The 71,416-nt window shown below is 35.1% G+C and overlaps 6 protein-coding genes, 1 long non-coding RNA gene and 1 pseudogene across 18 annotated transcripts in view; 6 read left to right on the plus strand and 2 right to left on the minus strand.

The window, feature by feature from the left end:
* The first annotated feature begins 3,777 nt into the window (after window positions 1–3,777).
* Window positions 3,778–6,666, plus strand: LOC112710327 (cytochrome P450 CYP82J17-like). The gene is made up of 2 exons (XM_029288894.2): window positions 3,778–5,581; window positions 5,658–6,666. The coding sequence occupies exon 1, from the start codon at window positions 4,640–4,642 to the stop codon at window positions 5,315–5,317; it is 678 nt and encodes a 225-aa protein (XP_029144727.1). The 5' UTR covers window positions 3,778–4,639; the 3' UTR covers window positions 5,318–5,581; window positions 5,658–6,666.
* Window positions 5,396–10,935, plus strand: LOC140172968 (cytochrome P450 CYP82J17-like). Its single transcript, XM_072201955.1, has 3 exons — window positions 5,396–5,581; window positions 5,658–6,254; window positions 10,663–10,935. The coding sequence occupies exons 1-3, from the start codon at window positions 5,396–5,398 to the stop codon at window positions 10,933–10,935; spliced, it is 1,056 nt and encodes a 351-aa protein (XP_072058056.1).
* Window positions 10,936–15,525: 4,590 nt separating this feature from the next.
* Window positions 15,526–18,468, minus strand: LOC112708854 (protein FAR1-RELATED SEQUENCE 5-like). Its single transcript, XM_025760784.1, has 5 exons — window positions 17,733–18,468; window positions 17,425–17,651; window positions 16,129–17,334; window positions 15,944–16,024; window positions 15,526–15,672 (listed from the first exon to the last, which is right to left on the minus strand). The coding sequence occupies exons 1-5, from the start codon at window positions 18,466–18,468 to the stop codon at window positions 15,526–15,528; spliced, it is 2,397 nt and encodes a 798-aa protein (XP_025616569.1).
* A 362-nt stretch (window positions 18,469–18,830) lies between these two features.
* On the plus strand, window positions 18,831–23,514 carry LOC112710328 (ornithine aminotransferase, mitochondrial). Of its 10 annotated transcripts, none has more exons than XR_011865345.1 (12): window positions 18,831–19,383; window positions 19,471–19,637; window positions 19,723–19,957; window positions 20,320–20,444; window positions 21,038–21,268; window positions 21,714–21,873; window positions 21,972–22,027; window positions 22,198–22,246; window positions 22,456–22,532; window positions 22,636–22,726; window positions 22,967–23,068; window positions 23,179–23,514. XR_011865345.1 is itself a non-coding variant. In XM_072202476.1 (12 exons), the coding sequence occupies exons 4-12, from the start codon at window positions 20,406–20,408 to the stop codon at window positions 23,186–23,188; spliced, it is 822 nt and encodes a 273-aa protein (XP_072058577.1). In that variant the 5' UTR covers window positions 18,831–19,383; window positions 19,471–19,637; window positions 19,723–19,957; window positions 20,320–20,405; the 3' UTR covers window positions 23,189–23,514. The 10 variants fall into 10 exon arrangements, 7 of the variants coding, with proteins under 7 accessions (XP_072058577.1, XP_072058576.1, XP_072058575.1 ...); XM_072202476.1 differs by having other exon boundaries at window positions 22,629–22,726; XM_072202475.1 differs by lacking the exon at window positions 22,198–22,246 and having other exon boundaries at window positions 20,258–20,444; window positions 22,380–22,532; window positions 22,629–22,726.
* Window positions 23,515–24,388: 874 nt separating this feature from the next.
* On the plus strand, window positions 24,389–26,200 carry LOC112708855 (nematode resistance protein-like HSPRO1; annotated as a pseudogene).
* A 742-nt stretch (window positions 26,201–26,942) lies between these two features.
* LOC112710329 (phenylacetaldehyde oxime monooxygenase CYP71AN24) lies at window positions 26,943–32,338 on the minus strand. Its single transcript, XM_025762499.3, has 3 exons — window positions 31,276–32,338; window positions 27,730–28,017; window positions 26,943–27,494 (listed from the first exon to the last, which is right to left on the minus strand). Exons 1-3 carry the CDS (start codon window positions 32,221–32,223, stop codon window positions 27,147–27,149), a joined length of 1,584 nt encoding a protein of 527 aa, XP_025618284.1. The 5' UTR covers window positions 32,224–32,338; the 3' UTR covers window positions 26,943–27,146.
* Window positions 32,339–46,459: 14,121 nt separating this feature from the next.
* On the plus strand, window positions 46,460–61,246 carry LOC112710330 (uncharacterized). Its single transcript, XR_003156803.3, has 3 exons — window positions 46,460–46,943; window positions 59,696–60,676; window positions 60,769–61,246. It is a non-coding gene; the product is annotated as an uncharacterized lncRNA (long non-coding RNA).
* Window positions 61,247–68,910: 7,664 nt separating this feature from the next.
* The window catches only part of LOC140175273 (uncharacterized), a 5,962-nt gene continuing 3,456 nt past the window's right edge, over window positions 68,911–71,416 (plus strand). For all 3 annotated transcript variants that reach the window (XM_072202482.1, XM_072202484.1, XM_072202483.1), the window contains exon 1: window positions 68,911–71,416. This exon is cut by the window's right edge. In XM_072202482.1, coding sequence (XP_072058583.1) covers window positions 68,969–70,654 — 1,686 coding nt within the window. In that variant the 5' untranslated portion in view covers window positions 68,911–68,968 and the 3' untranslated portion in view covers window positions 70,655–71,416.

The raw sequence follows: 71,416 nt of genomic DNA on the forward strand, positions 1-71,416 counted from the left end.
TCCTCGGCCTCTACTAGCAAGCTTCCTTGTGTTTCGTTGAGGAGCTGGCACAGGAGGCAATGCAGTTGGAGATCTGATGCTTGTTGATTCATTCGGAATATGAACTGGAGGCAATCCAGTGTCGCCCATATTCTCACTTGAACTGACGTCAAACTACATAAACAAATACAATAAATCAAGGACAGAACCAGCAATAAAAGTTTAAATCATTAAGCAACAGCCAGCAATAAACAAGCAATAAATTGAACAAAACCAAATAATCTTAACAATAAATCAATCACAGAAACAAGCAGCTGAAGTTTAGATCATTAAGCAGCAATAAACAAGCAATAAACTCAACAAAACCAGATAATCTGAACAATAAATCAAGAATAGAACCACCAATAAATCAAGCACAGAACCAGCAATAAACAAGCACAGAACCAACAATAAATCAAGCATAGAATCAGCAATAAACAAGCACAGAACCAGCAATAAAAGTTTAAATCATTAAGTAGCAGCCAGCAATAAACAAGTAATAAATTGAACAAAACCAGATAATCTTAACAATAAATCAATCACAGAAACAAGCAGCTGAAGTTTAGATCATTAAGCAGCAGTAAACAAGCAATAAACTCAACAAAACCAGATAATCTGAACAATAAATCAAGCACAGAACCATCAATAAACAAGCACAGAACCAACAATAAACAAGCAGTTGAAGTTTAAATCATTAAGCACAGAACCAGCAATAAACTGATAAGTTATAACCCTAGGCCTAAACTGAACAACAAATCAGCAAAGTTTACCTGAATAGATGGCTCGGGCTCCATATGCACTTGAATCGGACAATTGGTGGCTGGGTGGGTGGGCTCCAGAAACGTTGCTGGGTGGACTGGAGGCGGCGAGGTCGGAGGTGGCGAGGTCAGAGGTGGCGAGGTCAGAGGTGGCTCCAGAAATGCTGCTGGGTGGAGGCTGGGTCATGCACCGGCGGTGGGGGTTCTCCTCTGTTCGGCGGTGGGATTTGGAGGAACTGAGGAAGGCTTCGAGAGGGATTTGGAGAGGGATTTGGAGAGGGAAGCTGTCGCGCATGGGTTTGGCCGTCTGGGGAAGGAGAAGGATCAATGACGCGTTTGGGGGACAGGGGGAGTGGGGGTGTGGCCGTCTCACACTCTCACGTCTGGGTCTGGGTCTGGGTCTGGGGGGTGGGGTATAGGGGTAGGTAGTTTTTAATTTTTAGGATTTTGGAAAGAACCGGTTCGGTTCGGTTCGGTTAGGGTTTTGGTGGTGAGAACTGAAAACCGAACCAAACCGCAAAAAAACAGCAACACATCGTTTTTTTGGTTTTTTCAGTTTTCGGTTAATTCGATTTTCGGTTTTTTCGGTTCGGTTCTTCGGTTTAATTCGGTCCGGATCGGTTTTGAACACCCCTAGGGATGACGAAGACAACGACTATCAGGATCCATAGTGATTAGGATTTTGTTTTGCTCTTTTGATTGTATGTTATTTATTTAACTTTTTATTCTGTATATACACTTGATATTTAATAAAATTCTTCTTTGATTTTTATTATTTAAAATTTGACAACTAATTGTGTTAAAAAAATTAAAAATAAAAAGAATTGAATATACTATCAAATTTACTGAAAAAAAATTGACGGTAAATCAATGTAAAACAATATAGTAAAGCACCAAATTACCGGCGAAAATATTTTTATGATAAAAAAAATCTAACAATAATTACCGTTGGATTATTTTTAGTAAAAATAAATCTGGTGTAATATATTTACCAATAAAGATAAATTTGACGGTGATATACTTTCTAATGATAATTCTAATAGTAATATATTTATTAGGGAATTATTTTCGTTATTCCACCAATAAATTTAATAATATTCAGCGTTTTTTTGTAATGTAATAAATTATTTTATTTTTTTATAACTTTTTATAAATTTAATAATATTATTTTTTTGCTTCTATTTTATTATTATTTTGATGCTTATATTTTTTCTATGTTTATTCGAGGGATGGCTGCCTTTAACTTATATTTCTATATAGTTTCACATTTTTTATTACTTTGGAAAATTGAAAAAGATAGTCTAATATAATTATTTTTCTTAACGCATTAAAATAACCTTCTTAAGAGAGTAGATGATTTTTTTCCATTCTACCAAAAAAAATAGACAAATACTAGGGGTGTTCATGGATCGGATCCGATTCGCATATCTGCAGTGTTTATCTGAATCCGATCCAAAAATTGCGGATATGGATCCGATCCGCAAGGCTTTCGGATCGAATCGAATCGGATCCGTACACCAATCGGATCGGATTACGGATTTTGTGTTGGGATCCGCGTATCCGCAAAAATAAAGAAATAAAAAAGTAAATATTTTTTTATCTTTTATTTCAACTAATAATTATCATGTATGTTATATTATTTTAATTTATTATTTAAGAAAAGTATGTTTAATATTATTTTAAGAGTAAACATATTTAAAAGAATAGAAAAAATGAATTTTATTGATGTTTTTTTAATAAAAATAAGCTTTTAAAAATATTTTTGTGTTTTGCGGATATATCCGATCCGATCCGCAAATGTGCGCCGCAAATGTGCGGATCGAATCGGATCAAATCCAACCTTAAAAACTGTGGATATTGGATCCGATCCGATCCGATCCAATAATTTTAATGCGGATCGGATCGAAATTTTGATCATATACGATCCGATCCAATCCGTGGACACCCCTAACAAATGCTACACCTATATTTAAAAATTTAAGGTTTAATTATTATGTCAGTTTCTATAATTTTTTTAAATTTGTAATTAGATCTTTATATATTTTTTTTAATTAAGTTTCTATGCCATATCAAATTTTATAATTAAATTCTTATCGTGATAAAAATACTGTAATTAACAGAATATTCCGTTAAACAAAATGAATAAGCCTAATACTTGACTGAATATTCTATATAGTTTAATAGAATATTCCGTTAATTTCGACATTTTTATCACGATAAGGACTTATTAGTTATAAAATCTGATATGGTATAAGGACCTAATTGAAAAGAAAAAAAAGCACAGGGACCTAATTGAAAAGAAAAAAAAGTATAGGGACCTAATTGAAAATTCGATGAAACTATAGGGACCAACAGAATAATTAAACCAATATTTAATTATTCAAAAAAGTATGAGAAGTTCTAGTAAGCCTGTAGGTTTTGTGATTTGTAGCCATTAATTAATTATCATTAATATTTTTAATAGTGTGAGATTACATCTAATAGTATAAGATTATTCACTTTTCTTTTATTAATTAAGTACTGTCAAATTTTAATAAAAATACTATACTTTCTCAAAAAGTATTACTTATTCAACACATCCTACTTTTGCACTCCAAATTTAGTTAATTATAATTTACAATGAAATATTTATATCAAGTTGCAAAGGTTAAATAATGTTTTAGTTCTTAAAGTTTGGAATTAAAATTAAATTCATTTTTAACTTTTTTTAATTCAAAATAATCTTTAACGTTGCACTTTAAATTAAAATCATCTTTTAAAAATTTTTTTGGACAAAATTGTTCTTATCTTTGTTCTATATCTCCAATCCTATTATCTACCATTATCATTACTCTTACCAATATTACCATCACCAATTTTTTTTTTATTTCCACCAAATACAAACATTCAACAACAACAATACAATATTTAAATATAAACAATTATCTATTTCATCAATCACAACCAACAACAAAGTATTCAAATTTAAAAATAACACTAACAATAACATTCTTCATTGCAACCTAATTTTTTAAATTCAACAATACAGTATTTATTTTTTTAAAGAAAGAAAAAAAAGAAAAATTAAGACAGAGACAAAAAAGATGGAATGAGGAGAGAGAAGAAGAAGAAAGAAGAATAAGAGAGGAAAAAGGAAGAGTTAGACAATAGTAATGAAAAAATCTACTGTTATTGCCGCTGGTTAGGTCATTGGAAAGAGAGATTGAGAAAAAAAAGAAGAGAAAATTTGAGATTTGTTTCTCCTCCTCTATTTCTGCTTCTACCATCGTTAAAATTATCGTCGCTGTTTTCCAAAACTATCACCAAAAAAGGAAAAGAAGATGATTCCAAACTTCTTCAAATCAAAACCAAAAACAATAACGTCATTTATTCCAAACTTCTTTAAAACGGAACGAAACACCAATATCTTTGACTGATTCTCGTTTAACGTCTAAGACCTATTTTAAGACTTTTTTTCAACTGTATTCTCCATTCTTCGCTCTGATTCTGCCAACGAAACCACCGCCATCGTCAACACCTGCATCGACTGGATGGAGACACCTGAGACGAGAAAGTGAATGTCGAAATCGAAGAAAAGAGGGTGCTCCAGATTAACAGCGAGAGGAGTAAGGAGAAAGAAAAAATGAATGAAAATAGGTGGTCTCATGAAAATAAAGATAGGGTTAGTAAAGTGAGGGTAAAATAATCAAAAAATAATTTAAAAAATTTAATTAAAAAAATAAAAAATAATACTTATCTCGGAATTACAATTATAAAATTAAACCATGGTTTCCCACCAGACCAATATATATATGAGGAATAGGACACTTCTCAAAATCGTACGATCCAATCTTCAATCTTACACATAACTTAGACCACAAATAATGGATTTCCTTTCTCTTCCAACAGTAATGCTTGTAGCTTCAGCCTTGGTCCTTGTCTACAACATATGGAGGATTATGAACAAAACAAGTGAGAAGCAATTGCAAGCACCAGAACTACCTGGTGCGTTCCCATTAATAGGTCACCTCCATTTACTAGGAACCAAAACTCCACTCGCAAGAACCTTCGCTTCTTTCTCCGATAAGTACGGTCCCATATTCCGAATCCGTCTGGGATCATACCCTGCGGTTGTGATCTCCAACAAAGATGGAATCAAAGAATGTTTCACCATAAATGACAAAGCTCTTGCCTCGCGCCCCAAGTCTAGCCAGGGAGTATACATTGGCTATAACTACGCCGCTGTTGGGTTCGCTCCTTATGGCTCCTTCTGGACAAAACAGAGGAAGCTAGCTATGCTTGAACTACTCTCGTCTCGCCGCGTTGAATTACTGAGGTATGTATATGAATCCGAGATTGATACTTTGATCAAGGATTTGTTATTGTATACTGCAGGAAATTCGCCGGTTAAAGTTGTTGTCATTAGTGAATGGTTGGAACGGTTGACTTTTAATATAGTGACAAAGATGATAGCTGGAAAGAGATATTTTAGTTACTTGCAAGATGTGGATGATGTTGAAGCACAAAGAGTTGTGAAGCTCATAAGAGAAGTCATGCATTAATCTGAAGGAGGTTTGGTTCCTTCGGATGTGATTCCTCTAATTCGATGGTTTGGTATAGAAGGGAAAGTTCTTAAATCCATGAAAAGAATTGCAAAAGATTTGGACACACTTTTTGGAAGCTGGGTTGAAGAGCATAAAATGAAGGGCAATATGGTAAATAGCTCAAGCGAGAAACAAGATTTTATTGATGTTATGCTTTCCATGGTTGAAGATGATCCTGATTCTGGCCATACACGTGACACTATCATTAAAGCTCAAATTATGGTAACCATATTGATAATTATGATAATAATTATGCTCAAAATAAGTCAAAATTATATAATTTTTTCATTATTTGCAGAATCAGATATTGGCAGGGACAGACACAACATCCTCAACAATGATATGGATGGTAGCTTTATTGTTGAAGGACAAACAAATTTTGAGGCGCGCACAAGAGGAAATTGATGTTTATGTGGGTAGGGAAAGAAAAGTAGAGACATCTGATGTGAAAAATCTTGTTTATTTACAAGCAATTTTCAAAGAAACTCTAAGGTTATATCCGAGTGGACCTCTATTATTACCCCATGAAGCAAGAGAAGATTGTTACATTAATGGCTATTACGTGCCAAAAGGGACACGTGTCTTCGGAAATGTGTGGAAGCTACATAGAGATCCAAGTATTTGGTCGGAGCCAGAGAAGTTTTCACCAGAGAGGTTTATTAATGGCAATGGAGAAGTTGATGAAGATCACCACTTTAAATACCTTCCATTTGGGTTAGGTAGAAGAGTTTGCCCTGGAGCCTCTTTGGCAACACAAGTGAGCCTCATCACACTTGCACGTTTCCTTCAAGCATTTGACTTTGATTCTCCCATGGATGAACCTCTTGACATGAGAGAAGGCTTGGGCCTAACCTTGCCCAAGTTGACTCCAGTCAAAGTTTACCTCACCCCACGAGTATCCAATAAACTCTATCCCTGAAGCAGTATATTTAGTTTTATCTAATAAAAATAAAACGAAATATTAAAATTACTCAAGAGGGATTATGTTGCTATAGAATTATTTATGTAAGAAAAATTTTAAATTTATCCAAAAAAAAAATAGTTTTTCTTTGAAAAGTCAAGCTTTTGGTGTGCGAAAATTTTTTCTTCCACATTAAGAATTTTGTTAGCAACATAATCTTTCATGATAACTTTAGTATTTTTATTAATATATTAATATTTGGGGACGGATCCAAAAGAAGCGTTCGACTCCCAAAATTTTAAATAATTATATCTATTTATATAATATATGTTTGAGGAAATAAAAAATATTATGTAATTGAATTATATATTATCTTTTATTATGTGATGATAAATTTATGTCTCAATTATTTAATTCACTCATATTTTTTACTTAATCAATTTAATATCATCACTCAATTCTTTATACTTTTCAACTAGTTACTTTTGTATACTCATCTTTATATTTACTTTAAAAAAAATCGTTTGTTCTTTTAATATTAATATATTTAACATTTATATTATTATATAGAATATTCATAATGACTTACGATATAATTATATTTTGGGGTATTTTAGATATTCTTTTCTTATAAAAAATTTTTTTTTTCTCAACTTGCATTCTTAAAAGAAAAAAAAAGCTTACTTTAATTTTCCATCTTACTTATTTAATTTTGACTATCGTTTTATTTTAATATTTGTATTTTATATATATTCTATAAAAATATTATGTCTTTCAAGTAACTAATAATTTATAATTTATTTTTACTTTTTTTAATTTTTGAAAGAACTAATATTAATTAATAAGATATATAATAATTTTTTAATTAAACACGTTATAAATTTTTAGTATTTTATAATTTTATAATGTATTATTGATATTGTTATATTTTATATGTAATTATTATATTAAAAATAAAATTATGAAAAAATTATAAAATTATTCTTTTCTTTGTATATAAATAAAACCAATTTAATAACTACATATTATGTTTAAATTAATTATATATAATAAAAAATATAATAAAAATAATTAAAAATTAATCTTAAATTCAACCTCTCCATATTAAAATTTTTAAATACGTCTTTGCTAATATTCATCTTATAACTAAAGTAAACAAAAATTTATGCTTCAAGTGTATGTTCTAAAAAGCATGTTAGCACATACTATTCATCTACCAATCTAGCACATGCAAACCTTTAAAAATTGTGGTATTGAATGTTCGTTAAATTAAATTAAAAATAATTTTTAATAAATACAATTAATAATAATTGTATTAATAAAACAATTTTTAAAATTAAACAATATTAATAAAAATAAATATAAAAATAAATTTTAATATTTATTAATATATAAAATTATATTAAATTTTTAAATTTTGATAAAAATAAATTAATTTAATTTTTTTTAAAGTATTTTCAAAAACACCATAATATTTAAAAGTTATTGTAAGTATAAATATATTATTTTTTTAAATTTACCAAACATAATAAAATAAAGTGACATGTGTTTTTCAAAAAATACAAAAACAAATACTTCTTTAAAAATCTTTAGAAACCCAAATCTAACTATACGGGTGTTAAATCACCATTTTATATTTAAGAAGTTATGGACAAAAAATAAAAGACGGTAGTAGAAAGTTTATCAATTATATCGTATATTCGTATATAAAGGTTTTTTATATAGAAAATAATAGATATTAAATTAATCCCTACATATTTATATATAAATTAAATATATATTATTTTATATATTTTTAATATAATTTTATATTTTAATATATATTTTATATAAATAACTAATCTAGTAGTAGATTTTTTAATATGCATAATATGATTTGAAAAAATATACAGCCGAAATATATATAAAAAAAGTAATACCAATATTTTTTTTTCAAAATGAATTTTCCTAAACACGATTTCATATAGTTCAAGTGCTCAACTCTATCTGATGCTTGATTGCGAGTTTCGTTTTGGGCTCTAGAAAAGTTCAGTAGTTCGAATGTATATATAATGAATTTGGTTTATTTCCAATATCATATCTATAGTTAGCGCATTTATTATAATTAGAAACTCTAACTCTGATAATCTGTATCAAAATCACAGTCGATATCCTCACTATCATCAATATCGTCATTTAGGTAGTTGTATGATCAATTTGAATGTTGAAAAACTAGGTCATGATATATTAATAATTTTCGCAGTTGTCAGATATGGATAAATATGACTTTGATTTCCTGCTACAAAATTTGTCAATTTATATATTAACTTAAATTATACGTTGATATAATTATTTTAATTTTATGTTGTATCAAGTCTATCTTACGGCTCTGCATCATTGGTGAGTAGTGTTTTATTGGCAAATGTTAATGTCATCACCCTTGGTGTTCTAAATTGGCAATGACCTCAGAGTTGGATTTATCCCAAAAATAGAAAAATGAAAGAGATTTATTTATTTATTTATTATTCGATGCTTTAAAGACTTATTAGTTAAAATATTTAATTTATTATTTTAACAACAACAACAACAAAAATTAAAATATTTATGAAGAAATTTTTAAAAATAACACTTTATATACCATTTTTTAGTTGAGCTATTGGCATACATCATGCATGTAGTATCAAAATATTATTTTATCATAAGAAGTTGATAACTGATATACATAACTCAATATTATTTTCATGCAAACATCCATCATTATTAATTATTTTATGGTGAATTCTTCCAAACCCATGACAATTTTGTGGGTAAGTTACCCTTGCACATGTATCTTCATCTCAGTTATTGATCAAAAAAATTTTCAACCTTTCATTAATTGATGCATTAAATGTTTTCACACTACATTGTATTTTATATTATTTACATTATACCCCATAACTTATTTATACTTGATGCAATACGCAAATAGTTGATTTTACAAATCTCTCCCCAAATACCATACAAATCAAAACCTTTCCCAAATACCATTTCAATGTGTACAGCTTCTTCTTCTACCTCTCAAAAGACACTTCAAAAGAACTGCTTCATTCTTCAACCTCACTGCTTCTTTTACCCTTCTACGATCTCACTTCTTCTTCTTCTCTACCCTTCCTGTGGGTGATGGGTTTGATTTTTCCGGCGACCCACTCCTAAAACCTTCCCCAGATACTCCTGTAGTATCCACAGCTCCTTCATCTACCTCAGTGCTTCTTCTACCCTCCCCTTAACTTAAGCGTTTGATTTTTCCGACGACCCACTCGCAAAACCTTCCCCAAATACCGCCGTAATGTCCACAACCTCTTTTTCTACATCGTTCCTCTGATTTCAAGGTCAGTCATCGTCAGGGACAGATTTTTCCGAACCCCGTGGAAGACCCTGCCTTCTGCGTCTTCGTCCAGGGTTATGCGGGTGTCATTTTCTGTGATTTACCGTCGAAAAACGTAAGTCATCCCCTTGCTAGCAAGGTTCCGGCGACCCACGTGCAGAACGCTCTCGGAAAACCCTTGTAAGCCCTACTGCTTCTTCATCTAGGTCATTCGTTCGTTTTTTTGTTTTTTTAGCCAATTTGCGTGATTTGTTCTGTTAATCACTTTCTGTAATCACCGTTCATCGAAGAAGATTGATTCAATTTCGAATGCAATAGATGATGATAGTTGTACATGGTGGTGTTAAATGTTAATCAGATCGATGGCAAGTGATGCATGCTCCTCAAACACGAGACGAGGCATAGGGGGAGCCGGCGGACAACAGGAACTGAGATCTGGAAATGCAACCTCAGGATGTAATAGATGGTGTGGCCCCAAAATGCTTCTGTGAAAAATATGCCATCAGTTACATGTCGAAGACAGACACCAACCCAAATAGGTTATTTTTTGGATGCCCATTATTAAAGGTAATCACGCAATTCTTTATGTATGAGAACTAAGATTATGCTAAAATTTGATTAAAATTTGAATTTTCTGGAATGGAGCTTTAGACTCTATATTTTGGTTATTATCCACCTTGCTTAAGTTGTTGTGGATGTGATTTTGAATTGTTGGGAATTGCATGCCTATTGGTTATGAAAATGATTTGACTTTGTTATTGATTTGATGTTAAATTGGGTTGATTTTGTATATGATTTGATATTGGTGCTGGTTAATTTTGATGAATGACTGAGAATTGGGAAAAAGTTGATTTATTCAAAATAGATCTACCTAGATTAAAAATCATGATTGTGACAAGAATTGACATGGTATCTGATCTGATATTAAAAATGGATGCTAAAATTTGAAAGGATTTTATAGATGTAGAATTTAGGGATTAATTACAGTGACGTACATGGATTAGATTGAATTGGAGTATTTTGTAACCCCTTACATTAATTGTGTTCTATTCGTTGTAGGTGACAGAAGCACATTGCAAGTTCTTTCTCTGGGTTAATGACCACATTGTTAGGGTCAGAGCGGGGGAGGCTACAATGGGATCGGGTGACGGAAAGCAGAGTGATGTTGGAAAATATTTGGGAATGGATAACTTGATAGACCATGTAGAGGAAAGAATAGCAAAACTAGAGAAGCTGCTGAACAAGAAAAGTAGAGAAGCAGAGTTGAGGAAAAAGGCTAGAGAAGCAGCTGCAAGAGACATGGAGGCTTCATCAACAACGTCTATTGATTAGCTGCAAACCAGAACCCGAAGCACCTCGATTAGGTTCAGAAACTTAAGAATAATTTCCTTCTTTGCTGAAAATTGCTATTAGAATGTAGAGACACAAATGTTTGAAGCTTTAAAAGCAAAAATTGTCGAAGACGTTCATTTGATTTGGGCAACATGGTTGGAATTTGTTTATGTTTCTAGTTACGTGTTTTTGTTTTACCCATAGATACGTATATGTTTTATGGTATTTATTTTTGTGACTTAGTTACCAAAGTTCCCTACTAATTTCAATAGCGTATGAAGGCTAATATGTTGTAGTAAGTCAGCCTGAATACCAGAAAATAGCAACCTTTTATTAGTGAAATGAATGCTTAAGATTGCAGTCATGTTATAACTCAATCTTCGGGAATTCTGTAAGAGTAGGAAGGAGAAGGGCATGACAATATACACCGATGATTTGGTGACTTCCATGACAAATCATGCAGCCACCACAATAGATTGCTTAAGATTGCAGTCATGTTATAACTCAATCTTCGGCAATTCTGTAAGAGTAGGAAGGAGAAAGGCATGACAATATACACTGATGATTTGGTGACTTCCATGACAAATCATGCAGCCACCACAATAGATAATTGACAAGATCTGTTTTTCTTCTTATATACTAGTGTGCAGCATAAATTTTAAGTTGTGATAGAATGAAGAAGCTGAAAGTAAACTAGAATGTTATGTTAGGCTTTGGAAATTTGTTGAAGTGCAACTTGTTGGTCAAGTTTAATTGCTTTCCTTTCAGAAAATTTCCTGCATAGGTTTCGAAATTCCTAATCCCTTGAACCTAAATAAATCTTAACACTTGTAGTTTATTTGATCATGATGAATGGCCACTGCTTTGTTCTAATACACATAAATTGTTCAGCAAGCTATGATGCTTGAAATAAGCTAGCCTGTCTGTTAACATAATGGGTTTTAAAGGCTTCATCTCATTAGGTACTGAAGTTGTAGATCATCATCTTTATACCCTTGCACATGATGTATAATACTCCAATTGAAAGATCTGACTTTTTAAAATACCATAACTTCCCATTATTGCTGAATCCTTTGTTTGCTCAATTTGTTTGACTTTATTCACCCCTTCATGCACTTGATTGAATTCCTATTACTCTATAATCCAAAGTAAATGAACGAGTGCTAATAGGTTGATCATTTCAGTGACGTGGCCGTGGAGGTAGAGTGCAAGCTGGAGTTTGTTCATGGAGTGCTAATGGCTTATTGCAGGTCTTACCAGGTTACCATGTACTGGGTTGCTCTTTTTTTCTTCTTATAAAATAATATTCAACGAGTATATGGCTTATTGCAGGTTTTACCGTGCACTGGGCTAGGTTCTGTCATCGTCCAACAAAGACCTAGCGATCAAACCGCGAACCCTAAACCGTAAACATTGAACCGAAAACCACCAAACGATAAATCAGAGGCACAGAACCATTCAGCATAAGAGCTAACGACCAAACCGCGAACCCTAAACCGTACACGTTGAACCAGTAACCGCCAAACGATAAACCATTAGCACGAAACCATTCACTCTAAGGCCTAGTCCCTAGAATCGTACACACTGGACCGTGCGAATTGAACCGAAAACCGGGAATTAATAAGCAATATACACGAAGCCGTTCACTAAAAGACCTAGCGATCAACCCGTGAACCCTAAACCGTTAACATTGAACCGAAAACCGCCAAACGAAAAACTAGAGGCATAGAACCATTCACCATAAGACCTAACGACGAAACCGCGAACCCTAAACCGTACACGTTGAACCAAAAACCGCCATACAATAAACCATTAGCACGAAGACCATTCATTCTAAGGCTTAGTCACTAAAACCGTACACATTGAACCGTGCGCATTGAACCGGAAACCGACAAACAATAAACAATATACACGAAGCCGTTCACTAAAAGACCTAGCGATCAAACCGCGAACCCTAAACCAAAAACATTGAACCAAAAACCGCCAAACGATAAACCAGAGGCACAGAACCATTCACTATAATCCCTAACGACAAAACTGCGAACCCTAAACCGTACACGTTGAAGCAGAAACCGCCATACAATAAACCATTAGCACGAAACCGTTCACTCTAAGGCCTATTCACTAAAACCGTACACACTGGACCGTGCGCATTGAACCGGAAACCGGCAAACAATAAATAATATACACGAAGCCGTTCACTAAAAGACCTAGCGATCAAACCGCGAACCCTAAACCGTAAACATTGAACCGAAAACCGCCAAACGATAAACCAGAGGCACAGAACCATTCACTATAATCCCTAATGACGAAACCGCGAACCCTAAACCGTACACGTTGAAGCAGAAACCGCCATACAATAAACCATTAGCACGAAACCGTTCACTCTAAGGCCTATTCACTAAAACCGTACACACTGGACCGTGCGCATTGAACCAGAAACCGGCAAACAATAAACAATATACACGAAGCCGTTCACTAAAAGACCTAGCGATCAAACCGCGAACCCTAAACCGTAAACATTGAACCGAAAATTGCCAAACGATAAACCAGAGGCACAGAACCATTCACTATAATACCTAACGACCAACCCGTGAACCTTAAACCGTACACATTGAAGCAGAAACCGCCAAACAAGAAACCATTAGCACGAAGTCGTTCACTCTAAGGCCTATTCACTAAAACCGTACACACTGGACCGTGCGCATTGAACTGGAAACCGGCAAACAATAAACAATATACACGAAGCCGTTCACTAAAAGACCTACCGATCATTCACTGTAAGACCCTAAACCATTAACCCTATCAGAAATTTTTTCATTTATTTCAATTACTACCAGCATAAATATTTAACTTTTTGTTAATGATTCTCATTTTTCTCTAAAATTTATGTTTTATTAGTTTTAATTAAAAATATAGTTTCCCACTTTTTATATATTATTTTTATTTTGGTCTATAAATATTAATTTTATTAGAGAATTAATTAGTAACATCTATTCAGTTATGTAAATTAAAATGATAATGTAGTATACAAAAATTATTACTGCCTATGCTAAATAACCTGTTATGATTCATAGAATATGGCGAGGTTTACGCAATTAAATTTCAATTTCGCCTTACTAGATAAAGTTATCACATGTTCTTTTTCAAGAAGAAACTATAAACCGCACCTAGTGGTATCAATAAAATCATATACATGTATACAATGTAATTAAGGCCAATAAATAATATTCCAATTAGGTAGGTGATGGTTAGTCTAGGACTACGAGCAAGAAGATGGTGCAATAAAGTGGAGACCATACTGCATGACTACAAGAAGGAGGAAATGAGTTGGTGGTCTAAGCATAAAAAACTACAACTACAATCTATATGCTTACAAATTCTAACCCATACAACATGGATACTAGAAGGAAGCCCTCAACCATGGCAATCGAATGTTTGGAAATGTTTCATGGAATCGATCAAACTGCATAAAAAAAGTTACGTTCGTTAATCAACTATTGTTCGTCTGAAAACTTCCTTGGCATCTCCCTCCCTTCAACCACAGCCATCGTCGAAGTAATTAATTAAGAATGGAGTCTGGATTCCGGTAAGCATCTTCTTCAATTTTTACTACTTCCTTTGATAGCAGCCGTATCTGTAAAGAATAAAATGGAGCATATTGAAATAACTGCATGCATAGATTAATTAAATAAAGAGTCACAAGATGTTTGGCTACTCCATTCTTTTATGGTTTCAGGCCACTGTGTTTTACTCCTTCTTGTTTCTACATGTTGGTTTAGGTATGTTAATGCATTAAGGAACATTCAACAATCATACAACCAGTTCTATGTGTTTGGGCTATTTGCAACAGATGTATGTATATCCACAACTTTGCCTTCTTCCGTTGTTATGATTCTGTTAAAAAACGTTTGAAAAACTAAGTTGGCATGGTTTTGTCTTGTTCCGCCACTGGATGATGTAGAATTCCCACCTAATATTGTGAATCTCTTCAAGTGGTACAGTACCACTGATCTTTATTTGGTTGACACTCAAGACAATTGCCTCCACATCAGACCCAAGCAAGACGGTAACAGGTTCTGGATAAAGGGAGTTGATTTAGGGAGGATACGACGCATGTACAGACGAAGTTCTTTACTGAGTGTGGAGCTTAGGTACGTTGGCTGGGGAGTATTCTACATGCTCGTCCGGGACATTAACCGGAAAGATGAACCTCCGTGTGTTGTTGATGAACTGTATTCGGCGAAGGTTTTGCCTGACTATATTGTTCAACACTTAGCTTTGGTGTGCGGGGCTTACTTCAACAAAGAAGCCCAACTTAGAGTCTACCAGAGCGAGATGTTCCTTAGGAATCACCGCCGGATCCAACAACATCAATATTTCGATACTCAGCAGTCAGGGTGAGTAACAATGGACCATTATTTTCTGGTCTAATTTCTCACGTTTTCATGTTTTGTGCCTAAATTTTTTTAACTCAACTACAGTGTAAACAAGAGGCAACATGGTGGGGGGGCTGAGGCAGGTCCTAGTAAGCGACAGTGACCCCAGACCTCTCCTATGCATCGACGCGAACAATGCCATGTACGATCCTTATTTGTTGCCACAAGACAGTGACGACGGTAATTGATCTCGGACATCCATCTGCACATGTCGTGTGTCACATTTATCATCAATGACATCATTATCGCATTCATAGTTCGTGAATGAATGTCTCTTGTCCTGTTGTGACTCCTTCACCTGCTGATAACATGATAATCCCCAATCAGAAACTATAATAATGCATACAACTATAATTTTTACGCATGGAGGAGTTTTACGCATAACACCTGTGTTAACGAGTCGAGATTTTTATTGAAAACACCATTCGTGGACGCGATGTCAATGGATTCGCTGCTTTCATGGAGGCTCCGCTGTTTTATAATTTTTTTTTTGACAAGAAGAAGTAGATCTTCATTAGTTCACCCAGTTCATGACACGGGAATTAGATGTTTACATTCAAAAAAATTACCTCGACAAAAGTGTTGTCTTTACCCTTCCGGTTCCTCATACCCGTCGCCGTAAACTTCCTTGTTCCACCCTTTTTAAAAGGCTGCCCAAACAGAGGAACATTCACATAGTTTAATGGTTTTTAAAGGGACACACACCGAACAAGATTTTTACAGCAGGAGTCTATTTCGAATAAACAAATCGTACCTTGGTATTAGGTCCTGAGTGGTGTTCGGACTTAATTGAGAATGACCTTGAAGAATTAGCAAACCTTTCTGGACTAAAACCTGAGTCCTTGGCTAATGCATTGTCGTATGATCGATCGCGAGGGTTACCTTCCACACTATGCTGCATCAGATCTGGACAACGCTTGTAGTAATGACCGTACTTGTGGCAATTAGAGCATGCTCTCTTCTTCCTCCAAGAAGACCTCTTGGAAGGGGCTCCTTTGCTTTTGACAACAAAGGGATCGTTGATGCCTTCCACGTTAACATTAGGAGTTGACTTGCCTTGTTTGCGTGACTGCAGGTGGATAACTAAATTGACAAGTTCAGACTGGACTTCATCAAAGTCTGCAAGATCCTTGCAAGCAATATCACACAGCTTGTTGTAATTCGATGCCAACGCTCCAACTCGAAACTTTAAGACCCTTTCGATGTCATCATTCACAGGCATTTCTGTGCTAATAAATTCGTTCTTTGCATTCTTTGTCCACCTTTTGTATATCAACGAATCTGAAAACTCAAGTATGTTTTCGAACTTCATGGCACAGAAGATATGACTACAGGAAATACCACGTGATTCAAACAGCTTGCACGAGCACGAGAATAGATTCTTACCTCTATCGACTTCCACCCGTCGATCTTTGGCCGGGTCTCCGAGAGCAGTCACACTGAACTCTACCTTGTCCAAGGTTGTGCTTAGTACCGTTATATTCAAAGCCCCTGCCCTCTGAATCTCATTACGAATTTCCTTTAAAATGTTTCGCGTGAAATAACATGATGCAGATCTTTCATATACCTCCAACGAGGTAATCATCACTGGCTCTGAGCATTGAGACTTAAAGTCAGCTATTAATTCATTGTTTCTATACTCCTTTAAGGCCCTATCCAGGTTATGCATGAAGTCAATGAGGGTGTTCTTGCGATTAACATAAAATCTGATGAGAGAATTTATACCTTCACACTGTGATGTCGTCCTTATGTAACCGAAAAACTTATCCCGGAGGAAACAATGGGACCACATCTCACGAGTTTCGTACGTCTTCTCCATCCAGGTACTGCCAACAAGGTTGTGCTTATCCAAAATGGCTGCCCATCTCCGATCAAAGTCTCTCTGGTCGTTGTTGTCGTATATAAGACCCTTAAAATCGCGTAGGAAATTAGGATTCTTTATATTTTCACATGCATTTCTCTGCAGATGCCAGCCGCATAACCGATGGGTTGCATCAGGCAGAACATTCTTGATTGCATCTCACATGGCAAGGTCTCCGTCAGTTATTACTGCTTTTGGACTTTTCCCACCCATCGCTTCAACAAAGGTTTCCAACAACCACTTATACGTCTCTGTGGTTTCGTCGGATAGTAGGCCGGAGCCGAAGATAACAGTCTGCCCGTGATGATTGCATCCAGAGAAAATGACCAAAGGCTTGTTGTATTTATTCTTCTTGTAGGTTGAATCAAAGGCAACAATATCTCCAAAGCAGTGATAGTCGATAATTGACTGCCCATCTGCTCAAAAAATATGCTCCAGCCTTTCGTCACTAGTGAACGTATACTTTCCAAAGAACAGCGGATCATTGTTTGACTTGCCAATCAAATAGTTTATTGCCGCATTGGCATCCCCATTTTTAACTTTTGCCCGACGATAGCGATCGATGTGGTTGTACAAATCTTTCCGTGTGAAGCCAGCATGACGATATCCACCCTTCTGGAATGCAATATACCCCATAATATGGCAGCTCTTGACACCAAAATTATGAAGATTTTCCACTTGGACTCTATCAGTCACAGTGAGACGTCGATTGGCCGGTACCAGATGCGCAAATTGGGGTGGCGTCATATCGTGGTTGTGAGATTCCACAAAACATGATACCTTCCATCTACCGCATCCGTAGTCAAGCTTTACCCTAAGCCGAGCTGGACACTTGGTTCGCGTTAGTGACCTTGCCTCCCTTGATCTATCATCCAGATCGAGATACCTCATATTTCTCCAGCCCTCTTTGTTGCAAACAAGTTGCCTGCTAATGATTCTACCTTGATTATCCCTAACCACGTCGTCCTTCCTCATTACAAATCCATGCCAACAAGAATAAGCGTTATAAAATTGGCAAACCTCATCCTCCGTCCTAAACTCCAGGTTCCAAATATCCTCCACCATTAAATCCGCTATTCTTTTTACACCACAAACTTCTTCACTCTTGCTAGTGAAATCCAGAGAATCCACATCGTCGTCATCAGCATCATCTTCTGCATTCGGTTGATAATGGAAATCATCACCCAAATCATTATCAGAATCATTCTTAACATCATCCTCCTTTATGGACATAATTTAACCACTGCCATAATTTTACCTAAAAATGTCAATAAATAGAGCCAATGGCAGCAACGAAGGAAAGCTAAACTAAGCTGCATGTAAAATTAACACTACAAGAAAAATACCCATTCAGCCACACTTTTTTTAAGCTACATTTGAAAAGCGTAGCCTATTCATAGAATAGGCTACGCTTTTCTCCGTGTTGCCTTTTTATAAGAGAAAAGGATACATAAATGCGGCATCATTTAAAAAGCGTAGCCTTAGGTATTATAGAAATCACTTATAAAGCGTAGCCGTAGGTTGATATCTATAGGTTCACTTTTCATATCAAAGGAGACGCTTTTAAAAGGTAGCCTATTTGTTATGTTTTGGGTGCACTTTAAAAGCGTAGCCTAATGTATCTAGGCCAAATGCACCCAAACACTTAGTAATTTTTCTTTTCCTTATCACCAAATCACACTCACCTTCGAATACCCTCACTTTCGCCTTCTGATCAGAAAAAAGTTTCGCCCCTCACCTTCGCAAATCACCTTCGAATTAATTGTTGAAAACCCTTCCCTAACACACCCACACACTCACACTCATTCTCACCATCACTCACCACTGCCACCACGCCCCCTTTCACACACACACACCCAGATCCGAGAGAAAGAGTGAACCAGAGGGAGGAGAGGAGGGAGACGGAGATGAGAGAGCGCGATCGAGAGAATAGAGAGTGAGAGGGGGTCACCGCCGCAACATCGCTGCAGCCGCCGCCATTGCCGTCGCAGAGCAGGGAGCCCGGAGGGGAGAGAGAGACGATTTGCAGACGAGATGGAAAGAGAGGACGAAGATGCGACGCAAGAGAGGAGGCTGTTCCGCCGTGCACTGTCGTCGCTCCTGGGGTCGATTGAAGCCGCCGCCGCAGCTAGGGCTTGCCGTGCTCCTGTCCGTACTCCTAACCTCTGTCTCTCTCTCTCCCTCTTCAACTTTCATTTCATTCTCATTTCAATTTTAATTTCGATGTCTCTGTAGGCAACAATATATTTTAGAAGTTGTATTGGATTGGAAGAGAGGGAAGGGGAGTGTTTGAACTTTCAATTTCATTAATTTTTGCTGAATTTCTGTGCCTGTGGGTGAATACTGGATTGTGAAGGATGGTTAGGATTGTGAATACAGAAGTTTGGACCTCTTCATATATGGTATCCCTTCTTTTTTTAATTCCCACAAGAGCTTAGGATTGGTTAAACAGAGCAAATTGAAACTTTGAATGTTCCCCTCATGCAGGGAACAATGCTGATCGATTCCTGCATTGGAGCACTAGGTTCCAAATTGTTCTAGGCGTGGAAAGGGGATTGCAGTACCTTCATGAGGATTCACATCTAAGAATTGTTCACCAAGACATCAAAGCAAGCAACATTCTTCTTGATCATAAGTTTCATCCCAAGATTGGAGACTTTGGCCTTGCCAGGTTCTTCCCTGAAGACCAAGCTTATCTTAGCACACAATTCGCTGGAACATTGTAAGTCCAATTATTAAATATTTTAATTACTATGTATGCTAGCTGCATATTCACCATGTTACTCATGTTATATTTCAGTTTTCTATTTATGTTTTTTTTTTTGTCATAAATTGGATAGCCTATAATTTTGAGTATTATAATATCACAACACACACCTATACTACACACACAGTTATACACAAAATATTAAGAGTTCTCATCCACTATTGACCCTAATCAAGTCTCAAACCTGAGTACGCAACACATATCATAGGGGAGTGGTGTGAGCTTATGAATGAATCTGGTTTGCCATGTTACCAGGTTTAGTTATTAAGTAATTGAGCTGAGCTGTAAGTTTGACAAATGAAATGGTTTCCTGCCAGCGCCAAAAGGGCTGTTTTCGCCGGAGCCAGAACATTATCGAGGACCAAAGCTAAAAGTTGCCATCATTGGAGCTGGGCTTTCTGGCATGTCAACTACAGTGAAACTCTTGGATCAAGGACACGAGGTTTAGCTCCTTTAATCTTTAATATCACACTTCCTCCATTTCATATTTTATAAGTCATTTTGATACTTTGATTTATGAATATATGTGAAAAGTCAAAGCGACTTATCAGTATGGAACGAAGAAAATGTTATTTTGAAATTGGATGTTATGGTGTACATGGTAAACTTGATTTTTGAAGCAAAGGGGAGTGATTTGGTCAGTTTCTTAACACAATTATGGTGTTAAATTTATTAAGATATTCTAGCTAATGCATTTTATCTAGTATGTTTACTTCTAATTGCTCTCGATCAGGTGGATATATATGAGTCGAGGACTTTTATTGGTGGGAAAGTTGGTTCTGTTGTTGATAAGAAAAGAAACCAAATTGAAATGGGATTTCTTACAAATAGAAGTTGGTAAACAGACTTGATTGATCCCGTCTTTGAAATTCTCCAACCCCTCTGTTTATTTATGGTCTGAGAAGTTAAAAAATATTAAATATATAACCCTAGGAAACTTTGTCTAAGCAAAATTGATCAATTTTTCATGCCCATTGTGTTTAGGATTTGAAAAGCAAAATATTAAATATATTGAAGTGCCTGTCTTTTCCTTAGGGACATTACCATCCTAAAATTCTGAAAGCCTTAACAGAGCAGGCAGAAAAGCTGACGCTGAGCTCTCGAGCCTTTTACAATGATCGGTTTCCACCATTTGCTGAGCATTTGACAAGTATGCTTGGTTATGATATGGTTCTTCCCATGAACACTGGTGCTGAAGGAGTGGAAACAGCTCTGAAATTAGCAAGAAAGTGGGGTTATAAAAAGAAAACAATTCCCAAAGATGAGGTATAACAATGAGATCATCTTAACAGTAGTCATATCTTAATGTTTTACATTTTCCAAGGTTGAGGTTGAAGTGAATGTTTGCTTAGTGTGGGTCTGTGGCCTAGTACACAAGGAATATCTCATGACATGCTAAGCTGAAATCCACAATACTTTATGACTTTATTTTTCCTCCCCCAACCCCCTTTTCTCTGTGGATATTAATAGTATTTGCAAAACTAAAGGGAGAAATGCTTTAGCTATGGCCTGAAGAATCTGTTTTGACATATGTTCTCAATAAATATTTTGGAAACTAAATGCTTGTAAGATGTATTGGTACTCCTCCTCTGCAAAGATAAAATGAAGGAAGTCTACTCTTCAAAATATAGCATCTTCTTTTCTGTTTATGAGATGCAGATTTGAATTTTCCTGGTGTTTGTCTATTTATGTTCACGGATACTTGTGGCAGGCTATTATTGTGTCATGTTGTGGCTGCTTCCATGGCCGTACACTAGCTGTTATATCTATGAGTTGTGACAATGAAGCTACCCGGGGTTCTGGTCCTTTATTGCCTGGCCATCTTAAAGTTGATTTTGGTGATGCAGAAGCCCTTGAAAGAATTTTTAAAGGTTCTTAGTGCTCCCATACTTTGCTTTACATTTTTCATCACTATATTTTAGTTTAAATTGACTGATCTTTGATTTTTTTTTTCTGTGAAAAAATTCAGAAAAAGGAGAACACATAGCTGGCTTTCTTTTGGAACCCATCCAGGGTGAAGCTGGGGTATGATCTTTTGAGAACACTTAATCTGCTTGGCAACACTCACCTTGTTGGTTGAATTGAAAATTGAGATGCTAAAGAAGTTGCTATATACATTATACCCTGATGTTATAGTTTGATGGTGTTATTTCCGGTCTCACCATTTGATTGTTTTATATTATGTTTACATGCAGTGGGAAATCCTTGTTGCTTCTTCAAATTCTTTGGCTAAGAAAAAGATAGGTGTGCTTATAGATTTCATTTTGGTCAAGAGCCATGACATTCGGTTGAATATTCATATTTTTATTATGTTCTGATTTCTCAAAGTACATATCTCGGTTGCATCTTTTGATAGGTTTTTATTATTTATTTGAAGGTAATCATTCCTCCGGATGGCTATTTGAAAGCTGTTAGAGATCTTTGCACCAGATATAATGTGCTGATGATTGCAGACGAAATACAAACTGGGTTAGCAAGAACATGGAAGATGCTGGCTTGTGACCGGGAAGAAGTTCGCCCAGATGTTGTGGTTAGAAAATAGAAATCAGCTTAACCTTGTGAACTGTATATCTTTTTATTCTTTCCCAGCACTATGAGTTGAACCTTATTCTGTCTTTTTACTCAAATACTAGGGAAAGCATTGGGTGGAGGAGTTTTTCCTGTGAGTGCAGTTCTTGCAGACAAGGATGTAATGCTTTGTATAAAACCAGGAGAGCATGGAAGGTTTGATTTTATCATACAAATGCTTTTTATAAATGTTCTTTATTATGATTCCTTTATTTACATTTTCTTACCGATAGTTGTGACTGTTGTCTGAAGTTTTATACTTCTGTTTACCACTTGGCAATATTTTTTAGTCTTATGTATAGGTCGAGTAATTTCATTTATTGAAATGAAAGCAAATTTGTTTATTAATTAAACAAGAGAAGAATGCTGAACTTCTTTGTATATTATTGATTACAGTACCTTTGGCGGGAATCCATTGGCCAGTGCTGAACTTCTTAAATCCTATGATTATAAAGTTTTACCTAAAGGAGCTAAAGCTACTGTCTCTCTATGGTTCAGGTACAAAACTTAATTATTTTGTTGTATAATTAATTTACCTAGCTATCTATCTTTTGCTTTATAATATCAATTTTAATATATCATTCTGAATTTGAAATCACCTTTGTCAGTTGCATTTGATGAAGATTTTGAAGCTCAACTAGCTGACAACAATGATGCAAGACTGGAAGTGTCTCTATTGGCGAGGAGCCCTGACCAAGAGCTGACTGAAGTTAGTAACTCAATAGTTGAACAAGTTGGCTTATAGTCCCCCCCCCCCCCCCCCCCACAACAAAAATGTCCTTAACATGATGATATTTCTATGATAATAGAAGAACATACTGATTTGCAATTTATTATAAGTGTGTTATTTCTTTGAATTTCTTGAAGCTCATAACTTTGTAGTAAATCGCCACTTCTCTTACCAGGCATTTATAAGTATAATTATTATAAGTGTATTATAAGTATAATTATGTATTTATTTTTATTTTATAATATTCAACTCATTTAAATAAAAATGCAGAATTATTATATATGTAATCATATTATTAACTATTATGTTGTATTAATAATTATTAGATATATATAGAAAAAAAATGAGACCTAAGGCTACACTTATATACAGTAGCTGTAGTATACAAAAAAAAGAGGGACCTAAGGCTACGCTTATAAAAAGTAGCTATGGTATACAATGTGGCTACCCTTTACAAGTGATGCAGTAGCGTTGAAAAGCGTAGCCTATTCTGGAAAAATGAAAGCTGAAAAGCGTAGCCTTTGGTCCTGGACAGCATCACTTGAAAAGCGTAGTCTATTCCTAAACGTCAAAAGCGTAGCCCTTGGTGCAGAAAAGCGTAGCCTTTGAGAATAGGCAACGGCTGAATAGGAATCACCCCAAAAAGCGTAGCCGTAGCCCAAAAAGCGTAGCCGTAGCCTAAGGCATCATTTTTTTTTCACTTTTAGCTACACTTTTCAAGTGTACCTGAATGGGTGTTTTTCTTGTAGTGTAAATGAACCAAATCCAATTAAACTAACCCAATTGTTTTGGACCCCAGTATTAGGTTTTAATTTCAATTCCCCAAACCTAGCCACAGCATAGAACTGGACAATGTTGCTTTATTTCCAAAATTCAGAATAGCAACCCAACACCGTAAACAGAGAACCGTTGAAAAGACATAGACTATCATCAAAATTAAACTAATCTGGATTAACAAAAAAACTTAATCGGACATACCTTGATGAGAACCAGAGGTTGAGCTTCAACGGATAAAAAATGCACTGTCGGAGTTGGAGGGAGGTGACCTTTACCTAATCCGATGCACCTAATGCGAAGGCAGCCGAAAAATGAATGTTGGTAAACCAGCTTCCAGCAGCCACAGCTTCGGATCTAGCAGAAGTTCTGCTACAAAATTCTCTCCGGAGCCACATCAGTTTAGCGTTTGTCCTCTCCTGAGTTGACGTTGACGCCAATCCGATGAAAGCAGAGTACCAGTTCCGGAAGCTGTTACTCGAAGGAGATCATTCTTGATAAATGGACACTAAAAATTAAACAGGGTTGGGTAGTGGGTTCTAGGATAACAAATTCCAGGGTTGGGTAGTGGGTATAGAACGAAGGCGAAAAAACCAGTGGGCAGTGGGTTCTATGCGTTTTCCAGGAAGTGAAACATGAATTAAAGGCTTGTGAGACATGCATGTTGAATTTCAGAAAGTGATGGAGGGTATTTTATAAAATGAAAAACAAGTTAGAGATTATAAATTATAATTATAAATGTTCCCCAATACACTATATAGTATATGTATACAATAATTAATGTAGTATTTGTTATAGTATATGTTCATTAAAGGCTTTTGCTATTATCAATGAATGCAATTAATGAAAGGTTGAAAATTTTTTTGATCAACGGCTGAGATGAAGACACATGTGCAAGGGTAACTTACCCACAAAATTGCCATGGATTTGGAAGAAAACACCTTATTTTATTTAGGTAGTTGTATGATCAATTTGAATGTTGAAAAACCACGTCATGATATATTTTTGAAAAAATAATTTTCGCAGTTGTCAGATACGGATAAATATGACTTTGACTTCGTGCTATTAGAAAATTTGTCAATTTATAAACAACAATGCTAATGTTAGGGAAAAAAAGTATTAGCCAAAAATCAACTAAATATTCTTCTGCTAAGTATCAAAATATTTTTTTTCATACTAAATGGATATTTTTTTATATATTTTTTGAATTTTTTGTATTAGAAATGTGAATGTCTCTATTTCTTTAAAAATTTCATTATTTTTTTTAAATTTTATAGATATTTAATTATTTTTACTAAAATATAACTAGATATTTCTTTTGTTAAGTATTATGATATTTTTTTATATTAAATAAATATTTTTTATATTTCTGTAATTGTTCAAAGACTCCTTTTTGCTTAGATCAAGTGTGTAGTTTGCAGTCTCTTTAATCATCAAAACGACACCTAATATTCCAAAAGGCAGAGAACAACATCGTGATCACGTGGATAACTTCGAGAACTTGAATCTCCGCGCGACGCACCAGATTGTGGAGTCCTGGTCACGCGCCGCGCGCATGCTGCTCGAGTGTTGCAGAGTCGGTGGAAGGAAGAAGGTTCGAGAAGGCCGCGAGGGAGTGCTACGCAGTGGAGCGGATCTAGAAGCTTCTAACGTAGATCAAGGAGCTTCACTTATTGATGGATCCAAACGATTTGATGAAGCTGAAGAAGCAGATTGAGATTCGGTGTTTCGGCGATACGACAGCATTTTGCTTCCGGTCGAATGAGCTAGTGGAGGTGACAAAGATGTGTAGGGAGATGAAGAGGATGGTGCCGGAGATATTAGAGGTGGAGGTTGATCCGAAGGGAGGGCCAGGAATAGTGGAGGCCGCGATGAGGGTTTATGCGGAAAAGAAGGAGAGTATGGTGGAGGTGTTGCAAGTGATGCAAGGAATAGAGGCGGCGATGAAGAGATTCTTCTTCGGTTACAAGTAGGTTGTGGTGGCGGTGACGGAGAGTGCGGAGGCTGGCGGGAACCGAGTTGGTTCCGGCGACTCGCTGATAGAAGAGGAGTGGGTCGTGGTGGGAGGCGGAGAGGGTCTGACGGTGAGAGAGGGGTCTGTATGTGTGTTTGTTGGAGGTTGGTAGATTAATGTGAGAGAGAAAAAAACGTTTTTATAAATTTTAATTAGGTTTACTTAATCTTTTAAATTTTTTAAATTTTGAATTTAAAAAATTTAAAATTAATTAATTATTAATATAAATTAATATAATTTTATTTAATTTTTGGATAGGAACATTTTGGTTCAGTATACTTTTTCATTTATAAATTATACATTGATATAATTTTTTTAATTTTATGTCGTATCAGTCTATCTTACGGCTCTTCATCATTGATGAGTAGTATTTTATTGTCAACTGTTAATGTCACCCTTGGTGTTGTAAATTGGCAATGACGACCTGAGAGTTTGATTTATCCCAAAAATAGAAAAATGAAAGAGATTTATTTATTTATTTATTATTCTATGCTTTAAAGACTTTACTTAAAATGTTTAATTTATTATTTCAACAACAACAACAAAAAATTAAAATATTTATGAAGAAATTTTTAAAAATAACACTTTATATACCATTTTTTAGTTGAGTTATTGGCATACATCATGTATGTAGTATCAAAATATTATTTTATCATAGGAAGTTGATAACTGATATACATAACTCAATATTATTTTCATGCAACATCCATCATTATTAATTATTATTATTTTTTATAGGGTACCTAACATATTATTTATCAACTTATTACCAATAATAATTAATTATTATATTTTAAACATATATATAAATAGACATACTTAAAAAATATATTTATAAAGACACTTCTATTATATACAATTATAAAAAAATATATTTTTATTAGACACATTCACAAAGACACTTTCATTCAATACAATTATAAACAAGAATTGATAGAAGTTGGCAGAAATGCTGTTCGTAACGTAGCGGAATTATTTTTTTAATACGCTATACATCACAATAAAGCAAAGATAACACGTACGGAAACAACATTAGCTAATATAATCACTTTAATAGTTTAATTAATTAAGCTCTTAACATGTGCTATTGGTTTAAGGTGAAGAGGCACTTTCTTTGAGACAACGAGTCCATATTCCTCACTCATATCAATGTCATGAGCTGATGAGATATTTTCTGGAAGCTTCCAATCGAACCAATAGAGAAGGCTAGCAAGAACATACTCAACAATAGCAACCCCAAAGAACACTCCAGGACAACCCCTTCTCCCAAATCCAAATGGAAGGAACTCAAACCATTGATCACCATTGAAATCAATTTCACTTTTCTCAAATCTCTCAGGCATGAACTCCTCAGGCCTTTCCCACAATCTTGGATCCCTTTGAATTGCCCATGCATTAGTTAGTACCTATATATGTTGCACCAATATACAAATACACAATTATATTAAATATGATAAATTAAACAATTATAATAAAAAATAATATTATGAAAAGAATAATACTCGAGAATTTTTTTCAACTAATATCAGTCAAAATTTTTAAAATTATTTAATTAATTTTAAATTCTAGATCTAAATCATAAATTTTTTATTCTAAATTTTAAATTTTTTTGAAGAAAAAAACAGTTACACTTGTATTTACCATTGTTTTTGGTGGAATATCGAATCCATTGAGTTTGACATGAGCCATGGTCTCTCGTGGAGGCAAAACGGTGCAAGGTGGGTGCAACCTTAGAGTCTCCTTCACTACACACTTGAAGTATTGCATTTGGTTGATGTGGTTTTCTTCCACTTTTGATGAATTGTTACATCTCACAACCCTTCTCACTTCTTCTTGAACTTTCTTCATAATTTCTGGATTTTGCACAAGTCTTGTCATTGCCCATTCTATAGTTGCTGAAGTTGTGTCCGTGCCCCCTACAAACATGTCCTGCAATAATTCATCAATTTATTATATATATTATCACTGTTTAAATATTTAGTGTTGGCCATATATAATTTATTTACAAGAACATTTTGTAACTTTAGTAAGAAAAAGAAGGGTTCAAAGTTTATCCAATGTAAGATATCACATTGTTTGAAAAAATATTTGGTTCCATAATTTCTTTTGTAAAATATAAGGAAAAAAAGAAATTTGTATATTATTAATTTATACTTTGTTTAAATAGTTTAATTTACACTTTGTTTAATTGGAAGATGAAAAATAAAAGAAAAAATAAGAAAAAAATAAAAAATAGAAAAAAATTAATTTTTTATATTATTTGAATGAAGAGAAAATAAATAAAAAAATTAAAAAAATTATAACCAAGTAAAATTATATTAATACTTCATTTTTTTTGCTTTTTTTAATATCATGAATAAATTAGTAATTTAATTTTTATTTTAAAATTGTCATATATTTTTATGGTAAGTTTGAGAGAAAAATTTGAAGGTAGGTTTCACATTACTGTTTTTCTTTTCCTTCCAATTTTTATTGTCATCCAATCAATAAAAAAATAAAATTTTCCATCTATTTTTCTTCCTTATATTTTTTTTCCTTTTGATTTCTATTGATCCAAACAGTCTCTCAACGATTGATGTGGATTATATATATATATATGATGAATACTATAGTGTTTAAAAGATGTTATCTATTTATTAAAAAAGTTAAAAAATAATATTTAATTTAAAAAATATAACAATAAATAATTTTTAAAAAATTAAAATTTACTATAAAAAGTAAATTAGATAAAATTTAAACACCAATTTATAGACACCATAAAATTAGCATATATATATATACAACAAATGAAAAGAAAACCATTGAATAAAATATCAAAATAGTCAACAACTTCTAAATCAGAAATCATAATATATTTAGAATAGTTACTAGCGATATTATGATGAGCATGTAATAAACTAATAAGATTTTGAAGATTTTGCGTCTGACGGTTTGCAGACGAAATCTGTTGTCCAGGAGGTTACGTACGTTGAAGTGGAGTATAATAATTAGACACTCAATTCAATCTAATCATTATCAAATTAACATGTTATTCATATATTAAAATCAGCTATTTTAATAACTAATTTTAATATATACATAATATAATTAAATAATTATATATTAAACAAAATTGACTTTTGGCGTAGAGGTTATTTAAAAATTATAAAAATAGATGTCAACATAATATATAGAAATTTAGATATTTAAAAACAATTTCTCATTTCATATAAAAACTAAACATTCATGATTTAGATACTTACTCGATTAGAAAAAATAATATTTTTTTAAATATATGTGTTTGATAAGATATTTAAAATACAATTTAACAAAAAAAAAGATTTATATTTATGTATATATAAAATTAATAATTAAAAATTATTAAATAATAATTTAATTAAATATATAATTTTTGTCTACTTAGCACATAATTAATAAATACAAGAAATTAAGGCTTAGCTTAAAAAGTCGGATTCTTTTTCTTTTATTTATTTATTTATTTATTTATTAATTAATAAAGTGAAAGATGAGACATATTATATTGTCGTTCCCTTGTCTGTAAGGCACTAATAATATGACTCAGTTTCGTAAATATTGGATAAGAGATGAATGATCTGAATGAGATACGTAATATATCCTTTGACCTCATCTGTTGAATTCATGTTATGGAATAATACATATGGGACAAAAACATTACGTATCCTTTAGGTTTCTTACTTTTTTCTAAATTTCACTTTCCTTTTTTGTAATTGGCAATTTATTTGTTTGGGTGAAAAAATATATTTTTTTGAGTTTTTTATTAAAAAAATTTATAGAAAAATAAAATAATTTTATATTTACTCCAAAAAAAAATTTTATTCATCAATTATAAGAAAATATTTAAAAAATATAAATTATAATTTCTTAAAAAATATTTTTTTATTTTTTAATATTTATTTTTATCATTAAAAAATTACTAAATATCCTAAAAATAAAAAATTATTATCTTTTTTATTAATTTAATAACACCCAAATAAGTATAATATGCGTTTAATTAGTATACTCCAACTTTTTATGCAAAATTTATTATTCAATTATGAGTTATGTTGCTAATTCGTAAAAATATAGAAATCAAATATAAATAAGAGATTGCAAATCTAACTAAAGAAAAAAAATATGAACGTAAATATATAAAATATAATAATTTATGTCTCTATTTTTATCACAAGTATTGTGAAAATTATGTAATATATGAACGTAAATCATGGTTAGTCTATGTATAAAAATTAAATTTAATGCATTAATGATCTATTAGTAAGAAATTATTAGTTTTTTAAAATTTTTATTTTTACTAATTAATTCTTAGTTACTAAAATTATTTTTTAATTAAACCAAGCTGACCAAAATATTATTTGCTTAAAGTTATTTTTATTGGACTAAAATGAGAAGTTCTTGATCACTAGATCAGAAAATACCGTATCTAACTCAAAAACCTTAAGATAATAAGTTAATAGATCTCTCATTTTATAAACTTTTCATTTTTTTTATTTTTTTCAATGTGGGACTAATTTTATACATCTTATACTTGCAACATTAATAATTTTCGTACAAAAATGATAGTTAAAAATTTTATAATTATAACTTATTAGTCAAATATATTAAACAATTTAAAAATTTATATCTGATGTCTTTCAATCATGTTAGATATATAAAAAAATCAATTATTATTTTAATTATTAATATAAAATATATTTTAAAATATATAATGACTAATTGAATAATTAATTTTTAGCGTTCATATATATAATAATATTTTTGAAAAATATTAAAAAATCAATAAAATTTATTATTTTTTATCAACGTTAACCAACAACATTTAAAAGCATAAATTAGAAGTATATTAATAGATAAATTGATAACTAAAAAAATTAGGTTAATGATTAAAATATTAACCCAAAACAATAAATTATGGTTCGTCGAATTTTTTTTATATTTTTTTGCCTTTACATAAAAACTAGTGAGGGGTGGGTCACCTTATGAAGTAGCACATGTATTATTGTTGGTTATGAAATTGATCGAAAATGTGAAAATTTAAGTACAATTGATTTCATGTGAATAATTATTCTTAAATATTAATTCCATGTAAAGTAGTGAAGATGATTTCAACTGAGTTTTCATCTATTGAAAGCTAAGAAAGGAACAGAGAAAAGATAGATAGATAGGGCATACCATGAGAAGTGATTTAATGTCATTGTTGGTAAGCATATACTCCCCATCAACCATAGCATCTTCTTGAATTCCAAGTAGTACATCCACCAAATCCTTCTTATTATTACTACCATCACCATCACTTTCTCCCTTCTTTGCCATTTTATGCTCTTCAATAACCTTATCAAACAATCCATCCAACGTTCTAAAAGTCTCTCTATACCTCCCAATCTTCCCACTAACCACATCAACCCAACCCAATGCCGGAAAATAATCCCCCACCGTAAACGCCGTCAAATAAATCATCACTCTCCTCGCCAAATCTTGAATCCCACCTTCTTTCCCGTACTTTCTTCCCAACGCGCACTTACAAACTATGTTGTTCGAACTCGCAACCACCATCTCCCCCAGGTTCACCGCTTCGTCGTTTGAACTCGCTCTCACCAACACCCTCACCATCTCTTCAACTTCCTCTTCTCGGATCGCTCTGAATGATTGCACTCTTCTCGTGCTAAGAAGCTGAAGCACGCATATCTTCCTCTTCTGCCTCCAGTCATCTCCGTAGAGACCGAACCCGACGTCGGTGGCGCCGTACAGCAAGATCTTCGTGGCCGTGTTTTGTGGCCGGTTTGAGAAAACTAGGTCGTAGTTTTTGGCTATCTTTTTTGCAAGTTCGGCGGATGAAACTACCAGAGTTGGGCTGGGTCTTTGACCCAATTGTAGCATCATGATATCGCCGTAAGTTTTGGAGAGGTTTCCAAGAGAAAGGTGTGGGAGTGTGCCGAACTGGAGGAGGTTTCCGATGAAGGGTAGTTTTGGTGGTGATGGAGGAAGGTTCATTGGATTGGGTTTGGGTTTCTTTGTGTGGTTGAAGACGAAGAAGACGGTGATTGCAAAGAGTAGCCATAGGTGAATGTTGGAAAAAAGGGGTTCTTGGATTTGGTCGTAGATCCAAGTCTTGAAAGCCATTATTATTGTTAACTTCTTTCTTAATTCTTATTATGTATATCCTTTTGCGAAGCATATATAGAAGCCCATAACCCACTTGTATATATAGTCATGTTAGCTCTATTCATTATCATAAACACCAGTAACGTGCACACACTCCACTACTTTTTTATTATTGGATGCAATTAGATATTCTTTAAAAATGGTCTATTATTTAATTTTTAAAAAAATTAAAAATAAATACTTTTTTTATAAAAATAAATATTTAAATTAATTAAATAATATTATTTAAATTAAAAAGTGAACTAATTTTTATTAATATACTAATATATGATTAAATAAATAAACAAAATAAGCGTTTGTTATGGTACGAAACTACATTTAAGTATTTACACATATCAATATGACAATACTGTGGACAAATGAAAATGTGATGCATAGAGTTAGAAACAAGAGAATAATTAAAGAAAGAATTTTGTGTATTATTTAATCTGAAAAAAATATAATTTATAAGGGTTATATATAACTGCTAAAAAAATTAAAATAATAAAAGTATAAAATCTTATAATTAATATATAGATATATTATATAAATATAAATAATACTAATTGATCTAATTTAATTTTAATTTTTTTTAACACACAGATTACATTATTTTTTAAAGTATTTATTTAAAAAATATACTAAAATGTACTTATAATTAATTATAAAAAAATAAAAATATCATTTTAATTATTTTAAAGAAAAAAACTTAAATTTTTTTTGCTTTGCATAACGAGCAACGACACAAAGTACGTAGAATAATAAAGCATTATAGCATAACACAATTTGGAGTGAAGAGTGGGTACTTATTGAACGACAAATGTAAAAGGAAGTAATTAGGGGCAAGAATTGAAGCAGTAGGCGACAAGAACAACAATGCCAGCAGCAGCGTGTCATTGTTAGGGATGTTTACAGATCAGCAATTGATTCAAATTTTGGAGAATGAAAAATGAAACATCCTTCGAGGTATAATTCGTTTCATTGATGTTCAAATGTGTTTTTTTTGGAGTGGGAAAAAGAACGTCGTTTTCTTCCTGTTAGGACGGCGGTGTTGGACATCTATAAAGAGACTCTAATGCTCAAATAAGTAAGAGTACGAGAGTATTTAGAGTAAGAATGAAATGAATTGTGTACCTGTAACTTTGTTGGTCATCAGATATTGGGTTTTCTTTAAAGCAGTTATTCGTATTAGTTTGACGGAGTCATTTGTGATATTTCGGTTTTTGAAGCGTTAGTGGTTCAGTTAGAGAGATTCTTGGGAAAAGTTATATTCTTTAAGAGATTCGATTCCGAAGTTGTTGCAGTGGGCCAGTCTTAGGTAACGGATCATAGCCTTCAAAGTTGACCTATTTTGTAGAACCGAGCTATAACAGGTCGAACTTTTGTATAGATCGGAATCGGATGTTGTGGAAGTCCCCCAAGGTCGACTTGTTTGTTGCGAAATTTGAAAAATAAGTCAAAATTGGTACTTTGGCAGTAACTTAATGAGGGCGATTGGAGGAGAAAGAAACTTTTGGGAAAGACATCTGCAGTTAATGTTGTCTTGGGGAAAGGAACGGTTGCGAATGTGGTCTGTTGATTTGTGAAATGACTTTTGTGATCAACGGTTGGGATTGTTTGTGGGTTTTAACTTGCTCCATAAAGGGATGCTTAATGGGCTAGTGGGTGGATTTGCTGGACCTTTGATTATCCATTTCTGTCTTACTTCTTCTCTGCGCTTGCTGAAGATGAGCAGGAAAGGTTAGTGAATTTTGTTTTCAGTTTCTTCTCGTCTAGTTTCTTTCATTACTTTTTTTTTTGGGATGGAAAAAGGAAAAAAGATTGTGTTAGAGAAGAAAGTTAATGGTAAGAGAAAGAAGGGAATAGTTAATGACAAAGATAAGATTGTGGAGGAGGTCTTTGTTTGGGAATCAAACAATCCCTATGGATGGGTGTCTAATTCGGTGAAGAAGTGAGTTTTTGATTTTGATGATGATCAAAGCGTGTCTCAGTTGGGTTTGGCATCTTCCTGGGTTACGGAGGGTGGGGGTATTAACCTTAGGTTTTTACCATGCTATACCGTTGATCGTGTTTACCATCGTGGTGAGGATTTCGAGTACTTCTATATGCATAGTTCTGTTTTTGTTGAGTTAGATGTTAGATTTTCTTTTTCAGAATTTGAGTGTGGAGTGCTGATGCAATTGAAGTGTGCACCGTCACAACTGCATCCCAATTCTTGGGCTTTTATTAGAGCCTTTGAAATCCTGATGGGTATTCTAGAGGTTGAGCTGTCTTTAGAAGTGTTCTTTGCATTGTTTCAGTGTAAGGGTGTGAAGAGGGGTTGTTGGTTGAATCTGGCTAGTGCCCCTGGTCGTGTTATCTTTAGCTTGTATCGTTCTTCGTTTAAAGGTTTTAAATCCATGTTTCTGAAAGTTAGCATTATTGAGAGTGAGTTTTCTTGGTACATTATGAGTGTTTGTTAGAGAGGTTTCCCCTATTTTGGGTTCCAAGACCTAGGCAAATACTAGGTATAGATAGGATGGAGTATAGGAATGAGATGATTGTTGAGTTCCTGGTGAATCATATATCCTCGTTCTCTTTGTTGTCTGTTGTGGATCTTCTTGAACTTGAATCTGACAGAGATGCTTTATTTGAATATATAGGTAATATTTGAATAGTGTTTCAATTTATCATTTGTTATTGGTATCGTGTTTAATTTTGTATTTGTTATACTGCAGCTAAGAAAGCTCCAAAGGTGACGTCAAGTGGCTTACTGACTTTTTTCTGTACGAAAAACATTGAGAAACAAGGTTTGAGTAGCCACGTCATGGCTGAGAAGGGTGCAGAAGTAGACCAGCCATCGCCGGTTAAGAAGGTTAGCTATAAGAGAAAGATGGGAGAGGTCAAGAAAGAGAAGGGTGCTGGCGTTACCGAGGATAAACTCAGTGGAAAAGAGGTTGATTTAGAGCAAGTGAGGAAGTTTACTGACAACTAACGAAGTCTCTATGGCTATAGGGGTGATGAGGATTTGACATCTGTTTGGAGTGAACATTTCCCTTTTTCGATGGTGGCTGATGAATATGGTCATAATGCTTATGATGTAAAGCTTTTGCATGGAGTTGGTGATATGGGTATTGCGCAGTATCTTCAGGTCTGTTTGTTTTTGTATTTGGTAGACACGCTTATGGTTTTCTATATTGTTTTATGTATTTTGCTTTGTTGTTTTATTAGGTTATGGGGTCTTGGCTGATGTGTATAGGTCGGACTCAGAAGCTTAAGTGTGCTCAAGATTCATCTGATAGGGCGGCTGCTGAGTAGCTGATGCAAAAAAATGCTGAGAAAGGGAGGAAACTTTGTGATGCTTTGGATTTAGTGAATTTATTAGAGGAAAAGATGACTTTGGCTGATGGTGTTAAGAAGAAGCTTGAGGAAGAAAAAGGTGCTCTAGAGGAGAAGTTTGTGGCTCTTGTTGTGGAGAAAAAACAATTAGGAACGGAGAAGGAGGACCACGACCTTGAGATGTTTGTTACTGGCTTTGATAGGGCGGTGGAGCAGGCCAAGCTTTTGGCCTCTGAGGTAGACTTGTCTGCTATGGACCCCTGCAAGGTTGTCATCGATGGTCAGTTAGTGGAGGATGAGGATGATGATGACGAGGAGCAGGGTGAGAATCCAGACGCTCCATAATTCTCTGTAATGAATTAGTATTTATTTTGTGTTTGTTGACTATGTATTTTGGGATTGCTTGTTTATGGCCAAAAGACTATTTTTGATATAGTTGTTGGTTAGAAATGTTGGCTTATGGTTCTTTAGCCAAAAAACATCTTATTTCGTATAGAATTTGACATCGAGTTTGAAGTATAGATTTTGTTGGTCATTTGATTTTCTTGTGCGAAAATCTTTTTGAGTACTCATATTGAGAGTTAGTATTATTTGCTTGTTAGTACTTGGCCGAGTAGGATAGAAAATAGGGGTAAAATAATTGACCGTTATTGTATTATGAGTTTAGTGATTGTAAGGGTGCGGGGTGGTGTGCCTCATTAAAACCTCTCCAACAAAACCCAACTTAGGGCAAAATTTGGTAGTAGGAAAAAGAGTGCATCACCGTGTCTGACTTATAGACTAACTGTAATACAGCTTTAAAAAAGAGATGTTCCAAGTATTTGGTAATACAGTTCCATCAAGTGTTTGAATTTTGTATGCTCCTTTGCCGACGACTTTGTATATTCGGAATAGGCCTTCCCTGTTGGTGCTTAGTTTGCCATGCCCTGGTGGCTTTCGTACATCCTCTACTTTTCTAAGGACGAGGTCTTCCTCTGAGAATGTTCAAGGCTTGAGTTTCTTGTTATATTGCCGAGCTATAGCTCATTTTACGGCGAGCTGTTGAAGGGTTGACTTGTTTCAATTTTTTTCGGTGAGGTCAAGCTCTGTTCTTCTGTTTTCAATGTTGTTGTCTTCATTGACGCTTGCAGTTCTAGGAGATTGTAAGGAGATTTTGACAGGTAGCATGGCATCACATCTGTACACCATCCTGAATGGGGTTTCTTTTGTTGAGGATTGCTCTATTGTGTTATAGCTCCATAACACTTATGGGATGAGCTCGGCCCATTTCCCTTTGGAGTCTTCGAGTTTCTTCTTAAACCCCTGTAAGATAATCTTATTGGCGGCCTCAGCTAAGCCATTAGTTTGTGGGTGTTCCACAGATGTGAACTGTTGAACTATTTTAAAATTTTGTAAGAAAGTTGTAAACTTTTGATCTATGAATTGTCTACCATTATCAGTTATAATGGAATGGGAAATACCAAATCTACAAAGCATGTTTTTCCATACAAAGGATATCATTTTTTTGGAAGTTATTTTTGCTAGTGGTATTGCCTCTATCCATTTTGTATAATAATCAATAGTAACAATTAAAAATTTAACCTGTCCTGGTGCTGGTGGGAAAGGTCCGAGGATGTCCAGCCCCCACTTATTGAAGGGTCAACTTACCTCTGACGAGCGTAACTGCTTGGCTGGGTTGTGGATGGTTGGTGCATGGCGTTGGCAGTGGTCACAGTGTTAAACCTTGTACATGCAATCTTGTTGTAATGTCGTCCAATAGTAACCAGCTCGGAGAATCTTGGAGGCTAGGCTCCGTCCTCCTATATGAATTCTGCAGACGCCTTCGTGGACTTCGTCCATTGCTAACTTAGCGTCTGCCGTGTTTAGGCATTTTAGAAGAGGTCTTATGAAACCATGCTTGTATAGCTCGGAGCTGAGCAGTGTGTAGAAGCCTGCTCTTCTTTTGAATTTCCTTTCATTTTTAATGCCGTTGGGTATATCACCTGTTTGTAAATAATGTATAAAAGGCGTTCACCAGTTCTCTTCCTGTGAAATACTTGAGATTGTCGTTAGCATAAAACTGGGTTCATCAAGTGTTAGTTGAGATAATGTAGGTGTTTTAGTTTGACTTCTTGTTGTTGCTAGTTTGGAAAGGATATCTGCTCTATCATTTTGTTCTCGAAGTATATGAAAAATATCAAATTTCTGAAAACCGTCAATAAGATTACTAACGATAGCATTATATTTTTCTAATAGTAGATCTTTTACCTGGAAGTTACCTGTTACTTATTGTACCACGAGAAAGGAATCGCAGTTGGCACTTAGTTGAGTTACACCTATTGTGTTGGCTAGCCTTAGTCTTGGTATGAGTACTTCATATTCTGCTTGGTTATTGTTTGCATGGAAAGTGAATTGTAGAGATTGCTCCAAAGCTGTCCCGTGTTCGCCTCAAGCAAGATTCCTGCCCCGGAGCCTTTACTATTTGAAGCCCCATCGACATATAGTGTCCGTTTGTTATATGTGGGACTGGATTCTTCTATGGTGAGTTCTACAATAAATTCGGCTAGCACTTGAGATTTTATGGCTCCTTGGGATTGGTACTGGATGTCATATTCAGATAGCTCAATCAACCATTTAATTAGCCTTCCAGCTAGCTCGTGCTTCATCAGAATTTGTCGGAGGGGTTGTTCGGTTCTGACTATGATGGTATGGCTTTGGAAGTAGTGTCTCAATTGTTTGGCCATGGTTATCAAGGCTAAGGCGAGTTTTTCTAGCTTTGGGTATCTGATTTCTGCATTCTTGAGGGACTTGCTAACGAAGTATACGGGGTGTTGTTTTTTTCCTGCTCTGTTACCAAGACAGAACTGATAGCATGATTGGTGACAGATAAATAGAGCTATAGTGGTTTGCTTACTTCTGGTGTTTAAAGTATTGGTGGTTCTGATAGTATAGTCTTAAGCTTGGTGAAGGCTACTTCACATTCCTCATTCTATTCGAATTTCTCTTGTTTTCTTAGTGTCTTGAAGAAGTGATGTGATCGGTGAGCTATGCAGGGTAAAAATATGGCCAGCGCTGCTAGCCGACCAGTTAATTGTTGAACTTCTTTGACTAACTTTGGGCTTCTCATGTTCAGAATCGCTTGGCATTTTTCAGGATTAGCCTCAATACTTCGACAGGTGAGCATAAAGCCGAGGAATTTCCCACCTTGCGCTTCAAAAGCGCATTTCTCGGGATTAAGTTTCATATTGTATATTCGAAGTTGTTAGAATATTTCTTTTAAGTCCTTAATGTGGTTTGCTGCATGTAGTGTCTTTGCCACCATGTCATCGACGTAGACTTCTATATTTCGGCCGATTTGGTTTGAAAAGACCTTGTCCATGAGTCTTTGATATGTGGCACCTGCATTTTTGAGTCCGAATGACATAACCTTATAACAGAAATTTCCATTGTCAGTAATAAAAGCAGTCTTATCCTGGTCAGCTGAATACATTAGTATTTGGTTATAACCAGAATAGGCATCCATAAAACTTAAACATTGGAAACCGGAAGAACTGTCAACTAATTTATCAATACATGGGAGGGGGTATGCATCCTTTAGACAGGTCTTATTGAGGTCTGTGTAGTCCACGCACATTCTCTGCTTACCGTTATTCTTTCTTACCATTACCACATTGGCTAACCAAGTGGAGTATCTGAGCTCTCTGATGAAGCCAGCGTTGAGAAGCTTTTGGGTTTCCTCCAGGGAGGTTTCCCTTTTATTTGTGTCGAGCTGTCTTTTCTTCTGGCTATAGGTCTTATTGACGGATTGACTGCTAACTTGTGACAGATGACGTTGGGATCTATCCCTAGCATATCTGCTGGAGTCCACGATAATAGATCGACATTTTGCCTTAATAGCACGGCCAGTTGTTCTCGTTCTTCATTTTTCAGTGCATTGCCGAGGTATGTATATTTTCCTTCTTCGGCCATCAGTTGAACTTTTGTGAGGTCATCTGTAGGCATCGGTCATTCTTGATGGTTGGTCTGAGGGTCTAAGTCGGCCAGGGGGATAATTGTTCCGAATTGTATACTGCTTGAACATACTACTGTTCGGGCTATCTTGGGTATTCATTTTTCAGGCTGCCGTTATAGCACTGCCTGACTTCCCTTTAGTCTCCATGGATTGTTACTAATTTGTTATCTTGCGAGAGAAACTTGACACACAAATGCACAGTGGAAATAATAGCGTTGAATGCATTCAAAGAGGGTCTGCCTAGAATTATATTGTAAGGACTTTTGCAATCAACTACTAGATATTGTATGTCAATAGTTCTATGTTCAGGATAGTTTTCTAGTGTGGTCTGTAACCAGATGTAACATCGAATAGAGACTCGCTAACCTGAGAAACTACCAGTTCTCTGGATGGTGGTTGCAGGGCTTTGTCACTTAACTTTATTTTCTGAAATGTTGAGTAGAATAGTACATCTGCGCTGCTCCCTGGGTCCATCAGAATTTTCTTAACCAATGGCTCTCCGACCTGCGCAGAGATAACTACGGGGTCGTCGAGGTTGCGGTCAGTTGCCTTATAGTCGTTGGGGAGAAAAGAGATATCTGGTTTGTCTGGGATGACAGGTTGAGACAAGGTTGATGCTATCATAGTCATCATAGCTCGGTACGATTTCTTTCTTGCCGAGTTTGTACATCTTCCACCTGCAAAACCACCAGAAATGCAATTTATTATTTTGCGAGGTAGATTAGTATCATCGTCTACCTTTTTTCCCTTATCTCGGGGATTATCAGTTGTTTTAGAATGTTGGTCGAGGTCTTCTATGTTTTGTTTTCGTCCACAGCTATCAATATATTTGTCCAGTAGGCCTTGGCGGGTAAGCTTTTCAAGGAAATATTTAGCTTTTACATAGTTATTTGTGGATGTCCGTATTTCTGATGGAAAGCGTAGTATTTGGATTTGTCTACATATCACTGGTCTTGATATGTGCCAGCCCTGTTTGGAGGCTTGATAAGTTTTGAATGCAGGATGTCTTTGATAATGTCTTCTCTTTTGGTATTAAGGGGAGTGTAGCTGTCGAACTTGGGTGTGAGTCTGAACGACCTTTGGTCTGCCCTACTGTTTGCATGCTTACTTCGCCTTTCGTTCTCTCTATTCGAGGTGGGCTTTTTTGCCTTTCACAGAGCTCAGAGTTCTTCGATCTTGATCTGGGTTGTTGCCTTTTTTCAGAATTCGGCTAGAGTTTTCGACTTTGCTATGACTATGGTCTCCTGAAATTTTCCTAGGCGGAGGCCGCTTTTCAGAGCGTTGAGGTTGACTTCTGGGTTTAGATTGGGTATTTCATTGGTTGCTTCAGTGAACCTGGTCATGTAGTCCTTCAGGCTTTCATTCGGCCCTTGCTTGATAGTGCTCAAGTAGTCGGAATTGTGCACGTATATCTTGGATGCGGCGAAGTGGTTGACAAATTGGTCGGCCAATTCATCAAAGTTGGGGATGGAGTCTTCTGGGAGGTTGGAGAACCAGATCAAGGCGGATCCATCTAGGAAGGTGGGAAAAGTTCGGCATAGGATTGGGTCGTGTTCCTTATTCATAAATATTATTGTATAGAATTTTGTGACATGGATGTTTGGGTCGCCTATTCCTAGATAGGGTTTTAAAGTCGTTGGTAAGGTGAAATTTTTGGGCATTTTGAAGCTCATGATTTCCTTTGTGAAGGGGTTGGTTCCTTTGGTGGTTGTTTTTGGGGGATTAGGTATAGTGTGTTTCGCCTCCGATGTGTGTTCATCATTGTTATCTTTGTCTTCAGCATTCTTGTGCTCCCCTCCCTTGCTATGACTGTGCTGCCTCTGACGTAAGAGTTCGGCCATTCTCTGATTTTCGACCCTGAGGGTCTCATTGATGGCTAGTAGCTCGGCGGGGTTAGGGTTTGAGGGAACGTGGCTATGTTCGTCCACCATGTGTCGTGACCTGCAAAAAAGATTAGAAGGTACAGAGAGTAGAGAACTGTGGGGTTAGAAAATCTAGGCCCCACGGTGGGCACCAAATGTTCCTGTGTGAAACGTCCTCCGAGGTATAGCTCGTTTCGCTGATGCTCAAACGTGTTTTCCTTGGAGTGAGAGGAAGGAATGTCGTCTTCTTGTTAGGACGGCGGCGTTGGACACCTGCAAAGGGACTCCAACGCTCAAGTAAGTAAGGGTATAAGAGTATTCAGAATAAAAATGGAATGAATTGTGTACCTGTGACTTTGTTAGTCATTAGTATATATTGAGCTTTCTTTGGAGCAGTTATTCGTATTAGTTTGACGGAGTCATTTGCTGATATTTCGGTTTTTAAGGCGTTTGTTGTTTGGTTGGAGAGATTCTTGGAAGAAGTTATATCCTTTAGGAGATCCGATTTCGAAGTTGTTGCATTGGGCCAATTTTAGGTAACGGATCAGATTTAAATTTATAATTTTTAACAAATAAATCCAAATCAATCCAAACTTATTAAAAATAAAATTCAAACAAATTTAAAAAAAATTAAAAAAATATCTAAATATTATAAATATGTAATAATAATATTAAAAAAATCAATACATCATCAATTTAAACTTAAATGGCTATCATAATTTAAAATACTTTAGAATTAAAAAATAAATTTGTATACATATTATTAGATTTTATTTATTTTTTAATTAATATTAAACTAATTGGGTAATTAAATTATTTTGGATTCCACTTAATATTCGAACTAATTAAGGTCGGATTTGATTAAGTCAGATTTGATTGTGTCCTGATTACCATTGGATCTAAAACTAATATAATTGAATCAAATCAATTTTAGACGAATAATCGAATTATCCATACCCATAAACACCTCTACTTATTGTTGGTTATCTTGCATTTTCACTACTTTTCTTTTTCTTTTTCATGATATAAAAAAAGCATGATAATACTAAGAAGATAATAACATAAAATTATTTTATATAATTTAATATTTATAATTTTATATATAATATTTATAATTATATGTTTATTACATTTAAAATTATTTATTTATTTTAAAAATAATTAATAAATATAAAATAAAAAAATTGACCTACTTTAAACTTATTTTTATTATTTCTGGAATATTTTTTTTTAATAAAGTGCAACAACTAGAGCAATGAAAAATAATTGCAGTATTATGAACGTAACAACGTAACTTTCAGGTTTGTAAAATAGTATCACTTTCTTAACTGTAAATTATTATTAAGAGGGCACCCGTACGTTTTGAATTTAATACATTTAAAACTTGTAATTATTAAGACATTTTAAATAAATTTTGTACTTATTCTTTGTGATAGATATTGAATAATGCTACACATTCAAGTTTTTTTATATATGAATCAAGTCCAACCAAGTTAAATAATAAAGTTTGGAGTAATTTATAAAATACGGACACTTCGTTGAGTTCTCGTATCCGCGTATATAGGACACATTTTAGACACGATATTTATTGACACTTGTCCGACATACATATTTGTTGTATCCACTACAAGAAAAAGCTTATATTTCGACTCAAAAAATCGACGGTTATCTCTCCTGTCGATATTTTTTGATGGCTTGTTGTCGATATTTAAAAAAAAAAAGACAATTAAAAATAAAATAATAAAATCGACAGTCCGGTCATCGATTTTTTTATGTTGCATTAAATATTTTTTAACTATCGTCATATTGTCGACGAAGCAGCGGTGGAAAATACTTTTATTTTAAAATCGACGGCCATGATGTCTATTTTTATATTTAAAATATCGACGACATTTCCGTCGATAAATTTAAACGGTCTAACTTCCTTTCTAAAATCAAATGAATGGTGTGGATTTAATGTATAAAATAAACATAAAACACGTTACTTTTTTTCAAATTAAAATCGACAACACCGTCAATTTTTATTGCTAAAAATCCCAACTCCGCGCCTACCTCCCGCCTCCAACTTCAGAAATACAATTTTATTCAACTGTGTCTTAATAAAAACTAAAAAATTATTTTTCAAACACGTTTAGACATACCTAAGTACTATTATGTATTAGCGTGTCCAACCTTATTTTTTAACACATATTCTGATCTTAAAATAAAATTTAAAATAATATACATGATTATTTGTTAACACAAAAAATATTTTAAATAATTAAAATAAAACATTAAAAATAATTATAAATTAATTTATATTTTAATATTAATAAAATATTAAAATATTATTATAATTTATTTAAAAAATATTTTATATTTTATATATATGTGTATTTTTATATCTTATAAAATTTTTAAATTTATGTATTAGTATATTTCATATTGTGTTCATATTAATATCTGTACATTATAAAAAAATAATATTATTCATAGTTTATTTTTGTTGATATTAAATTAATTTAGTTAGATTTAATTAATAAAAATATTTAAATATATAATATTATTCATAGATATTTGACTAAAAGGTTGAGCACATTTAAACCAGCCCATGATGTGGGGGCTCCTTATAGAGAGCAAATATTAAATGTGACCTAGGTATGCATAAGTGATGGTCAATTATAAGGCATTTTATACTTAAAAGGTTTAGAATTATATTTTTGTTAAAATTTGTACATAATTATTAACCACACTTTAAGTTTAAAAAAGATTCTTACTTAAAATCATATATAATTTAAGCTTTTTGAAAAGATAAAAAGTCACAATAATTATATTTAAAGCCAAACATGATTATCAAATTTGTAACTTAACTCGTAAATTCATATAAGTTTGAGTTTAGGTAGTGTAATTGAGTTAATTCGGATACAAATTTGTTTTTGAGTAAATTCAGCTAGAGTCGCATAAACTATGTCAAAATCTCGAGTTTGAGCTCGAGTTAGTGAATTTGACGATGATACCTGTTTTGCCTTAAAATGGCGTCATTTAGGCCCAAAATCAAAAGAAAAATGCAACTCTAATGGCTCTCTCTCTCTCTCTCTCTCTCTCTCTCTCTATATATATATATATATATATATATATATCATTGTTGTGATTTCTCACCTCTGTTCGTTTGCTATCTGCCATTTGCTGTCGATTGATTACTTACGCGCACATCACTCCCTACTTTCTGTTCTGCTTCTCCTTCTCCCATTTTTTGTTGAGCCTGTTTTGTTTGGTTTCACTTCAAGTGGAGCATCTACCATCCTCTATGCTGCTTTCGTTCGTCGCATTACTAGTTGTCAGCGTTTGTTAACTCTTCTACTATCCGTCGTTGCCCCTTATTTGACTGTACAACAGTGACAACACAACTGCCTGGGACCTCTTTTCCATTCAGGTATGTTTTAAAAAATTTAAAACTTAATTAATTCCATTTCTTACTTGATCTATTTTCTGTGATAGTTATTACTTGTTACTGAATTTTGTAATAGTTGTTAATTCATTATTTAATTCATTGTTAAACTTAAGTTAATTCGTGATAGTTATTTTGTGATAGTTGATAATTATTACTGCGTTTTTTATTTGTTAGTTGTTATTTAATTCATTGTTAAACTTAAGTTAATTTTGTGATAGTTGTTAGTTGTTACTGCTTTTTTATTTATGAATAATTCTGAATTTAATTATTCTGAATACAATTATTTGTTAGTTGTTATAGAATATTTGAATTCTGAATTTAATTATCCTAATAAAAATGATGTTTCTGATAAAGATGGTGAAGATGATGATGATGTCATAGAAGATGAAGATATTCGAGGATTTCAGTTTTAGATTTTTAGTTTATTAAAACATATAATTATTACATTGTTATTTTTTTCTGTTGTGTTTTATGATGAACTAGATGTTTTATCGTGAAGAATTTGAATGTATGTTCTAAAGTACTTGTTGTAATCATCTGAAAGGGAGGACAGAGTGGTCTGAAAATTTGATAGATCTGGTATTTATTTGACTAACTCATTTGTGCAGGTGTTGCAGGAACCGGTTCTCCCGAAGGAAATAACAAGCTATATCTTCACAAGTGCAATTTGGAAGGGTTTCGTTCCACCAAGGATCGAGTTATTCTCTTGATTTGTGTTGGTGAGGAGGGTGAATACTAAGGACAGACTGTGTAGACTAGGTGTAATTAACCCAAATGATCGTACATGTGTCTTATGTGGTAAGTTTGTAGAGTCTGCTTTTCATTTGTTTGCTGGTTGTGAGATTTCCTGACAAGTGTGGTGTGCTTGGCTATTCGCTCTTGGAAGGAAATGGACCATGCCTGGTACACTCAAACAACACTTTGAAAGTTGGACGAATGCTGCAGCAAGAAGAGGTGAGAGGAGGAGGTGGGTGATTGGCTTCTTTGCTGTTATCTGAACAGTTTGGCTAGAACGGAATGATAGAATCTTCAGGAATCAAAGTTTACGTGTGGTGGATATTATTAGTAAATCCTTCTTGCTCTCCGATGAGTGGAGTGGTGGTGAACCCTATGGTTGTTGATGGCAATACCGAAGATAACTAGGGGTTGTCATGACTAGAGTCGTCAGGTTGTTCTTCATTATTTTATATGCTCCACCTTGTTGTGTTGAGTTTTTTCCTTCAAAAAAAAAGTACTTGTTGTAATTATTGTACTAATATACTATTTTAATTTATTATGTGTTTTGAGTTGAAAATTATTAAGTTTAAATGTCTATATTTGAGTAAGTATATTATATATATATATATATATATATTATAAAAAATTTATAATAATACGAGTTTACAAATTGAGTTTAGAAATCGAATTTAGGTCAACTCCACAAATTTACTTAAATTCGCGAGTTTGTCGACCTTAAAATCAAAATTATAAGTTATATACATACATCACACTTTTAATTGTTGATTTTGTATGAAAAATGAGTTTATAACTCTTATAATATTAAAATAGTCATTGCTAATTTGGAAGATAGCGACCGCAAATTACCTACGGTTTTTCTATCTACCACAATTTGATACGATAGCTGCGATTTGCATCCAATCGCTTCAATGTGACACAGAATCAACTTGGATTAGCGTCGATTTCATGAAGCCCTACCGCTAACCCTATCCCAATTTAGTGATTTCACAAAAAAATCAGTCTATTTGACCCAAAATATATAGTGGGGAATGCGTGAAAGGAGAGTAGAAGCAGCGAACCCCTGTTTTCTTCTCCACCGTGCGCCATGTGTCACCCTGGAGTCGCCTAGTTGCCGACCCAATCTCCTCTCACTATTGTCAACTGTTCCCCTCTATTCTATAGTATATTAAACCCTAATCCCTCATTCACGGTGTGCATAACTCGCACCTGTTCTCTGCATCCCCATGTGCGTCTGTGCCATCTTTGAGTCGTGTGGTTGCCCAGGCATTCTCCTCTCGTCGTCGTCAACCGTTCCCCTCTCCTCCACCCCTTATTGCCTCCTCCATCGTACGCGATCTGAGCTATCACGGCCTCTATCCTGGTTCGTTCTTCCATTTGAATTTGTTCTCTATTTTCATCAAAATTTTCTATATCTTCTTGGTTCAGATTATACTTTCAGGTTAATTGGATTTAGATTTTGTCTATATCTTCTATTAATTCAGGTTAATTTTTGTTGTATAGAGTTAAAGAATTTAAAGGTACCACTATTGTGTTTTGAGTTGGTCTGATGGAATCGGAACATTAAGTTTGTATATAATTTCTCTTTTTTTTTCTTCTGTCTTCTTGCGTTTGTGAATTGTGACATGGGAGCCCCATTGTGGCTCATGTCCTTAAGTTGTTTGATGAAATGCCCCAACGAAGTGATACATACCAGACCAGCTATTAAACTTTTGTGTATTGCGAAATGAGTTTTTGTTGGCATATATTGTGTCAAGTCTACAATAGGTTAAATATAGAACTCGACATGGGAGAATAGCACTTCTCATACAATACCTTGATAGATTTTATAGCTTTTTCTAGAGAGAGAAAAGAGAGTAACACAGTGTAGTGCCACTGTGTCAGATATCAGTCTTTACAATTATGATTGGACATTGAAACTGTGTAGAATTGAAGAAAGTCATGATTGTTGATTAAGAAAGAAACTTATAGCTTCCATAAGAAGAGAGAAGATATACAAAAGGGGGATCCAGTTAATGCTTGGATAATAGAAACCATATAGAGAATATTCAGATAGAATGGACCAAAAAAGCTAACAATTTCATATGAGGAACTAATGGTAAGTAGCATTTGGTTTTGATTAAATAGAAATAGAAATTTAATTAAGAGAAAAGTTGTTTTCTTTTGCTGGCATTGAGATGTTAAACTATGCCTGAAGTTGTGTACTTGACTAGATTAAATTTGTGACTATTGATATATGACCATATATTTATTACATGTCAAGAATTATGATTCTTTGTATTAAGCTAGGAGTATTCGAACTTAAAGCTTGCTTAGAGTCATTAGTATGCTGAATAACTAGCATAAAGATCCTCCGTGTTCTTTAAGAATTTGAGCTTTTTAATAGGATTGCCCATGTGATTTTCAGAATGGAAAAGAAGTCATTTATCTTATAAAAGTGCCTCTTTACCACCTAAAAATATGAACTAAAACTGAGCCGTGGCAATACACATATCACATAATGGAGCTGGATTAATTTTCTTCAATTAGAAATTTAGAATGCTTTTATACTATATGCAATCCACTAGTTATTAATTAATAGTAAGGCACATCGTTTGGTTTTGGTATGCATCTCATAATCTCACTAAGCATGTTGTTATGTAGTTAATAAAAATAAAGTGAAACACACCAAGTCATGTAATTAATTTGATTTTCTTAATTAGAAAACTGACCTCAACAAAGAGTGTACACACCAAGTCATGTGATTAATATAATATTCTTTCTTATCTTTGTGTTTCTCATCGTTATTTTGATGCATGTGGTGCCTTGTGTATATTAGATTTTAATTAAATTGGTTTAGAAACTTGGTTTGTGTAGTTTAAGAAGTGGTGGTGGGTGAAAAATTGCATAATTGATAAATGCTATATTAGAATGCATAACCTGTTGCAAGAGTTAGGCATGAGAATAATTCGACAAAGTTCTTCAAATGATCTATGGAAGTGGAGTAGCATATGGCGCAAAGAGGATTTTCAACGTATTATGTTTGGAAATACGGTATGTAGTTTTAAATTTTTTAATTTTATAGAGTTAATGGGTAATTAAAGTATGTAAAACCCGGTTAATTAATGACTAATTAACTCAAAAATTAGAATTTATTCTAGAAAGCAAAAAATGTGATTTTTATGGCTTAATATGATAGAGGAGGTTGAGATGAAAATTTCGATACCAATTTTATAGAAATCGGACCAAGATTGGACCGAACGGGCCAAATTGGGCCAACCGGACCCATAGTGGGTCCTTGGGCCAACCAAACTAAACCTAAAAGGCTATAACCCTAATTTTCAGCACTCTCTCTCCTCACTTGACACTCATACACGCTGAAATGAGAAACATGGGGGAAGAACACTCTCTCAAAGTTCTACCCCTTGTTTGATCTTCAAACCACCATAACTTTTGATCTAGAGCTTCGATTGCTGCACCGTTTGCAGCCATGCATTCACCGCAAAGAGCTTTACAAAATTCACTACTTTATTTTTGAGGTAAGCCATGATTTCATCTCAGTTCTTCATCCTTTAATTTTGAATTTCATGAAAAAAATATTGAGATTTTGGGCTCTTTGATGTTATATGACCCAACTCTCTTGAAAGAGATGATTAATCTTGTCTCCTTGAACTTTGGGTGTGGTAAGATTCTCAATTCTAGTAGAATATGTTGGTTTATGATACTTGGGTATTGAATTATTGTGTTTGGGTATGATAATTATGGCTTAGGTAGTGTGTATGTGAATATTGAAGATTGATTGAGATTTCGAAAAGCTTGAAAAAGGGCTTTGGTGTGCAAAAATCTATTCTTGAAGGTGTTGAGACCTTGAGAGCTTGTAGAAAAGTGATTTTGAAGTGCTCTGACGAACGGATTTTTGACGGTTTAGAATTTCACTAATGAAATCTCGTTGTAAAGTATAGTTTCTAAACCAACAATAATCCTTTCATACAAAAGATTGTTTGTCACAAGTAACAAACCTCTAAAATTAATAACCGAAGTATTTAAACCTCGGGTCGTTCTCCCTAGGATTTACAATAAAGTGTCTTGTTATTAGTTGTGAGTTATTTTGGGGTTTTTGAGATTATAGACAAGAATTATAAATGGCAAAGGAAATAACCTAACAACTAATAAAGCTCTTGGCAAGATATGAGAACTAGAAGTCCTATCCTAGTTATCCTCCTTAATTGTGATGAGAATTGTCATTGCTCCCACTTAATTAACCCCTAACCATGGAGGAAAGTCAAGTGGATGAATCAATTTGATTCCTCAAGTTCTAATCAACTCCTAAAGGAAAGACTAGCTTTAGAGGCATTCAAATCAATTAGCAACTTCTAATTATCAATCAACAAAGGAATTAGATAACTCAAGAGTTACTAACTACTCTACCTAGGCCAAGAGGAACAAAATCTATACTATATCTAGAAGAGGCATTTCAACAAACACATAAAAGGCAATAAAAGTAATCAACATAAATTGTAAGAATTAAAGAGAGATCTAACTACAAAGGCAAGAGATCAACAATAGAAAAGCAAAGAAGAACAATTGTTATGAATTACCTCTTATTGAATTGAAAGAAAATGGAAGGAACAATAGTAGATCTACAACAAAGTATAAGAACAACATAAAGGAAATTACAATAAAAGAATGGAAGAAGAGTAAATGTAACAACAAGAAATTGAGAAGATAGAAGTAGAAGAAGATGAATTAAAATCTAGATCTAAGAACTAAACCTAATCCTAATCCTAATCCTAGAGAGAAGTGAGAGGTTCTCTCTCTAGAAACTACTTCTAAAACTAAACTATGACTAATGGTAACTAACATGTGTTTCCCTCTTCACTCCTTGGGTTAAATAGCATCAGAAATGAGTTGGATTGGGTCCACAAGGCTTCTAAAATCGCTGGGGACGATTTCATTAAAGTGGGCCACGGACAGAATCGGCGCGCGCGCGCAAAGTGCGCGTGCGCGCCCCTGAACGCAAAGCAACATATGGCAAAATTTATATCATTTCGAAGCCCCAGATGTTAGCTTTCCAACCCAACTGGAACCGCATTATTTGGACCTCTGTAGCTCAAGTTATGGTCGTTTAAGTGCGAAGAGATCGGCTTGACAGCTTCCGATTCTTTCATTTCTTCATGAGCTCTCCAACTTTTCATGCTTCTTTCTTCATTCCCTTGATCCAATCTTTGCCTCCTAAACCTTAAATCACTTAACAAACATATCAAGGCATCTAATAGAATCAAGGTGAATTAAATTTATCTATTTTGAGTCCTAAAAAGCATGTTTTCACTCTTAAGCACAATTAAAGGAGAATATACAAAACCATGCTATTTCATTGAATAAATGTGGGTAAAAGGTTATAAAATCCCCTAAAATCAATACAAGATAAACCGTCAAATTGGGGTTTGTCAACCTCCCCACACTTAAACCAAGCATGTCCTCATGCTTAAACCAAGAGAAAGCAAAGGGATCAACATTTATTCAATGAAAACTAACTAAATGCAATCTACCTATATGCAACTATCTACATGAATGCAATTGCTTGGTCAAAATAAATTAATTCCCAAGAAGCATATATAAGCACAAGGGCAAAAGATATTAACAACCATGCCAAACCACAATTGAATTGAGCTATTAAATATTTTTACAAACTTGCATGAAAGGAGATGATCATTTGTGGAAACATGTAATTGAGCATCAAACCCTCACCGGATGTATTTGCACTTTATTCACTCAAGTGTTTAGGGTTGATTCACTCAATTCTCTCCTAATCATGCTTTCTAAGATTTGTTTTTTTTTTCTAACAATCGACATATATTTCATGCAAGCATACAAGTATCATGAGGTCTTTTCTTTAGGTTGTAATGGGGCTAGGGTCAAGGTAGGATGCATATTTGGTTAAGTGAGTTTGAAATTTGAATCTTTGATAAGCTTAAACTTCCCACCTAACCTATGACATCCTATACAATTAAGTTCTAATCTAACTACCCATTCCTCACTTTTTCACATACTCATTTATTCCTTTTTAATTTCACAACATGTGCATTGAATTTTATTGGACCTTGCTTTGGGGCATTTTGTCCCCTTTTTATTACTTTCTTTTTTTTCTTCATTTTCTTTCTTTTTTTCTATATATTTTTTTTTCTTTTCCATATTATTTTTTTTCTTTTTTTTCTTTTGTTTTTCTCATTTTTTTTCTATATACAAGAATCTCAATGCATAAGGTTTTACATTTGATCAATACATGAGTATGTACCCAATTCCCAATATTTTTCAATAACAATACAAAATTACCCTTTTATTCACCCAATGTCCCAACATTCCCACACTTGAATGATACTCACACACTCTAGCCTAAGCTAATCAAAGATCCAAATAAGGACATTTATTGTTTTTCGCTTTAAGGCTTGTAATGTGCTAAATTAAGAACAAAGTGGGTTAATCGTAGGCTCAAATTGGCTAACAAAGGAATATAAAAGGGTTGGCTATTTGGATAAGTGAGCTAATGAAATGATGGCCTCAATCATATAAATGCATGTATACATAAAATAATGGACATAAAGAATCAAACAAATAAAAGATTACAATCATAGGAAGAGAATAATGCACACAAGAAGGAAAAATAAGTGGTTATAATATGTAACCACACCATTAGGCTCAAAACTCACTTGCTTGTGTTCTTAGCTCAAAAAAACATGATCCACAATATATATATATATATTTCAAGCAAGTTCTATGAAAAGTTTTCACTCAAATCAATTGGTATGCCCTATAGATAGAAATCTTGAAAATTCATTATTTTGACTAAGCTTATTATGTATACATATGCAAAATTTAAGAGAATGCAAGTAAAAATCCTAAAATCCTAGAATGAAATGCAAAAGTGTTGGAATTTAGAAACTTGTCACCCAAAATCGCCGATCGATCGGACGACCTCCCCACACTTAAAAGTTTTCACCATCCTCGGTGCACTCAAAGATGAGCAAGGGGGTACGGCGACTCTCCGGATTGCTACGTGTTCTTAGTCTTGCTTCCGTTATTGCTCGTGGTGCATTCATCATAAAAAAACAAAAATATAACACCATAAGATGAGAAGATATAAAAGCAAGGAAGCATACATTGTTGGAATGAGGTAAATCACTAGAATTGAGTGAGTGAATTAGTGTGACATTAAGAAATATTAGGTGTGTGAATTCTAAATTGCGCGGTTTAGAACACACGTTAGCATAAAAAGCTATGTCACCAAAGAAGCATGCACTTTACTCATTCTAGTATGCTTGAGATGCTTTAAGTGAACTTGTAAGGTAAAACAAGCATTAAAGAAGCATGAAAGCATTGAAGTCAAACACATATGGATGCATATGATCATGAAATACCATGCATTAAGGTAAATGCACATCATCATCCATCATCAAGAGGTTGCCTAATCACAAAATAAGGCTCGAATCACATAGTGGCCAAATCATGTAATTCAAAAGAGTTATAAGTTCAAAGGCAATTCTCATCACTTGGTATTTTTCAAAAGATAAGCATGAAAAACTCAAGACCAAGTAGCAAAATATAACCTCAATCATAGGATCCAACAAAGATTATCTAAAAATATTAATGCTAAATTAGCATTTAGGCAATAAGGGGGAAGCAATGCATAGTAAACAAAGTCAACAATCCAACACTTATGATGAAAAGAGAGAAAATAAAATGAAAACTAAACTAAAACTAACTAACAAACTAACTAACTAACTAATTAACTAACTAAAATAAATGGTTATCCATGGTGTTTGGAAGTGTTGGATGAGGGGTAGGAGAAGGGAAGAAGAAAGGGGAAGGAAAGAAATGGAAAGAGGAGAAGAAAAGAAGTGGATGGAAGAAAGGGCATCCACGCGTACGCACGCATGCCGCGCGCGCGCGGATGGCTTATTTCGAGAGTGGCGCGTACGCGTCATGTGCGCGAGCGCGCAAATAGGTTTGTGCCTCAGGCCCAATTTCTGCACAGTGCAGGCCTAACTCTCGGGTCAAGGTATGGAAGGTGGAACTTCTCAATCCACGCGTACGCGTGCATGGCGCGCTCGCGTGGATGGTCCAAAATTCTTGATGCACGCGTACGCGTACAGTGCGCGTACGCGTGGATGGTGCTTTGTTTTTCAAAAATTTTTGCTATGTTTTTGCACCAATGCAAGCATTCCAAACCTCCAAACAGCTACCAAAATACCATAAAACCTTATTTAACATACTAAACTATCAACTATACTCAACAAATCAACCAAAAACATGAATTTAGACTAATCACTAATATGTACAAAAAGAGAAAATGAAAAGAATTTACCATGGTGGGGTGTCTCCCACCTAGCACTTTTATTTATTGTCCTTAAGTTGGACTTATGGGGAGCTTCTTATCAAGGTGGCTTGTGCTTGTATTCATCTTGGAACTCCCACCAATGCTTGGTTCTCCATTGTGCCCCAAGATTCTTCATGGATTGAGCCAAGTGTTGATGGAGTTTTTCACAAGCTTGGGGCTCCCAAAGTTGATCCTCTTCTTGTAATCCGGGATCCCACACTTTATTTTCACACCCTTCTTGAGGTTGATCATCATTATTAGTCCATCCGGGTGGTGAACAAGATGAATTCTCTATGAAGTGGCCAACAATCCTCCTAGACCCATCTATTTGAGCACTACTCCAACCTTTATATCTCACGTTTGATGCATCAACCATAATGAGCCTTGATTTGCAACGCCCACCACAAAACCTTTTCCGCTTACGCTTTATCCCACAAACTTCCCTAAGTTGGCCATCCGTTTCAAGCAAATCATATTCAAGTGGGATAATAAAGCTAATAGAAATGAATTTCACCCACTCAAATGAAGGTGTAGATGGCAATCTAGGCAAAGATGCTTCCAAAGATCTTGACAAAGCATAACCAACCCCCGTTCTTCTATTTCTACGGACTTCCACCTCTTCACAAGATCTCTTAATCTCAATCCTTTGTTCAACAATTTTATCTAAACCTTTTCCTTTACTCAAATCATAATAGGGAGGGTGAGAAAAATTTACCTCCTCAACGCTTTCAAATCCAACCGGAGAAGGTTCTTCATGTTTAAAGGATTCTTCACCACTAAGACTTGATGCTTGATCTTCATCACCAAGGGAACTCAATCCTTGCTCTATCCCATCCAAGTCTTCATATGGAGTATGCTTTGGAAGGTGTGCACTTTCCTCCCTAGCATCAATTTCAATCATCTTGGAGGGGTTTTCTTCAACTCTATGTTCCCATGGAGGCTTCGCATCTCCTAAGTCTTCTACCACTTCTTCCTTGTCTTCAACAATTAAAGCTTCCTCCAATTGTTCCAATACAAAGCAACTTCCCTCATTTTCCACCGGAGTTTCCAATCTCTCCTTCATGCTATGTTCTTCATTTGATTCTCCACATGTAGCCATGGGAGTTCCTTGAGTGTTCAAGCATTGGGAGGCTAATTGATTTGTTACCGCATCCAAGGCAGCCATGAAATTTTGCACATCCCTTTTCATCTCTTCTTGTCCTTGAACAAGAACACCAAGGGTTTCACCCATTAGAGATTGGGGTGGGTGGAAGGGTTCATCATTTTGGGGGAAGGGTTCATAGTAGGAAGATGGTTCTTCTTGGTAGAGTTGTGGTGGTTCAATATTCTCCACTCTTTCCACTTGTTGCACAACACACTCCATGGTTACTTGAAATTGATCCAATGATTCCTTGAGGTGATCCCTTGACTCTTGTTCCTCTTGGATATCATGATAGGGATCATATGGCTCTTGGATCGATGGACATGAATATTCTTCCATGTGAGGTTGTGGTAGAAGGTAGAATTCATCTTGTGGTTGAAAATTTTCATATGTTGGAGGTGGTTCATCTTGGTAATAATGTGGAGGAGGTGGCTCTTGAAAATATTGATGTTGGAATGGTGATGGCTCTATATGTGGTTCATATGGCTCATATGGTTGTTGGTAGGATGGATATGGATTTGGGTCATATGAAGGTGGTTGGTAAGAAGGGGCTTGTGAGTATGGTTGGGAGTTATGTTGAGGGTATGGATCATAGGCATATGGTAGTGGTTCTTGAAAGTCACAAGGTGATTCACCATAGCCATTGGATTGATATGCATCATAGAATGGCTCTTCTTCATAGTGCATTGGTAGGGGTTGTTGCCATGAGGATTGATCATAAGCATATGGCTCCTCCCACCTTTGGTTATCCCATTCTTGATACACATCCTCATTGAAGTTCTCATCACCTACAACATAATTGTAACTACACTCATAGCCAAAGTGAGAATTCATGATAGCAAGAGAGGGCAAAAACAAAAATAGTAACAAATAAAGAGAACAAACTAAAAACTAACAAAGAAGCAAAAAGCAAACATATTCACAATATTCACATATATACAATAACCAATAACATAACACCATTGCAATTCCCCGGCAACGGCGCCATTTTGACGAACGGATTTTTGACGGTTTAGAATTTCACTAATGAAATCTCGTTGTAAAGTATAGTTTCTAAACCAACAATAATCCTTTCATACAAAAGATTGTTTGTCACAAGTAACAAACCCCTAAAATTAATAACCGAAGTATTTAAACCTCGGGTCGTTCTCCCTAGGATTTACAATAAAGTGTCTTGTTATTAGTTGTGAGTTATTTTGGGGTTTTTGAGATTATAGACAAGAATTATAAATGGCAAAGGAAATAACCTAACAACTAATAAAGCTCTTGGCAAGATATGAGAACTAGAAGTCCTATCCTAGTTATCCTCCTTAATTGTGATGAGAATTGTCATTGCTCCCACTTAATTAACCCCTAACCATGGAGGAAAGTCAAGTGGATGAATCAATTTGATTCCTCAAGTTCTAATCAACTCCTAAAGGAAAGACTAGCTTTAAAGGCATTCAAATCAATTAGCAACTTCTAATTATCAATCAACAAAGGAATTAGATAACTCAAGAGTTACTAACTACTCTACCTAGGCCAAAAGGAACAAAATCTATACTATATCTAGAAGAGGCATTTCAACAAACACATAAAAGGCAATAAAAGTAATCAACATAAATTGTAAGAATTAAAGAGAGATCTAACTACAAAGGCAAGAGATCAACAATAGAAAAGCAAAGAAGAACAATTGTTATGAATTACCTCTTATTGAATTGAAAGAAAATGGAAGGAACAATAGTAGATCTACAACAAAGTATAAGAACAACATAAAGGAAATTACAATAAAAGAATGGAAGAAGAGTAAATGTAACAACAAGAAATTGAGAAGATAGAAGTAGAAGAAGATGAATTAAAATCTAGATCTAAGAACTAAACCTAATCCTAATCCTAATCCTAGAGAGAAGTGAGAGGTTCTCTCTCTAGAAACTACTTCTAAAACTAAACTATGACTAATGGTAACTAACATGTGTTTCCCTCTTCACTCCTTGGGTTAAATAGCATCAGAAATGAGTTGGATTGGGCCCACAAGGCTTCTAAAATCGCTGGGGACGATTTCATTAAAGTGGGCCACGGACAGAATCGGCGCGCGCGCGCAAAGTGCGCGTGCGCGCCCCTGAACGCGAAGCAACATATGGAAAAATTTATATCATTTCGAAGCCCCAGATGTTAGCTTTCCAACCCAACTAGAACCGCATCATTTGGACCTCTGTAGCTCAAGTTATGGTCGTTTAAGTGCGCAGAGGTCGGCTTGACAGCTTTCCGGTTCTTTCATTTCTTCATGAGCTCTCCAACTTTTCATGCTTCTTTCTTCATTCCCTTAATCCAATCTTTGCCTCCTAAACCTTAAATCACTTAACAAACATATCAAGGCATCTAATAGAATCAAGGTGAATTAAATTTATCTATTTTGAGTCCTAAAAAGCATATTTTCACTCTTAAGCACAATTAAAGGAGAATATACAAAACCATGCTATTTCATTGAATAAATGTGGGTAAAAGGTTATAAAATCCCCTAAAATCAATACAAGATAAACCGTCAAATTGGGGTTTGTCATGCTCCGATTGAGCGTGGAAAATCGGCTAAGGTATGGTCTCGGTTTCTTGTTTCTAAAATATAATGTAGTGTGAAAACTTAGGCTAGAAGTCCTAAGATAGAAATTGAATTGTTGATGTTGTTGAATGGTTGTGATGTATGGTATAGTCATATATGTGATTATGAATATTGATGCCTTGATGGTATGATCCATGAGAGATATGCATGTTGTGATATATGCTTGATGATTGATTGAGGTTGAATTGTGGGTGAAACCATGTTGATGGTGAGTATGATATTGATTATGTGTAATGATGGTTGATTGGAAATGATGTTGTTGAAAATTGGTGTGAGAAAGAGTATATGACATGAAAATGTATTTGAGATTGAGTTAATTGAGTGAGATGGATTAAAATGATGAGATGGTGTTTTTGTGAATTTTGGTAAAAAAAATGTGAATGTATGAGTTGAGGAGGCTTGAGGTTGATTTTTGGTATGTTTTGGTTGATTTTGAAAATGGTTGGAATTGGTTTGTTTTGAAAATGACACTTTGTGGTTTTGTGTGAAAATATAGTTTTTGGGCATAATTTGATGGAGCATAACTTGGGCTCCGGATTCCCGATTTGTGCCAAACTTATTTAGAAATAAAATTGGATCCGGGATGTTTATGCCGTTCGAAGAACGGGCGAAAAATGATTTGAAACGGAGAAGTTATGCCCGTCGGAAACTTGGGGTTTGAAACTGGGAATTCTGCAGCTCTTAACTTAGAAAAAATTTTGGCAGAACGCGCAACCACGCGTAAGCATGGCTGACGTGTACGCGTCATTTTCACTACCCACGCGTACGCGTGGGCGACGCATACACGTCGATGAACTGCACCAAATGCCCAGTCACATTCCCGAGAGTTGTGCGAGAATTGTGCCGATTTTGTGCGTGGGGCACAAAACTCACCCACGCGTACGCGTGGCTGACGCGCACGCGTCACTCGGCTTTCCTCCCATCCACGCATGCATGTGGGCGACACATACGCGTTGATGTACTTTGTGGCTTTCCACGCGTGCGTGTGGGCGATGCGCACGCGTTACCCTGTTTTCATCCCAAAGTTGATTTTTGAGTTTTAAAAGCAAAATTTCATACTTCTAAGCCTCCGATCTCACCCTTTGTGTCTTAAATTATTATGATGTGCTTAGCGATGGGAAATAAGCTAGGGAGTATGGTAACTTGTGAATGAAGAAATGAGAGAAATAATGATCAATTTATGATCAAATATGATTGTATGAGATACGGAGGATGGCGGTGGAAGTGCTTTATGTGCCATGAGCCAATGGGCTGTATTTGTTAATAAATTGGCTGGATATGGATTGAATTGTGAGCCGGATGGCTGAGTTATTGCCGAGTTACGGTGGAGCCATTATTAAATTATGGCCGAGTATAATTGCATATTTGATATTGAATGAAATATGAATGTTGCACTTCCACTATCTGAGATACGAGTTTCCCTGAAAGAAAGCAGTGGCTAGCCTCCACGTGCTCCAGGTGGATACTCGATACTCTACTGACCCTATGTTGTAAGTGTGGCTGGACACTATGAAAGTTCGGGATGAGCTCGCCCCCGTGAATATACACTAGTGAGGGTGTTGGATATGAATTATGATTATGTTGAGTATAACTCGAGTTGGGATACACGACAGAGGAACAGTCCAATGGTTAGCTACCAGGACTTGTCGGGTTGGCTTTATAATCGACAGATGAGACTCATCAACCATTAGGACAGGCATGCATCATATGCATATTATGTGAATTGTTTGGAATTGCCTAATTGACTACATATTACTTGCTAATTGTCTAAATGCTGTATCTGTTTCCTATTTGTATACTGGTGGTTGAGAGGTCTGAAAGATTTGGAAAGGGAAGTATTAGTTAGACTGAAGATCTTTAGTCAGTTGCCATTTGTGGTTTAGTCTGTTTATAAGCTTTGAATTATCTGTTGGAAGTTCTAGGATTGCCTTCGGCTTTCCCTATACATTACATGTTAGATATGTGAGCATTGTTACCATACTGAGAACCTCCGATTCTCACCCATGCAGATTTTGTGGTTTTCAGATGCAGGACGTGAGGCTTCTCGCTGAAGCATGCTGGAGACTTCTGCATTAGCGAAGATCCTTGGTTCTCGGGACTCTATTTTGGTTTTATATGTTTTACTTAGATACTTTTATCTCCATTAAATAATACAAACTATGATGACTTCTCTTAGAGGTGGTTTTGGAGAATAGGTTTTTTGTATCTTTGTCCCTTTGGGTTTTCTCTGGGTTTCTTACTTTATTTACATGTATATATTTTTATGCTCGGACCAGTTATCTTCGCAACCGGATCTTTAGTTTTGATATTCATGTTTTTGGCACTCTTTTGTATATATATAATCTCGCGTTAGCTTATTTCCTTTGTTCGTTACGTTTTCGATCGGAGTGTTGCGTTTTCGAGTTACGATTTTGTTTTACCCTTTTTTCTTCAAAGGCTCCTAGTTATAATCATTTTTCACACTACTATACGTACCAAATTTTATTTTTAGAGGTCGTAATACCTTGCCATCTCTGAATTATGACTTAAGCATAAGACTCTGTATGGTAAGGTGTTACAAAGTAATATAATATTTTTGTGGCTTTTTTGTATGTAGGTCATTGATGATGTTAAGGCCGTGCAATTGGCCGTGCAATCGATTGAACCATATAAAGAAAGAAATATGACATTAAGAGCAGAAACATTATCAAGAATGAGACAACTTGAATTTCTTAGAATAAAAAGTGTTAGTTTTTTTTAAAAGCTTTAATAGCATTTTTAGCGAATTGCTATATCTTGAGTGGGAAAATTATCCATTTATTTTTCCATCCTTTTGTAAGTTATCCAAGCTTTTGAAATTAGTCTTGCAAAGGAGGAGCATCAAGCAACTATGGGATGGCATAATGGTACTACTAATAAATAAAACTTGTGAAATGGAGAGAATTGAGGATGTTAAATTGCCCGAAAATAGTAGAGAAGGAAAGGCTGAGTGGAATAGGTAGTTCATGGATGAGAGAGTACATTAAGGTGTGTGTGTGTATTGTTCTTCCCATTATTCCTGCTCTTGTTTACAGGGTGTGCATCTAATAATTAGGGTTGTTTGTGTTTTGTGGTTACAGGTACACAATAAATCCACTGATAGACTTGCTATTGTAATTCCAGGGAGTGGAGTTCCAATTCCAAGGTGGTTTAAGCATCAGAATAAAGGGGTAGATAATTTAATGTGGATAGAATCATTTCCAAATGCCAATGACAACAATTGGACTGACATTGCCCTTTGTGCCGAGATTGTTGTTTAATTTACACCACCGCCCCTTATTGAGCTCTACTTTTACGACCAAACAGGAAAAGGCAATCTCGTCAACTATGTTGGTTGGCTTGAAAAGGAAGAGGAGGTGACGGATGAATTGGTTCACCTCTGCCTATTCTATTTTTCTCGCTAACTACTCCTTCGGGATGAAAAGCAGTAGGGGTGTTCATGGGCCGGGTGAAACCGGGTTTGATGTGACCCAGACCCGGCCCGAAATATATACCGGGTCTATTTGTTAGACCCAAACTTGACTCTAAATCCGATGAAACCTACACACTTTTGGGTCACGATTATACCGTGTGAAAACTGGGTCATTAACATTACCTTCTTGTAAGATAGCATGTGAAAATACCCAAATTTCCAAGACTCCAACCATTATTTGACATGGTAAAATCCATTTAGAAAAATATAACAAGAACTAACCCTTCCCTAAATTCAAAGCATAACCACAATCAATACTAATATTGTCTAATAACACCAAATATTTAAATAATACAAATAACACAATATTATGCATTAGTCTAAAATCTTATGCATTTTAAACATAAAACATTAACTTATAGTCTTACAATGACTAATAACACAAAATATTAAGGTTTACAATACTTAAATTCTACATAAGAATATCTATCATTGTTGAGTTAAGAAATTAACTAAATTAATTAGTGATGACAAACATTATTTTTGGGCAAAATAAATAATTAGTGTTAAGTGTTAATAAGTATATGTTGCTAATTATTTATTTCATATTGCAGGCCAACAAAATCTCAAGCAGCCCAAATGGTATAAAAATGATATAGCAAGGCTGATGAATAAGAAATCAAGCACAACCCAAGAGAATCAAAGCCAAAGGATCCAATGGGCCAAATGGGTGGCTTAATGAAAACCGGATCCAAGCCCGTATCCATCCCACAAAGCTTCTCATACAAGATTGAAGCTTTCATTCCCTCTCACTTGCTCTCACCGAAGCAACGTACACTTCTCTAATCAAGTCAAATCATAGCATCAGAAAAGTAAGAAAGAGAAAGAGAGAAAAAGCTTCATCCATAAGCTAGTGATCAAAGAAGCAAGAGAGAGAGAGAGTGAAGCTTGAAGCACAGAAGCTAAAACAGTAACTCCAAGCTAAATCAAGCTTAAGAAAGGTAATCCATCTCATCTTGCATGCATCAGATCTTCATCCCTTCTTCCCAACTCTCTGCACTATCCAAAAATGGCATTCAAGAAAAAGTTGATCTCTGTTCTTCACTGCTACAAATCCACGGTCACAAGAGATTCTTGGGGACCAAGTTGCATCTCTATGGTTCAGATTTGGTTGACCATTGGAAGACAATTTCGGTTACTCCTTCTTGGCTTTCGAACAAGTTGGAGAAGTCAGAAGCAAAGTTCCCATTGTGAGGATTAATGGGAAAAAGTGAGACAGTGGGTTGGTGAAGCTCAAGGCTCAAGGTGTTGACCTTGGAAGCAGAACCAAGCAACATGCAAGGAGATAAAAGAAGCTTGCTGCTCATTCAGAAAGCAAGGAGAGAAAACCAGAGTTTGAGAAGTTGAGTTCTGTGAAGTATTCCCTGTGAAGTTCCTCTACTTGGACAATGCTCTCTATCAAAGAAGCATTCTGCCAATACTGAAGAACAAATTCTGAGGTTTGCAAAGCTGGTTTTTCACATAGCTTAGAGGCTGTTGATGAAGTCAATCTCCTTCTTGTTTTACTGATTGTAATGTACTTTTCTAAACTTATCTTTCTGTAATTTCTTGAGAGAAAAGGCAGTGTGAGAAAGCTTGAGAAAAAGCCATGAGTGGAAAAAGGCTGAGAGATACACTTGAGAGAAAACCCTAGAGTTGTTTTCTGATTTCTTTAGGTGTAATTATGTCTTGTATCTTGTACCTGTAAGGTATCCCTTCCTTAGTTGGGTTAGCACTAAGAGGTATAGTTAGGTATTAGCATAGCCAATGTCAAGTTAGGTTAGAACTTGAGTGTGAAAGGATTGGGTCAATCCTGTGTTATTGGTGTATGTAATACTGTTAACTATAGTGAAATTCTTCCATAGTTGTGGAGGAGACTGGATGTAGGTTGCATAGCACAAGGCAACCGAACCAGAATACTTGCTGGTGTTAGCTTTTCTCTTCTCTGCTGTGTTCTGTTTTATGATTTTCATGAGACAAAAATAAATTGTCTCATAAATTTCCGCTGCTCAGATCAAACAGAATCAAAATAGCAAAGGTGTTTCAAAAGGGTAACAACAGCAACTTAAAAGGAAGGCATAGATTCAACCCCCCCTTCTCTAAGCCTACCACAACCTTCAATTTGTATCAGAGCTAAGGTCTCAAGAATCAAGCTTAACCGCTTGGAGCAAAGATCCAATGGCGAACAATCTGGGCACAACCACGGTTGCCTACACCCTCACTGAAGGCCAGTCAAACAACAGGCCACCTTTCTTTAACGGAAAGAACTATTCCTACTGGAAAGAAAGGATAAGGATCTTCATCCAATCCATTGACTACAACTTATGGAAGATCGTTGTGAGTGGTCCCAAGATCCCAACAAAAACAAGTGCTGATGGAGTGGTGACTCCGAAAGAAGAAGCTGAATGGAATGAAGATGACAAAAAAAAGATAGAGCTGAACGCTAAAGCAATCAACCTTCTTCATTGTGCTATCAGCTTTGAAGAGTACCGGAAGATGTCTAGATGCAAGACAGCCAAAGAAATCTGGGAAAAACTCCAGGTTACACATGAAGGCACCAAACAAGTAAAAGAAACGAGGATTGATATGCTGCGAAAATAATACGAGATGTTTAGCATGAAGGATGGAGAAAGCATTGATGAAGCATTTGAGAGATTCTCAATCATAATCAACAACCTTGATGCTATGGGTACAAACTATGCAGAACAAACCTTGGTGAGAAAACTCCTTAGAAGCCTCACAAAAGAGTGGGAAAACACTGCCACTGTCCTAACCGAGAGTAACAACATAAGTCCCATAACCTATGATGAGCTGAGAGGAAAACTCCTTGCCTATGAAGCCACACACACAAACACAGATTCAAAGAAAAAGGGAATATCCCTCAAGTCACAAATAGAATCGAAAGAGAGTGAGTCTAGTGATGGCATTTCAGATGACGAGCTTTTGTTTTTTGCTAGGAGATTTAAAAGGATGCTAAAAAGCAAGGGCAAATACAAGGGTTCAAGTTCAAAGGAGCAAAAGATAGACTTAAGCAAGGTGACGTGTCATCATTGCAAGGAGGCTGGGCACTTCAAGTCAAACTGTCCAAAGCTCAGAAAGGAGGACAAAGGCAAGAAGGAAAGGAAGAGAGTACTCATGGCAGCTTGGTAAGATCTTGAGAATGACTCAAATGAAGAAGAAGAATCTGAAGGAGATGACAAAGACTGCTTCATGGCTGGAAACAACAATCTTGATGAGGTAAACTACTATGATTTGACTATTGAGGATTTGCATGTTATTATTGATGATAAATACATCAAAACTGCTTGATAAATACAATGGGTGCAGATCTGAAAGAGATGTGTTAAGAGCTGAAAATGAATTTTTAAAAGAAAAAGTGAAGGAAACTGAATGTGCTTTAGACCTCATTGAAGAAAACAGATTTCTAAAATCTGAACTTGAAAAATTAAAAGGAAAGCACATTGTCGATCCTTCTCATGAGTTAATTGCTGAAAATAAAAAATTAAGTGATATGATTAAAAGGCTGAATGGTGACTTAGCAAAATTTGCTCAAGGCTCTAGCAACTTGGACAAATTACTTGCAAATCAAAGACCATTGTTTGAAAAATCTGGTTTAGGCTACATAGCCAAGGAAGATGTAGTTTCTAACACTTCCTCTATAAAATTTGTGGCCTCTTCATCAAATACCAAATCCATACCAAACAAATCAGGTATCGGATATGTTTCAACATGTGAAGAAAAATCTGATGAAGAATACACAAATGACGCTAAGCCTTCACCAAGAACTGGTCCAAGTTCAAACCGACCAGGTTTAGGTTATATTTCGAAGAATGAGGCTGCTTTCAAGAAACCAACTTTTTTCAACAAAACCTCATTTTCGAAAGGCAAAAATATTCAAAAAAATTCTGGTGAAAATGCTTTTGCAAAGAGGAATAACTTTATTAAAAATCAGTTTGTCAAAAGAAATGCATCTCCTCCAAGAACCAGAAAATTTCAAAGCTTTAATCATTTCAAGCAATATAACTCACATCAGTTTCAGCAACACACACCAGAAAATCATTGTGTTAATTGCAAGAAATTTGATCACTCATATGCACAATGCTTCATTGAAAAGAGAGTTGTAGGAAATAAAGTATACAATGTTGTTTGTGATTTCAATGCACTTGGGCAACCAAGATGGATTAACTTCAAAGGATCCAAATTAATTTGGATACCTAAGGCTACCTGAAACTCATCATGCAGATTTGCCTAGCATCCAAAAACAAAAAGGACATGTGGTACATGGATAGTGGATGTTCAAGGCACATGACTGGAAGGTCAACCTACTTCATCAAACTAAATAAGTATGATGGAGGTTTTGTGACATTTGGAGATGATGGTAAAGGTAAAATTATTGCTGTTGGAAAAGTAGGTAATGAGCAATCTACTTTCATTGATGATGTACTTTTGGTATGTGGTTTAAAGCACAATCTTTTGAGTATAAGTCAGCTGTGTGATTTAGGATATTTAGTTGTTTTCAAAAGGCTTGAATGCTGTGTAGTTAATGAAAAAACAAATGAAGTGATGTTTGTTGCCAAGCGTTTTAATAATATGTATGGACTTACTCTTGATGAACTAAAAGATCAAAATGTAGGTTGTCTTCACTCTAAAGAATCTGAAAAGTGGTTATGGCACAAGAGATTAGGCCATGCAAGTATGTTTCAAATAAACAAACTTGTTAAGAAAGAATTAGTAAGAGGCCTTCCTTTGATAAAGTTTGACAAAGACATCACTTGTGATGCTTGCCAAATGGGAAAACAAACAAAAAGTTCTTTTAAACCAAAGGAAGACATCTCTACTAAAAGACCACTTGAGTTGCTACACATTGATTTATTTGGTCTAACAAGAACTTAAAGCCTAGGTGGTAAACATTATGGTTTAGTAATAGTGGATGACTACACTAGGTTTGGTTGGGTTTTATTTCTTGCACACAAAAATGAAGCCTTTTCGGTTTTTGAACCTTTTTGCAAGAAAATTCAAAATGAAAAGGATTTGAAAATCTCTTCTATAAGAAGTGATCATGGAACTGAATTTGAAAATAATTTGTTTGAAACCTTTTGTGAGGAATTTGGAATATCTCACAACTTCTCTTGTCCAAGAACACCACAACAAAATGGTGTTGTGGAAAGAAGAAATAGAAGCATACAAGAGATGACAAGAGCTATGCTTTGTGAGAGTAATGTTCCAAAATTCCTTTGGGTTGAAGCGGTCAACACAGCTTGCCACATTTTAAACAGAACAATCATAAGAAAATTTTTGAAGAAAACTCCTTATGAACTTTGGAAAGGCTACCCACCAAACTTAGATTACTTGCACATCTTTGGATGCAAATGTTTTGTTTTAAATAACAAAGAAAATTTGGGAAAATTTGATCCAAAGGCTTATGAGTGCTTGTTTGTAGGATATTCCACTACTAGTAAAGCATATAGGGTTTATCATCAAGATGCTATAATTATTGAAGAGTCCATACATGTTGCATTTTGTGATACTAACTTGGTGCAAAGCATTTTGGAAGATTGTGATGCAGGAAATCAAGCTCAAAAGGAGAATGAAACTACTCAAAATCATGGAAGAGAAAATTCTGGACAAGCTGAACCAGAACCAGCAAATGCTGAAAATTCAAGAGACAATTCCATTTTGTCTCATGAATCTGAAGGAAATCCTGCAGCCAGCAGCACCCAAAATCCCTTGGTGACTGAATCTGTCTCCAAGTCCACCAGACCTCGTGAATGGAGATTCCTGAAGAATTATCCTGAGGAATTTGTCATTGGGGACGTATCTCATGGAGTGCAAACAAGGTCTTCCACTAAAAGGACAAATGAAGGATCAAACATTGCCCTTCTTTCACAAATAGAGCCTCAAAACGTCGAAGAAGCACTAAGTGACCCTTCTTGGGTTAAAGCTATGGAGGATGAGCTCCTTGAGTTTGAAAAGAACCGAGTATGGACTTTGGTTCCAAGGCCAAGTGGAAAGAAAGTGACCGGCACCAAGTGGATTTTTCGGAACAAGTTGGGAGAATATGGTAGCATTGCAAGAAACAAGACAAGGCTAGTGGCTCAAGGATATGACCCAGAAGAAGGAATAGACTTTGATGAATCCTTTGCCCCTGTTGCCTGAATGGAAGCCATAAGACTTCTCTTAGCTTATGCTGCATTTTGTGGTTTTAAATTATACCAAATGGATGTGAAATGTGCATTTTTGAATGGAGTGATAGATAGAGAAGTGTATGTGGAGCAGCCTCCTGGTTTTGAAAATAAAGAGCATTTTGATCATGTTTTCAAACTATCTAAAGCTCTCTATGGTTTAAGACAAGCTCCTAGAGCTTGGTATGAGAGACTTAGCTCTTTTCTTTTGAAAAATGGTTTTCAAATAGGCACCACAGACACAACTTTATTCATCAAGAACTCTAATGATTCTTTTATTCTAGTCCAAATATATGTTGATGACATTATTTTTTGATCAGCAAATGAATCCCTTTGTTCTGAATTTGGAAAACTCATGACAAGTGAATTTGACATGAGTATGATGGGTGAACTTAATTTCTTCCTTGGGCTGCAAATTAAACAAACTGAAAAAGGTATTTTCATTCATCAAGAGAAGTATGTCAAGGAATTAGTTAAGAAATTTGGTATGGAAAATGCCAAACCCATGGGAACTCCTATGCATCCTAATTCTAAATTAGATAAGGGAGAAACTGAGAAAGATGTTGATGAGACTAGGTATAGAGGAATGATTGGCTCTCTTATGTACTTAACTTCCTCTAGACCCGATATTGTGCAAAGTGTTGGATTGTGTTCTAGGTTCCAATCCAAACCAAAAGAGTCACATCTTTCTGCAGTTAAAAGGATCATTAGATATGTTCATGGCACATTCAATTTTGGTCTTTGGTATCCTAAGATTGATGATTTTTCTGTAGTTGGGTATTGTGATGCAGATTTTGCTGGTGATAGAGTTGATAGAAGGAGCACTTCTGGTTTATGTTGCTTCCTTGGGAAGTCCTTGAATGTATGGTCAAGTAAGAAGCAACCAACAGTGGCCCTTTCCACTGCAGAGGCTGAGTATATAGCTGCTTCCTCTTGTTGTTCTCAGCTCTTATGGTTAAAAACACAGCTTGCTGATTACAAATTAAATGCTGAAAATATTCCCCTGCTGTGTGATAATATGAGTGCCATTAATATTTCTAAAAATCCAGTTTTGCACTCTAGGACTAAACATATTGAAGTGAAATTTCACTCAATAAGAGAACATATCCAAAAGGGGGATATTAGTATTCAATTCGTTAAATCAGAGGAGCAATTAGCAGATATTTTTACTAAACCATTAGCTGAGGATAGATTCTGTTTGCTTAGGACTTGTCTAGGAATTTTGAGTTATGACTCCTTGTTTGAAAAGTGCTGATGTTTTTGCTGGAGCTTTTTGTCTCATAAACAGGTATGAGACAATTCTGGGCAGATGATGAATGTTTTCTTCTAGTCAGCGTGTTCTGGGCTTATTGCTAGTGAAAAATCATTCTGGGCCAACCTCAATTCAGATCTTGGTAGTCCTATGTGTCTCATTTGTTCAAACCACATCTGGGCCCAATATGAATGTTACATTCTTATGTTTAAGTGTGTGTTTAAGTTTTCTTAAAATTTTTTGTTTAATGGCCCGAAAAATTTCTTTTGGGCTAACTTAATTTTTGACTTTAGTCCAAAAAGTGTTTCAATTTAATTCTGTTTGCCTTTCAAAATTTAAAATTAATTTCCTGTTTTAATTTAAAAATCAAATAAAATCTTTTCCTTTATGATATCATGTCTTTTCAAGTCTTGTCAAATGGTGATGCAGTTGCATGGTTTTGGAAATTTGCTTTTGGGTACGGTTACCAACATAACTCTCTTCCCTCCATAACTCCTCCTCTATCCCTTCGGTTCTCACCACTACCCCTAACACTCTCTTTCTTCCTAAATCATAACCACAAAATGAGAAAGAAAACCATTGCTCATAAACCTCCTCGTGAAAAGCTGTATAAACTTCCATCCAAACCTTCCACTCGCTCACAAGACAAAACCTTCACTCCATCTCCTTCTCCTCCTACCTCTCCTCCTCGCTGTGACCCCATGGCTCGGACCAAGAACACTTCAAGATTTCCTGCCTCTGCCAAGCCAACGCCACCACCGAAAGTCACACCATCCAAGCCAGGTTCATCGAAACCGAGTTCATCCAAAGGAAAGCGACCTGCAGCACCAGAACCTCCACCTGAGTCCACACAACCAAAATCTAGGTCTGTTCCATCACGTTCTCAAAGAGGTAAAGCTCGAGTTCCTCTCTCATCTGTTAGAGAACCAGAAGTTGATCCTTTTGCTCACAAATCACACTATATGACATCTCACTCAGACTTTAACCCCCATCGTTTCAAATCTGCCATGAACCACGATTTCTATGAGGGAGTTATTAAGTATCGTACTCTATGTCCATATTTTCTGGCTGATTTACCTGATTTGAAAAAGAAAGGTTTTCCTTTTGTTGAAAACTTGAAATTTTTAGACTGGAATCACCTTTTTGACATCAAAAAACCTGTATATCCTCAGTTGGTCAAAGAATTTTATGCGAACATGACTTACCATGAAGGAGGTGTGCATTCTTATGTTAAGGGCAGAGACATTTTTTTAAATAATGAAACTGTCAGTGATGCATTGAAGTATACTGATGTTGGGCCTTGTGCTTACACTTCGGTTAAGTGGGATGAAGGTGTTGGAATTTCTTATTTTGATGCATTGGCTCACATTTGTGAACATGTTTCTTTAATTGATGGCATCACACCCACTCACAAAGCCCTAGGATATGAACGTGCTCAATTACACCGCATTGTCAACCACATTTTGATTCCTCAAAGTGGTTCATATCAAAGGGTTTCTTACACTGACACACTTGTTTTATATGCCCTTATTACAAAAACAGAAATCTCTTTTGCATACTTGATGGCTAGATACATGTTTGATTCTGTTCGAAGTACAAAAGATAAAGCACTTCCTTATGGCATGTTTCTAACTTGCATATTTGAGCATTTTGGTGTTGACTTGACCAATGAGAAATATGAAAATAGACATTCATACCTAAAGGGGGGTGGTTCAGTGAAACAGAACAAAGGACCCACTAGATCTGAAAGAGTCGTCCTAGATGATGAAGATGAGGACTTTGTCCCTGAGGATTCTCCTACTCCTTCCACCGAGGGTACTTCCATTTCCACTGGGAAGAAATCCACTCTGCTGAATGTGGTCAAGGATGTTGCTCAAGAGTTTGTATCTCAATCAAATCACATGATTGCCATGAGCAAGGAACAAAGGAAGTTAGCTAGCAAGCATGAGAACTTTCTGAAGAAATCAAGGGATACGGTGGCTGTGCTCATGACCTTCATTGATAACCTTCACAATGATGAAGACATTGCCACTGATGTTGAAGAGGATGCTGTCTCGGAAGGAAATGGTTCTGATGCCTAGGATTTGTCTCATAAAAATTGCTGCTGCTGCTCCTTCTTTGTCTCATAAACTCTGTTTATTGGGCTACTGTTTGATCTACTTTTCTTGTCTTGGATGACTGTAATAACTTTGAACACTGATGCACTTTTGGTTATTTAGTTGGTTGTTTTGACTGTGCACTAACCTTTCTTGCAGGGTTTATAGTGCTATTTTTGTTGATCTTGCATGTTATCCGCCCTTGATGACAAAAGGGGGAGTAATAGCAATTAAAAGTTGGTTTTTGATTCAGTTGATTGATGCTGATAATTTATTGATGCTACTAATTCTGTTCTAAACTTTGTTTTTGCAAATTGTTTTTGATTTACAATATGCTTTGGCTGTTGTCATGATAAGAAATATTGGGCTGAATATGTGTTGCTAGAATCCCTTAGTCAAGTTACATCTTGAATAGCTCCTTTTAAGCTTAATACAAATAGGAACAAAAAGAAAAAAAGCATAGATTCAGGGGGAGCTACTGTTGAAAAGGAAAGGGGGAGCAACACATTAGCAAGCAACATCATTCAAAGGGAGTCTCTAAAACCTTACTCAAACTCATTTCCTTTTGATTGTTGCTTAAATCATGTTTGTCATCAAGGGGGAGATTGTTGAGTTAAGAAATTAACTAAATTAATTAGTGATGACAAACATTATTTTTGGGCAAAATAAATAATTAGTGTTAAGTGTTAATAAGTATATGTTGCTAATTATTTATTTCATATTGCAGGCCAACCAAATCTCAAGCAG

This window comes from Arachis hypogaea, chromosome 9 (assembly GCF_003086295.3).
Source record: "Arachis hypogaea cultivar Tifrunner chromosome 9, arahy.Tifrunner.gnm2.J5K5, whole genome shotgun sequence".
NCBI classification, from domain to species: Eukaryota; Viridiplantae; Streptophyta; class Magnoliopsida; order Fabales; family Fabaceae; genus Arachis; species Arachis hypogaea.

Bases quoted from the DNA above. Each gene is read 5' to 3' on its own strand.
- LOC112710327 (XM_029288894.2), top strand. From the start codon at position 4,640: ATGGATTTCCTTTCTCTTCCAACAGTAATGCTTGTAGCTTCAGCCTTG.
- LOC140172968 (XM_072201955.1), top strand. From the start codon at position 5,396: ATGAAAAGAATTGCAAAAGATTTGGACACACTTTTTGGAAGCTGGGTT. The intron at 5,582-5,657 runs GTAACCATATTG...CATTATTTGCAG, and splicing joins TCATTAAAGCTCAAATTATG to AATCAGATATTGGCAGGGAC. The intron at 6,255-10,662 runs GTATCCAATAAA...TATTCGTTGTAG, and splicing joins AAGTTTACCTCACCCCACGA to GTGACAGAAGCACATTGCAA.
- LOC112708854 (XM_025760784.1), bottom strand. From the start codon at position 18,468: ATGTCCATAAAGGAGGATGATGTTAAGAATGATTCTGATAATGATTTG. The intron at 17,652-17,732 runs GCAAGTCAAACA...TTTTTTGAGCAG, and splicing joins GGCAATAAACTATTTGATTG to ATGGGCAGTCAATTATCGAC. The intron at 16,025-16,128 runs GTACGATTTGTT...CTGTTTGGGCAG, and splicing joins ACTCAGGACCTAATACCAAG to CCTTTTAAAAAGGGTGGAAC.
- LOC112710328 (XM_072202472.1), top strand. From the start codon at position 20,300: ATGAAATGGTTTCCTGCCAGCGCCAAAAGGGCTGTTTTCGCCGGAGCC. The intron at 22,028-22,379 runs GTATGATCTTTT...ATTTATTTGAAG, and splicing joins CCATCCAGGGTGAAGCTGGG to GTAATCATTCCTCCGGATGG. The intron at 22,533-22,628 runs GTTAGAAAATAG...CTTTTTACTCAA, and splicing joins AAGTTCGCCCAGATGTTGTG to ATACTAGGGAAAGCATTGGG.
- LOC112710329 (XM_025762499.3), bottom strand. From the start codon at position 32,223: ATGGCTTTCAAGACTTGGATCTACGACCAAATCCAAGAACCCCTTTTT. The intron at 28,018-31,275 runs GTATGCCCTATC...GAATTATTGCAG, and splicing joins ACATTAAATCACTTCTCATG to GACATGTTTGTAGGGGGCAC. The intron at 27,495-27,729 runs GTAAATACAAGT...CAACATATATAG, and splicing joins ATATTCCACCAAAAACAATG to GTACTAACTAATGCATGGGC.